The sequence below is a fragment of the Saccostrea echinata genome, unplaced genomic scaffold (assembly GCF_033153115.1).
Source record: "Saccostrea echinata isolate AGI-Se365-2 ecotype Australia unplaced genomic scaffold, CSIRO_AGI_Sech_v1 ptg000009l, whole genome shotgun sequence".
NCBI lineage: Eukaryota > Metazoa > Mollusca > Bivalvia > Ostreida > Ostreidae > Saccostrea > Saccostrea echinata.
The window spans coordinates 13794003-13866091 of record NW_026889758.1 but is presented as its reverse complement, the minus strand read 5'-3'; the positions used below and the strand labels follow the sequence as shown (position 1 = coordinate 13866091).

At 34.2% G+C, this 72089-nt stretch overlaps 5 protein-coding genes and 1 long non-coding RNA gene across 7 annotated transcripts in view; all 6 read right to left on the bottom strand.

Moving 5' to 3' along the window:
* Window positions 1-587, bottom strand: part of LOC133183335 (uncharacterized) — a 3678-nt gene extending 3091 nt beyond the window's left edge. The window contains exon 1 of the long non-coding RNA XR_009720625.1: window positions 544-587. This is a non-coding gene — a long non-coding RNA (uncharacterized LOC133183335). The remainder of the gene's footprint in view (window positions 1-543) is intronic.
* A 4527-nt stretch (window positions 588-5114) lies between these two features.
* Window positions 5115-8719, bottom strand: LOC133181816 (uncharacterized). Of its 2 annotated transcripts, XM_061316437.1 has the most exons (6): window positions 8544-8719; window positions 7926-8268; window positions 7341-7830; window positions 6586-6729; window positions 6356-6495; window positions 5115-5492 (listed from the first exon to the last, which is right to left on the bottom strand). In XM_061316437.1, exons 1-3 carry the CDS (start codon window positions 8558-8560, stop codon window positions 7342-7344), a joined length of 849 nt encoding a protein of 282 aa, XP_061172421.1. In that variant the 5' UTR covers window positions 8561-8719; the 3' UTR covers window positions 5115-5492; window positions 6356-6495; window positions 6586-6729; window position 7341. The 2 variants fall into 2 exon arrangements, with proteins under 2 accessions (XP_061172421.1, XP_061172420.1); XM_061316436.1 differs by lacking the exon at window positions 8544-8719 and having other exon boundaries at window positions 7926-8450.
* On the bottom strand, window positions 8716-12772 carry LOC133181813 (uncharacterized). The gene is made up of 9 exons (XM_061316434.1): window positions 12522-12772; window positions 11724-11847; window positions 11416-11508; window positions 10857-11042; window positions 10551-10696; window positions 10166-10380; window positions 9713-9838; window positions 9137-9236; window positions 8716-9052 (listed from the first exon to the last, which is right to left on the bottom strand). Exons 1-9 carry the CDS (start codon window positions 12699-12701, stop codon window positions 8765-8767), a joined length of 1458 nt encoding a protein of 485 aa, XP_061172418.1. The 5' UTR covers window positions 12702-12772; the 3' UTR covers window positions 8716-8764.
* A 430-nt stretch (window positions 12773-13202) lies between these two features.
* LOC133182454 (uncharacterized) lies at window positions 13203-14183 on the bottom strand. The gene has a single exon (XM_061317303.1). It carries the CDS (start codon window positions 13968-13970, stop codon window positions 13203-13205), a length of 768 nt encoding a protein of 255 aa, XP_061173287.1. The 5' UTR covers window positions 13971-14183.
* Window positions 14184-22228: 8045 nt separating this feature from the next.
* Window positions 22229-31023, bottom strand: LOC133183334 (uncharacterized). The gene is made up of 3 exons (XM_061318295.1): window positions 30822-31023; window positions 24519-24576; window positions 22229-23150 (listed from the first exon to the last, which is right to left on the bottom strand). Exons 1-3 carry the CDS (start codon window positions 30825-30827, stop codon window positions 22510-22512), a joined length of 705 nt encoding a protein of 234 aa, XP_061174279.1. The 5' UTR covers window positions 30828-31023; the 3' UTR covers window positions 22229-22509.
* A 12355-nt stretch (window positions 31024-43378) lies between these two features.
* LOC133182453 (uncharacterized) lies at window positions 43379-66986 on the bottom strand. Its single transcript, XM_061317302.1, has 17 exons — window positions 66838-66986; window positions 64903-65009; window positions 64732-64788; window positions 64472-64540; window positions 62884-63007; window positions 62712-62777; window positions 62266-62321; window positions 62034-62110; window positions 58712-58769; window positions 57222-57286; window positions 56549-56615; window positions 55623-55808; window positions 50145-50295; window positions 48007-50018; window positions 46483-46717; window positions 45854-45955; window positions 43379-44904 (listed from the first exon to the last, which is right to left on the bottom strand). The coding sequence occupies exons 1-17, from the start codon at window positions 66860-66862 to the stop codon at window positions 44417-44419; spliced, it is 3945 nt and encodes a 1314-aa protein (XP_061173286.1). The 5' UTR covers window positions 66863-66986; the 3' UTR covers window positions 43379-44416.
* Window positions 66987-72089: the final 5103 nt, after the last annotated feature.

The following is a 72089-nucleotide window of genomic DNA, read 5'->3' as shown; positions in this document are numbered from 1 at the left end:
GGCTCAATGAAGGATCTTACACAAAAATCGCTCATTAATGAAAACAAAATTCAGTTCTTTACTCTACTCATAATATTTGAAACCCTGTTTTTGACTGAACTATATTTTTATACAATGACGAATACTTTTAGTATTTTGAAACATAGTAACATTTATTAGAGGAACCTTAAATATTGCCCGCTACCAAATTGTGGTCTGCAAGAAACACGTGGAAATTCTCAGATCCTTTGTATAACGTTTAACCTTTTTAAAATTGATGTGCATTAGATCGCAGGCGTTGTCACACTCAAAATGTATTACTGATACTAGGAGTTATATCGTATTTCTGAGATAAGGCTCATAAATCACAATAAACACAACAAATCGACTTACCAGCTCCTACTTTCACTTTAGCCGAATATCGCATGACAGACCTCAGAAATAAACTACGCTGAGTGATTATAGTTCTTAATTTTCGTGCAATATTTTTCAATATTATATGACATTGTCCTACATTTGTAGGATTAATATGCTTATTTGATAAAAGGTAATTAACAGCCTTACCTGCAAAAGAAATAACAGACGTTAAATTCAGTCGGAACTGCTAAAACTGGGCGCGTAGTAATTTATCTGTCCATTGTAAAATCGAAGACGGAGCATTCCCTGATATGACGTAAACATCGATGTTACTTTTATAATAAACAATATTAAACATTTAGATCGAAACATTCTAATAGCTGGAGATGTTTAACGAAATATCTCTCTAATTGCTTTGTGTAATCGAGGTACTAGAGACATCAGATTACAGAAATAGTCAGTTGGTTTCAATACCGGAATGGCAGCCCCCCGATTTCGCATGGCGGACATGCCTAGTTGATGAAAAACAGACAGTTATGGAAAAAGTACGCACAGTATTGCTAGGAACGAAACAAATGGTTGTACCCATGACGTTCAACTATCTGCACATATACAACAAATGTCATGTTATTGTTTTGTTAGACCTGTAGCTGTGCAGTCCTGCAAGTGTAATATGCACATTATTGCTGCATGACACTGCAAGTGACAATCAAACTGCATACATATCAAGACAGCTTTCCAATGGAAGGTGTCATAGGTCAGTTTTCAAGAGTAAGCAAGAAGTATTTATTAAAATATTGAGATTTTTATTTCGTACGAGTTTCACTTGGATGAACACAAAACCAAACCCTTAATGTATCAAGCACCAAATGTAGAATTTTTATTAGTATTGCATTTTTTTCCAATGAAAAAATATTTATAAGAAAGATAACTCTTGCTAACAGATGTATTCGTTTCTTACAACCACATATAACATTGTGGTCCACACTTCACTTCACTATGCACCTTTATATATAAACACAACACCTTAATTAATATGCATTGTAGCGCACCGAGCAGGTTGACGCCAGGTTTATTATATTGAATATATTCAAATATACAAACAAAGCAGTTTTGATATAACATTAGGCCCACATACTAAAAGGCAAAAACACAAAAAGCGAATTTTAATAATAATGCAATACAATTTAAAGCCTCCTCCGCCGCCCAGGAAAAACCATAGATAAAAAACAAATATTTTGTAGAAACTATGGAAACCTGTGTGTCCGCGGCAAATTGCAGAGTAAGCGAAAAAGTTGAGTGGCGGACCCTCACTCATGTTTTAAACATCCAAAAAAATTTTTTCTAAATTTATGAAAATATAAATTTTACTATTGTATTTATAAAAAATAAAAAACACGACTTGCTCGGGATAGCGTGCGCTAGAAAGTGAACTCTTACTAACCACCCGTAAATACAATCGAACACGTTTTCTCAATACCGACATTTCATTGGCTGAAACCTACATAACAATTTCACCTTAGTAACACCACACTTTCGTATTCGTTTACATGTCGTCAGGACAATTATTTTTCGCTATACTTCGTAACGCGAAAAAATGTAAGTCCACACTTCACTTCACTATGCACCTTTATATATAAACACAACACCTTAATTAATATGCATTGTAGCGCACCGAGCAGGTTGACGATAGACATTACCAAAGAAAGGGAGAGAAAAGAGCGAGAGAAAAATATATGTATAACTCACAACAACAATTGTTTTGACACATGTAACCTTTTTTCTAAAGAGTCTTTAACATAAACATTTTTGCTAGACACAGACTTCCATCGCCCGTGCCTTTGTAAACACCTTTCATTAACACCAACATTTGCAGCAGCAGTTGCACCTCCTGATCTAAGAGAATGGAGACCAATATTTAAATTTGGAGCTACTGTTTTTAAAAGAGTAACAATGTTTTGCTTTGCTGCAGTATAACTAAGCTTCTTATTTTTAACTATTAATTTTGAAAAACCATTACTTCTAAAAGCGGGTTTAAAAATAAAATGATCAGAACATAAATCAATTCCCGCCTCTTTTGTATAACGTAGAAACATGGCATATGGACAAGCGCTTGTGGTACCTTTTGCAATAAGTACTTCATTTCCATCTCTATATTGATCGTTTTTACATTTTTCAATAATAATTTTTAAATAATTTTGTTCAACAATGATATTATTGCATTTCAAAGAACTCAGTTCGTCAAATCTCAAAAAACCAGCAAAAGCGATCAAAATCATAGTTAAATTTCTCAATAAAAGAACATCTGTACTGTCAGTATACAAATCACACAAATCTTGTAACATCTGACGGTCAACTGGATCTTTCCTGCGCACCGGTCTACCAGTTAAACGTTTTGCTGATTCCTGTAATGATTTCACGAAGGAATTTTCGGTAGGATCTGGATAACCACTAATTTCATGCATCCATTTAATCGAATAAATAGCACTGTTCACTGTAGAATACGACGCACCAGAATCTAGCAAATAAGTAATATATAATGCAACGTGTACCGGCTGCGCTGGAATTTCACTCTGCTCGTGCTCATTTATGAACTTCTTCCATCGTTGAAAATTATGTTTGTAGGCCTTGTTGGTGCCGTCACTCTTCGATGATATGAGATATCCACACATATGCTCACTGAAAGACCCCAGCTTACTGCACAATGAAATGCCACTATCAGTAACTGCTTTGTTTATATGTAACTGCACTCCTAATCCTGGAAAAAATATTCATTACCATTAAAATATATTCATAATCTTGTGCACTGTCAATTTTAGAATTGGATCCTCAATACCAACATCTTAAATTTCAATGGAAATTTTGCAAATACTGATTTGTTACTCTTGCCATGCGTTATCAATTTTTCATTAGGCAAATAATCATAAAATTTAACAAAATGTTTGAAACAGTTTCCCTCAAATATCAAAGGCCAATATGGAGATGACTTCCACTCTGGAATAATCAACGTTCCTGAGGCCTTTTCCGCTACCATTTTGTTGATAACTCTAGGTATAAAACTGGGCGGGGGAACTAACCAATTATTTTCACTTACCCATACCTGTGTAAAAGCGTCAAATGCCTCTGTACCAGGACACCAATATTTTGAATTGAATCTTTCACATTTTTTATTGTAATGAGTTGCAATCCTATCAACAGTATGAACTCCCCACAATTTCTCATAAATGTCAAATACCTCATCGTTAACTGACCAATCATCCATGTCAGTTACACGACTCAAAAAATCTGCCCTTTTGTTTTCATTTCTAGGCTTCCATACATTTTGAACCTGAACACTGTTTTCACTACAAGTCTCAAATATTTGATTTGCAATGATTTGTAAATATGGCTTTTTGCTCCCAACTTGCATAATTTTTGAAACGTTTTTACTGTCCGAAATTACATTTACCTTTGTGTTTTCAATGATATTGACTTTACTTTTCATAACCCTGTTAACAGTTTCAAGCTCTCTCCATGTTGAGCTCTGCATCGCTTCTTCTTCTGTCCAATTTCCAACTACACTACCCATAAAAAAATTTTCATTTCTCTCATTCAAACTTTCAAAATAACCACCAAAGCCTACATCTGAGGCATCGCAATATAAATACAAATTGCATACATCTGATGCGCTTACCAAATCAATTGAACAACCATTTTCATTCAATGTTGACACACTTCTGCGCCAAAACTCAATTTCTTTCAAAGCTTCCGCAGTTATTTTTACCTGAGCTTCCCAGCTAGCTTTGCTTGATATGCAGTAATATAAAAATCTTGTTCTCATTCTAACAATATCACCAAAAACGACTTTCATGGATATTATTTGACCAACAATTTTAGCCAAAAATTTTACATGAAAATAAAGAACATTTTTCTGTACTTGGCAGTGTAAAGCATCTAAGCAAGAATTTAAACGATGAATTCTGTCACCACTGATGTGAACTTGACCTTTTTCTGTATTCCACTGTAGACCTAACCATAAACAATTTTGACTTGGAACCCAATTACATTTTTCTTCTGCAAACAAGAAGCCCAAATTTTGAAAAATGTGTTTTATTGAATTACTTGCATTTGATGCCTCATCAAAATTTCTGCCTGCAGCTATACCGTCATCTAAAAATGTAATAATCTTTATTCCTTCTGACCTTAAGCGTTTCACGGGTTCTCGAAGAACTTTAGAAAATATGTACCCTGCTGTAGAAATGCCAAAAGGTAGTACATTAAAAACAAAATAAGAAACTTTTCCATTTTCTTTCCATGAAAACCCTAAATATTGTCGATGTTCCTCGTTTATTTCTAAATGATGATAAGCTGATTTTAGGTCAAAAGTAAACATAAAATCTCCGACTTTAAGCATTTCCTTTGCTGTCATAGCATCCTCGTATCTAAACTTAAACTTGTGTAAATGAGGATTAATATGTCTACAATCAAGTACCAACCTTGACTTACCGTTTCTATTTTTAGCCACAGTCAAAGGATTTACAACTGTAGGTTTTTCAGACACCCGTGACACACACCCCTTTTCTACCAAATTTTTGATCTCACCTGTGACGAAATCTGGTTCATCTCCCGCTGACCTAATGTTGTTTAATTCAATAGCCACAGGGTTAGTTTTGAATGGAATTCTATAACCTGACTTTATCACATCCAAGACTGTTTTACCTGTTCCAATTTTCTCCCACTCATCGTAGTGTGATCTTAAGCGGCCAACTGGAGATTTTTTATTTATTATATCATTAAACAGGTTGGGCACACCCCACCATTTGGTACTTTATCTCCCATATGGTGGTCAATCACCCATATCGTACACATTGTTTACTGACCATATGGGAGAAAAAAATCGTGCATTATCATTTGTAGTCTTCCTTTTAAGAAGCGCATCATGTCTGGTCAAGTGGTAAGTACTATGGGACGTTTTCCGTCATAATAACGTTAAATATTTCACTTTCCATGTCCAAGTTCTTGCGCTTGTCTGTTTAAAAAGGAGGTCTTGTGTAGAAATGATAGTTGTGGTGTTTAGAAAATGGTGTTTCTACCTTCAATCCTTCATGACTTCTTCTAAAACTTCATGGACTCTTTTCTAGTCATGTTTACTTTCATTTCCGATCATCCGGGTATTTCTGAAACAATTACAACCAATGAAATCTCTTGATCTTTATCGACGTATCTCAAAAGCTTAATTTTACTACGGTGAAACATTCGGGTGCATAATGTATAAAAAGGACGAACAATGTGCGATTTTCTTGTGGACATGGAAAATGAAGAAATAAAAAGAATATTTGAATTTTTTACATTTTTTTTCCTTATTTGTAATAATTAAAATTAGAAAAAGGTATCCAAAGGTGGGAAAGTATCCTACATATCCAAGCTGAAAGACAAGAAACAACCGACAAAGGTTTTTACGGACAAAAGAAAGGTGTCTAGGTCTTTCAGTAAGAGGAAGGATACCCTTCTGGAGAAGGTAGGCTTGCTTAAAACAAGAATGAATTTTCATGCACCAAATTTTACTTAAGCATTTCTTTCCAGGCACATAGCATTGTTTTTAAAGTGTGAGGAAAGGGGGTTGTTTCCAACTTTATATTAATAAAAATTCTACTAGAATTACATTAATGTAATACGAATATGAATGATGTGATGTAATTCAACAAATTTTGTGAGAGCCAATCAACCTGAAAATCTCAACTGGACTTTCTAAAAAAAGAGGGGGGGGGGTGTCCCCTCCCTCGGCACCTACGTGTCTGCTTTAGATAATAAATGAAGTATATATGTGTGTCTGAATATAAAAACAGGGCACATACAGGTGCTTTTCTTTCCTGTTTGTATATTTGATAGAAATGTTGATATAAAGAATAAATGACAATCCAGAATAGAACGTACGTGCAATATTTGTTTATAGTTTTTTGTCATTATAATTACAAGAACATTAAACACAATAACAATAATGATGATGATAATAATAATAATAAATTGGAATTCTTCATACTAAGGCAAAAGATTTGTACACTGCAACTTCTGCAGAGGTGTCCGTCACTATTCGGAGTTCTTCTGGGGCGACTTATGAGTACAGAAGTCCAAACTTCAATGAGGTATCGACAGTATAAATAATCACAAAGTTCATTATATCTGAAAAAGAGTTACAATTAAGTTTGGTGAATATATGGAAATAAAAATAAAAGTTAAAGGAGTTGTGTTAATTTTATTTAAGTTACCCACATGTACAAGTGAAACTAAGGATTCGCAGCCCTCAACTTCAAGTGCCGCGCCAGCTGATGTGGAGCACCACAGCGTGCGAGAGAGTGCCGCTCAGACAACTGAGTCCGTCCTATCGCCTGAAGTTGCGGAGGACAAATGTAGGATCTGTGGGGAGAAAGAGGGAGAGAATAGAATGTGGATTGGGTGTGAGGTGAAAGATTGTAATTTTTGGAGGCATGCGTGGTGTATGGGTGTGACAGCGTACAGGGATAGGGCTTTAAAAAATCTGAAGTTCTACTGTCCCAAACATATTGGGAAAAAACAATAAATTTCTCTATACATTTGTAAGAATTACAGCACAATTTCTTCTTTTTCTTGGATAATTTTTTTTTAAGGTACTTAAAAATCGAAGGTTCAGCATCCGTCTCTTCAGTCATTAGATTTTGTTTCAACTCCATTAATTGTTATTTTTAAGGATAAAATAAACTAAAAGACATTTCTAAAAAAAAAAAAAAAATAACGTCAGTAAACATTTACCCTGCGAGGCGCACTTTGACATAGCAAAGCCTTTCATCTCAACAATTATATGAAAAAATTACTCATTTTCCCCAGTGACATTCATTCCTGTCATTAGAGTATTGGACATTTCACTTTCTTAATTACAATCATTATATTTATTTATTTGTTTTGTTGGTAATTTTTTAAATAGCATATGTAAAATAAAATAGGATATTTCACCGCAATCATCAAATATAAAAAAAATATTTTTTACTTACATCAATCACTCTCACTTTCATTCTGGCCCTCGCGGATTTCATTTATTTCCTTCAGAAATTGCAAGATGGTAGCTTTTTTGCTCTTTTTAATTTTTGTCCATTTCTTATTTAACACATCGGAGCCCAAGTCATCAATCAATGTCTGTATATGTGATATGATTTCTGTTTTTGTTTTGTTTGATATGTCTGTATGTTTGTGTCTATGTTCCTGTAGGATGAAAATTGGAGTGTATTTCTGTCTGGATGAAAGTTTGTTTGTAGTGATGTGTGTGTAGTGAAGTTGTTTGTTGTGTGTGCACTGTGTGGAGAATTGCGAGAGGGCGCTGTCTGTAGGTTTGTTGGAGAGTGTTGTGAGAGTAGTTTGTTGAAAATATCCACTTTTTCTAATGATTTTTCGGAAGGAGGCTATTTCCTCTGTGAGGTCGTAAGTGTAGTTGTAATTACTGTCTTTTTCTGACATCCCCAGCTTCCCCTGCATATTTTGTCTTATCTATAATTATTAAAGAAAGATTTTTCACAATTCATGTATCACAATTATTTTTACAATAATTTCACCAGGTTGCTTGTGATAGAAAAAGGCTTTACCTCATCTAATCTATCAATGTTTCGACAAATTGTCAGCCATCTCTCCTCAGATGGCATCCCAGGAGGCATGAAACTTTTTGCCTTCCTGTTGAGGTTTTCTAGGACAAAATCGCCTCCTTCCCCCTTACTGTCGTTACCACTCACACTGTAAGATTCATGGTTTGCAATGAACTCACTTACTTCAGAAGGACATTGCAGTCTAATCATTGAATCTCTTATATATGCCTCCATGTAGAATGGCATGTTTAGACCAAAGAACAACGGAGAAAACATGCATCTGCTTGCAAGAATTGCATCACTGTTGTTCCGTCTAACACCAGCACGAAATACATGGAGGGCAAGGCTGAAATTAAAAAGAACATCATACATGAATTTTTCATTAGGGGTAGTAAGGCTGTCCAGAAAACCGTCAACAGTTGGGTCACGATTGGTGCTTATAGCGTCCCTAACATAGGGAACCATGATTTCACCAGACATGGCAAAAAGAAAAATTTCAAAGATCTGCCAACTTTTATGGTGATCTGGAATTTAAAAAAAAGCTATAAAAAATACTATAGCTAACTTGGATTATATACCAGTTGCTATAATCATAAAATATAATTGCCACTTGTTTCATACCGCTTGCACTCTGGCATGCTGCAAGGGCCTTTGGGCTTCTAAAGCCCAACATCTTCGCCAGGTCTTGTAGGACAATTTCCCACAGAAATTTAAAAATGGCTTTGACCATGTTAATTTCGAAATGGCCGTGACCTAATGAAAAGTATATTTTTATTAAAAAAAATTATCCAATTGAAATATTGCAAAAATAATATCATAAATGTAATGTTTAATAATATTTTTCAGGAAATGCTCGACACTTTTATTTTATGGACATGAAAACCATGCATGCCTGTTAACATGAGAACATCCTTGTATTTTCGCCCATCCTCTGAGTTGTCTGTGTGGTGTGTTTCATTAATATGGGACAGAAATTCTGCCCTCCCATCATATTGGCGTCTACACAGCGGACAAATGAAAATTTCCTCAATCAGTCGTGATGCAAGGATATATGGAAGGCCATCACACCCTACAGCTGTCCATCTCCTTGCATCACCGACCTTTGCCTCCTCCATTAAATGATCCAATACCTATGTATATAGGATTAAAATATTTATCATCTTTCCGACAAATTATCTGATGATTATACCTGATTTATTTAATTAAATACATACTTTCTCCACTGCTTCATACGAACATGGATTCTCAAATATCGGTTCCCCAGCAATGACCTTTGATGGCCCAGGTTTATGTCCCGATGCAATATAAGTGTACCTGTAATTTTTTTTCATATTGAAAATTGCTCAACAGTAATCCCCACCCCACCCCAAAAAAGATGTAGAAGGGTTGGGATGGGTTGCTTTTTGGTTCTCCATGGGATTTTCAATGTTATTAAATTTCTTTGTTAAGTTGTAAAATGTAACCTCAGATCAAACCCTAGGAAAAACCCACTCCTCGTAAAATGTCAAGATAGTCATGAAGAGAAATTTGGATTACTTGTCTGATCACCCCCACCCCCATTATAGGTTTTTAGGTTTAGTCAACTTTTTAACTTGTTAAGGATTTGAGGGTCGACAAAAAATTTTCCAGTACAATATTTCTTTGACTTGGTGTGGAAACACCCATCAATCCCATCCCATCCTGTAAAATGAATTCCTGGATTCGCGCATGGAAACACACATGTACCCACGTACATTTTTGTTTGGTAATTTTTGATTTATGTATTAAAAGCAAATGAAATTGTAGCTTACCTTTCGTCTGGGGGAGGGGTTTCACATGGAGGATCAATGTTTCCATCCACGTGATCCTCAAGACAATTATTTACTTTCTTTTGTTGATTGGCTACTTCCTGCAGCCTCTTAGCAAGAAATTGTTTTCTGTATTTCAAAATATTGCAATAAACAAATGGCATACGTAATAATATTTAATATCTAGTGAATTTTCATTTTATATGTATGAGTGACGATATACAGGCACGTAGGAAACAATTTCGTTGGAGGGAGGGAAAGGGGGGATAATGAAATAGTGATAATAATAAATAGTGATAATAATGCTAAAATCAACTAAATAAATAAAGAAATTTACACGAAACATTTATTGAGGGGGTTCTAATGTAAATAAAGTGTATTTGATTGTGGTGGGAATCCCCCCTTTTCAATCCTATATGCCTGATATTTAGAAAGCCCATCATTTCTGTTATGTACCTGAAACCATCAAACTGTTTCTCATAGACCTCTTCTTGTCTCTTAATATTTTTTACGAAATTTTGTTTTGAGGTAGTATCGTAGCACTGCCACGAAGAGGGTGCGTAGTGTTCCAATGTCTGGATATTAGAATTGGTTTCCATGTGTGCTACAGAAGTAATGACCGAGGAAGATGCTTTGAAGTCATTCTTCACTCGCCATTTTCTCCCTATGACCTTTATCATAAATAAAAAAAAAAAGGTTCAGAAAACACACACACAACAAAAGGTAATATAAAGAAATTAAATGAAAACAAAATGAACTGGAAAAAAAATTGAAAAAATGTATAAATGTGCTATTTCATCGGTAAAATCTTTAATGTGGGAACATTTAGGAAATAATGCACCTGGTTGTTGTCGAAGAATGTTATAAAATCACTGTTTGAGGGACAGCTGATTTTATCAGTGCTGTGGTCCTTTAACCAGTTTAAAATGCTCGTATAGCTCCCACTTGGAGAGCAAGCAGACGTGATGCTCACTGCTTCTTTGCTTCCTGTCAATCAATACGTGCACAAAAGGAATGATCAACAAATGCACTTAATAAAAGAAATAAAAGTGAAAATAAGAAAAAAATAAATCTAAAATCAAAAACAACAAAAACAAAGTTTTATTTAGAAGAAAATAAATATTATAGGATATGTTTATTGACGCACCTGTTTTTGAATATACTAATAAAGATCTGGCAAAAGCCAGGGGACCAACAAAGTTTGGATTTCGCAGTTGGTAAATGGCCTCAAGGGCATTAACCAAGAACATGGAAAAATTCATATTGGAAAATTTTTCCTCCATTAGTCCTTCAAAAAATGCAAGCACGCATCCATTTCTTTCCTTAATCCAATCTTTAATAAGAAAAAAAAATCATTAAACAACATAAGAAACATTTTTATTCAAATTTTAATTTTTACATATATACACTTACTAAAAACAATTTCCTTTCCGTTTTTATAAAAAAGGAGGGGGTCTGTAACATTAATTCTACACAAAAAGGGGCACACATTATCAATAACGGAGCAACAACTGTATATGGACATTGCTTTTCTATTGGGCAAGTATATATAGTAAATACTGCATGTCAAAATAATGGAGTTGGGTGCGTGGGTGGTGTTGGGGGGGGGGGTGCTCTTCCTCTTTTTGAGGTCAGACATTGCTTATAATATGAGAAGTGAAAGTTCAGTGCCACAGTGAATGTTTCCTTGTTAGTATGCAGCTTACTTGACGGGTCGAAATGTTTCAAAGCGTCGTCATCTTTGTAAACTTTTCCTGCCTCCACACTGTCCTTGTAAATGTCTTTCGACTGTTTCCTGCCTGTATAAAAATGATTGTAAAAAAAAGAATTCTTAAAAAAAAAAACCCACACAGATAAATAAACACCATCACCACCCCTCTCCCCAAGAAAATAAAACAAAAGAAAAATATAAACTAAAAAGTATTAATTATTTTAAAAAATCTTAATCAATAAATGAAAAAAATACATGAAAACAGATCACAACTGTGTTATCTTCTGATTCCTATTTCAATACCTATGGCTTTTGTCAGTTCCTCTAATTCGGTCTGCGTAAATTCATCTCTTTCAATTTTTTCCATAACTTCCCCCAATAGGGTGCTCTTTTTTCTCTTACTGGATGTTTCCTCGAGTAACAATGCCTGATAAAGTGAAGTTTTTGCAATGAAATAAGGATAGAGAGAGCATCCTTCATCATGTTCATTACTAAATTTATTGGATGGTGCAAGGAATAGGATTGGTAGGGGGTGTTAAGTCGTTAATAAGAATTTGTTGACGGAGAAATTGAATATCCATGTCTTAATAGCTTTGTTAATGTGCACTTTTACCCTCCTTTGCCTCTGTTACGATGTACGATGCTTCATGCATTCTTAATATCATTCACCAATTTATAACATAGGCGTCGGAGGCAAATTGAAAGTGGAGGGGGGGGGGGGCTAAATGAAAGTGAAAAAAAATTTCAAATCTGAAAAAAAAAATGACAAGCAGAAAAAAAGGAAAATGGGGGTTTTTCGAATTTCTTGAAAGTGGGGGGGGGGGGGGCTAAACCTACACCCCTTGGCAAACTTGGCAAAAAAAGTGGGGGGGGGTAACCCAACCCCCCCCCCGGGTCCGACGCCTATGTCCATGTATGATCTAACTCAAAGTAGCTTATTCGTAAAGTTTTAAATGAAAAATAAGAGTTAATAATTAAAATATTTCAGAAATATCACTGTTATTAATGCATCCCCCCCCCTTAAATCCCTTTTCAAGGATCATGAAGAAAGCTGATACCTGTACTTGTATATATTAAATATTTGACTTTATTTTTATTTACCTCAGTGTACTTTATACACCCATCACACAGAAAGTTTGCATATGTGCTAAGTACACCCATGTCTTGTAGTTTTTTAATGACTGCTACCCGGATTCTCTTTCCATCAATTTTCCTTAAATTTTGTCCATCTTTCGGGCAAAAACTTGCATTTGAGCACCCACACTTTTTTTCAAATGGCATTCTTTAATATAAATCCATGCATGAATTAATGTTTTGCATTTTAATATACACATTTAATATATAGTGCAATTTTCATAAGAATTTCTATTACATTTTAGCTGTACATGCGCGCCATACAGTGCTTTTTGACAGATAATTAAACATAACGGCACTTTTCATTGGTCTATCTTGATCTTCATCAACTATGCGCTTTAATTTCAGAAGTTCTAAACCGAAAGGACGTGCATTAATTGAATTGATGCAAATCAACAAGATTTATCCTTGTTATAAGGAAAAAAGGTAAGGGAATGAAAGATGTACGTACCTATATGGTGTCGATATCTCGCTACACCTCAGAAACCGGACATAGAATGACAGGTGACTCGCTTTATATAGTATCTAGGTATGTCAACTAGCAATCCCTGACTCTCGTGCTGATGCGCTTTTGCATTGTTTTCATTTTATTTTGGCGGCAAAAAAAATGATCACCATTTGGTCAGTAAAATGTGTACACTATTTAGGCTATTGTCCACCATATGGGAGATAAATAACCAAATGGTGGGGTGTGCCCAACCTGTTAAAATGTGCCAAATTTGAAATAGATAAAAAATCAGCTAAGTTTTCACTTATCTTATTTAATTTGTCATCTTTCTTTGTGCAATCTCGACTCCAGTGCCCCTTTGCCCCGCAGTCAAAACATCTGCCGGGTTTTCCACTGCTCGTTGACTTCTCGTCAGTCTCCATGCGAGTGGCTGTTGCCGGTTTCTTTTTCTGATAGGGTTCAAATCTAGATCGCTTCCTCCCGTTGAAAACTTTCCTCTCGGCCCTCATCTGTGCTCTGTACATCTTCTTCTCATCATCCGAATCGTCTGCTGTCGGGTTGGCTTCGTACTCTTGAACCACTCTCCAACCGAGCTGCGACGAATCGGCTAACTTAATAACTTTTTGACGATTCTTAACCAATTCTATACCTTCAGCGATACTGCTTTTGGCTGACTCCACTCCGTCGTCGCTGTTCAAATGCTCCCTGGCCTCCTTCAATTTGGTTAGATCTTTCGCTTCATGCTTATATTGGTTCTCATTTCCTTTTTTACGGAAAACATAATGCTCATTCAAATTTTCCTCAATTTTGCTGATTTGAGACGTGGAAATTTGCTGAATGTTTTGTTGGAATACCGTCAAACGGCTGTCCATCATATCTTTTAGATTTTCTAACAATTCCGACTGTTGACGAGACACAGCTCGATTAACTTCTTCAGAAATTGCACTCTGTACCTGCCTGGCGTCCATGACCAAAACACGACTTGCTCGGGATAGCGTGCGCTAGAAAGTGAACTCTTACTAACCACCCGTAAATACAATCGAACACGTTTTCTCAATACCGACATTTCATTGGCTGAAACCTACATAACAATTTCACCTTAGTAACACCACACTTTCGTATTCGTTTACATGTCGTCAGGACAATTATTTTTCGCTATACTTCGTAACGCGAAAAAATGTAAATATTCTGACTTAGGAAATAGCGCTTCATTATGATTTCTAATAGGAATTTAGTAGGTTTGACACTAAATATTATTTTTATATACACTGCATATTCCTAATTTTATGTTGTGATAATAAATTATTACTCTTCCTAATCTCTGTGTTAAAATTTCTTCATATTATGATCTGACATAAAAATCATTTCTGAAAAAATAAGCAGCGCTTCAGACCTCATACTTTTTTCATTTGATTTTGATGCTATAGCTCTTGATGAAAATCAATGTTGGGAAGTTTAAAAAAATTTCGTGAAATTTGGAGCAGAGGGTCATTAGTCCTTAAGACATTTCCCCGTAAGGTGGTATTTAACAAGCTTTTTCCACAACCCTATTCGCCATACTTTATCAAATGCAGCCTTGAAATCAATAAAGGCACAATATAATTTCTTTTTCTTTAGTAAAGTGAGTTCTATCAAAGAATGAAGTACGAACATATTATCAACAGTAGAATAATTTGCCCTAAAGCCGCTCTGGTTTTCCTTAATGAGGTCTACATTATCTGCATATGAGGTCAGTCTTCTACACAAAATAGATGTAAAAACTTTTCCAAGACAACTTAACAATGTTATAGGACGATAATTTTGCGGGTCGGTATAACTACCTTTTTTCTTATAGATTGGTTTTATATTTCCAACTTGCCACGCCTCGGGAACAATACCGGTATCAAATACTAGGTTAAACAATTTTACATAAAGTGACACCATGACATTAATAGATGACTTAATGTACTCATTTATAACAGTATCAGGCCCTGGCGATTTATTGTTCTTAATTGTCCTCACTACATTAAGAATTTCATCTGAGGTAATTGGGTCATTGATAAAAGAACTGTCTTCAAACGACTCAAGAATATGTTTATCAAGTTCGCTATCTGAGCCCCCTGAGTCCTGTTCATTTTCATTAACATTCTTAAAATAGTTATAAAACTCTACAATATTTATGTTGTGTTGCTCTTTAGGTCCTTTACCATTTACTATATTCCAGTATTCTTTTGGGTTTGAACTTCTTAACTTTTTAATATTACGTTGTAACTTAATTCTATAATCTTTGTATGATTTATTCAGCGTAGATTTATATTTCCTTTGTGCGTCTTGTAATTGTTGTTTGAAAACATTAGATCCATATAGTTTGTATTTACGTTTAATTTTCCTACAAAATTTCCTTGCCTTATGACAATCAGCGTTCAACCATTGTTTTATTCTTTTGTTTCTACTTACATCAATATTGCGAGGTAAAAATGTGCCAATTGTAGTTTTGGCCGAGGATAGTAATAGGTCAGCTGTGGTATTAAACAAAAAATCAACATCGTCTTTTCTTATATTATCAGGGTCTAAAATTTTGTTGTCTATAATTTGCTCGATATTTAGTAGATCTGGTGTACTTATATTATTACAGAAATCATTCGATTTAGTGGAGTCCCACGACTTAATTCTTTCGTGTAAATTTCTTTGTGACATACCTTCTAATTCATTGTCACTACGTATAATACTTAGATGACATGCCAGGAGCATATGGATATCTGAGTACAAACAATTAAAATCTAATACTTCAAAGTGTCTAACAAATTGAAAAAAAATCAGCATTGCATATGAAGTAATCAACAATACTTGACCTGGTAGTTGTAAAATTCCCCTTTTCTTCATCATTTGGTACTCTATCGTTCATTATATATAAGCTATTTGCCTTACAAAAACTCAGTAGCTGATATCCATAAGCATTCGTCTTACTATCACTACTTTTTCTGTTAATATTTACATTATGTTTACCCAACTTGTTAACATCACTTAAATTATCACAATCTTCATTTAAGGATAATTCAAATTCAAACAATTCATTTTCTTCATAATAATCTTTTTTTTCAGACACCCTAGCATTAAAATCGCCTGTCAAGCAAACAAAATCAAAATGATTTATTAAGTTTAAATACTCTAGTTCTATTTCATCAAATGCCTCTGGTGAGCTATATAATGAACCTTGTGGGGGGATATATACAATACCAAATAAAACATCACTATTACAATTAAACAGTTCACCCTTCACCTTTAACCAGTAAACAAATTTACAATCAGTTTCTATTGGTGTAATAAATTCTGATAAGGTTTTACGAAACCCGACAATTAATCCTCCCGATCGAACTCGTGCACATGTTTCTATTTTTAGCGAACAATACGTAGTCTTTCAGTTCAACACTGTCAAGGTCATCTGTTTTGGTTTCAGTGAAGCACACAAGATCGTAATGGTTCACTAGTTCTATAAACTCGGGGTAATTTAGGCGTCTGTTAATACCGCAAACGTTAACAGAAATTATTTTCAGCACGGTATCAAGATATTTTGTGTTGACATTTTCATTGAGTTGGTTGTTAAAGTTTTTAAGAGAGTCAGAGTCTGATGATTCACTTAGATATTCGGACGCGTTTCTTTGACACCCTCCATGGTTTTCCTATTTCCTACGTCCCGATTTTCTTCTCGATCCTCCTCGGCCTCCACCCCTGGGTCTCGGTGTGAACTCTGGAGCCGCTGCTGATAGACGCGAGTCTGTACGTCGTCGAGGCGGCAAATTTAAATCTGTGTTACCATGCTCTTCTTCCTCGTCTGATTCATCAAGTGTGAAAAGTTCCCCATCAATGTAAAGTTTATCATAAATGAGTTGTGCTCTCCTCTCTTGTTGCTTAGCTGATTTGAAATAAGGATAAAGTTTTTTTCTCTTTTCGTTGATTTCACGAGGAAATTGTTCACTAATTCCAAATTGTTTATTTTCTTCTCCTGCTAATTTATAGGCTGCCCTCCTTACCATTTCCTTTTCCTTAAACAGAACAAATTTTGCAACAATTGGTCTGGCTTTCTCAGGTATCTTCCTTCCCATCCGATGCACTCTATGAAATTCTACCTTTTGAGTTATCTCTAGTTTTTCTTGCATAAATGCGTTTATCTTCTCTTCACAGTTTTCATCTTGAGACTCAGGAATTCCGTAGAACAGCTGTAGAAGATCAAGTTGTCTCTCATTGTTCGAGCTTGTAATTCAACATGGCGATTGTTAAGTTCCTTCACTTCAAGACTCAGATTTTCCAATTTTGCAGTTAAATTAGCATTTGATCTTTCAAGGATTTGAATGGATTGTAGTTTGTCTTTAATTTCATTACCAATGACCTCATTCTCATCTACCTTATCACCGGTAAACTTCACACTTTTTTCCAGTTCACTCACAGTTCTTTTCAACTCAGTCACATCGGTGGTAACCCCTACCATTTTTTGCTCAAATGAATTTATATTTGACTCGATTTTGTCAAGCTTATTCAACTTTTGAAACATTTGATCCAGTTTTTGAGCAAGATTATCAATTCTGTTTCCATAATCAGGTTGCGTTATAAATCCCGCTGGTTGGGCTAAGGAGGGGTTTTGGGGTTGATAACCTACAGGGGAAACACTATAATTCATTGCATTCATTGTTGCATTTGGATTCATTGTGTTCATCGGTGTAGAAAAACAAACCCTCAAATCTCTGGCCACTTCATTAAATATATTGTCACTATCGCTGGACTCGGCCTGAGAAGTACTCAGTACACTAACCTTGTTATGATTTTCTTCATTGTTACTTACACAGTTACATTGTTGTCTTTTTTCCTTTTCCGTCCTTTGCTGGACTTTTTAGCAGATTTTCCAGAATCTTTGGAACTCATAGGGCCACATGATACAATCCGTAAGCAATATTTCAATGTGGAATTTAAATTAGATGCACTAATAAATTAATTTTTTCGAAGACCAGATTTTTACAACCGTACACTCTCACGCATGCGCATCCATCGTCCAATTCATTTGAATCGCAAAAAGAGCATAGCCTTTCTTCGTTGTTTTATTTTGGAATTCAAAAAAACTCAACAGTTAGTGTTCGGGGATTATTCTTCATAACAAAATAATTGAGATAAATTTCTGACATCTGGAAAAACTGGATACAAGCCGATAATTAATTAGATGTCAACTGATAATTATACAAGACGCCAATTTTTGATAATCAGGATCAAAATGAACAGTGCTTACCTTGCGCATCTTTTTTGTCTACCTTAGCAACTTGCAAGATAATTACAGATGCAATGATACATTTTTGTGCAGCTTGTATTTTTTTTTAAATTAAATCTTCAACAATTACTAGTATTTTTGTCTGAATTAGTATAGATATATTTGTGTGTATTATTTAATACAACATGAGCTTAAATTCTACACAAATACTGCTAGTATGCAAATTTAATCATCAAAGATATTTCATGATAAACCATTACTTTACAATACTAATCTCTCAGTAACCGACTATCCCTCTAATTCGGCCATTTCATTCAGTCCGGCAGCCGGCCGGTTTAGAGACGCCTTACTGTATTGGTTTTGTAAGTTGGTGTACATCTTGAATGATATCGCTAAGTATATGACATGGTGTCAGAATTTCACTAAATTGACTTTATTCCAATCAGGGAAAAGCAATACAGTGAATAGTAAGTATTTGAAAGAAACAAATAACCAAAATGTCTGAAAATTTGCTTTGAGCGATCCCCTCTTTAGACTAGGACAGTAACGATTTTTCTCGAGCATGAAAAAGTTGTTAAACCCACGTGGAGTTCAACAAGGGCCGTGATGTATACATGTATACAGTAATTGGCAGTTAACAAACGAAGAAAAGAAATCCTTAAATGTCATCTTCGAGAAATTTCGGACTTATGTTAAACCAAAGTCGGACAAAGTGTTTGCACGTTATAAATTCGAGTGCATAACGCAAGGAGAAGGTGACATTTGCGAACACTCCATTACTGCATTGATTGATTGATGTTTAACGCCCCATTCGAGAATTTTTCACTTATTTAGAGACGTCACCGTATGCCAATGAAGGGCTTCAAATTTAGACCTATATATCGGTAACTCAGGGCCATTGAGCAGTGAGGGTTCTTTTTCATGCCAACGCCTACCGTGAGACGGGACCTCGACTTTTTAGGTCTCATCCGGAAAACCCGTGACTTTTACTTCTAAGGCCGGAAGCAAGGCAAAGGAACAGTAACTACCCCTGTTTTAAAAATATACAACTATCTGCACTGTTGGGCTCATTCACGTAATTGTAACGAATGTTTTCTTTTTATTTACATTGTATTTATAATGTTACATTGATATTTGAAAATCGTTTAAAACGGTGTATACTGTTATAAGTAGCTGTGTTTGTAATGATTTATCTTACTTTTATACCATTTCTCAAAACTTTTTCTTGAGAATCTAAAGGAAAATTAATAAACTGTCATTAGACTTAAAGGAATTAGTCCGATTGGTGAATTTTGTTAATGATTGATAATTTTATAGAAAATATTAAAAAAAATTAATCTACACTTGATCGTGTCCTTACCTTACAATTTTTATCAAATATCTTGATGCAAAGAAAAAAGAAACTATTTTGCGCCTTTCTTGACTTTTAACAGGCATTTGATACTGTATGGCGGAATGTGCTTTGGACCAAGTTACATATTAATGGAATATAAATGGTAAATGTTTTCAATACATTCAAAATATGTCTAAAGGTGTTAAATCTATGGTGAAAATAAATGGCGTGTCCACAGAGTCTGACACATCTGTTTCATATTTGGATATTTTACTTGAAAAAGACGTTAATGGTAATCTAAAAACCAAGCTTTATGATAAACGTGATGACTTTAATCGTCAACTTCCCTTACTTATGCAGCAATATACCTTCATCACCTGCATACGGGGTATATATCTCTCAGTTGATTCGATACGCAAGTGCATGCTCTACGTATGTGCAATTTCTAAAACGAGGTAAATTATTGACAAACAAGTTGATGAAACAAGAATATCAGCTGTCTCTTTTAAAGTCATCATTTCGTGAGTTCTATGGTCGATACAATGACCATATCAGCAAATACAATTTATCATTGAGTCAAATGCTGACTGACCTTTTTCATACAAATTGTTAGGCCATTATTTACACACTGAATTGTCGACGGATTTTTCCGTTATTTCCCGATCATGACAAGGAGCACACAGCGGGTGTGACCGGTCGGCAGGGGATGCTCACTCCTCCATGGCACCTGATCCCACCTCTGATGTTTGAAGGTCCGTGTTTGCTCTGCTCCTATTTTGTATTGTTTAATGGACTTTTGAGCCTGAATACTGTTCGTTATCTTCATATATTTCATCTTAGAATGTAAAACTTTAGCTAATGTAAGAAAAAATTACCTGGGCAATTATTATTCCCACAGACCTAATGTTATTAAATTCATGGAACTAATGTCAACCAAAAACGAAAAAAATGCTAAAAAAAAAACTATGCATGTTTATCTTAAAAATTTATGATGCTGTCTGTCCTCCTTGATATATTTTCCTCTCTCTTATTTATTTTCTTTTTCAATCATCTGTCATGTTTTTTGTTTTGTATATGTATCTCTGACCAGATTGTATATAATGTATCTATATGTTATTCATGAACCCCATGTACCAATATTTTGGTTTGGGTGAATAAATTGAACTTGAAATTTCAAGAAATTTCATTTCAAAGTTTGTATCAATTTTCTTAAGGGTTGTTTTTAATAGTATGTTTATTTCACAAATTAACCATGCATCGGACATTGTCCGATGGTTGGATGATTACTTCTCATTTAGTATAATACCGAACTGACAGCTGTTTTTGCTCAACATATCCCGCAGTGAAAATGAAAGTTATGGATATATGACAACTAGAAGTGGTCTCTCTTTTTTTTTTTTTCAAACTAGAAGGTGATAACCCCCTAGCCTAGGTCACGCAAGTCGTTTGACCTCCCCCCCCCCCCACTCAAGACCAAGGCGCAAGTTGCCATATTTCAAGGCATTGAAAGGCCTATGTGATCAATGCAACTACAATCTCTCCACATTTGTGAATACAAGGGGTGATCAGAAAGTTCGCGAACTATCTCAGTCTATATTTACAAAACCACAATTCAGACCTAAATGAAATGTGGCATACATATAGTCATACAAATGTTCTATAGCCTAAATAGCATATCATATGTGATGTTTTGCTCTAGGTTTTTTGACGTCACAATGTGAAAATAACGTCAACTTGTAGATGTTGTGACAAAATATGGTTGACTCAGTCGTACAAGAGCAACGAACGGCTGTAAAGTTTAACGTATATTATCTTGGAAATTCCTTTGCAGTAGCATATAATAATTTGTACAAGGTTTATTCCAATATTAAAACTAGAGGAACTGTGAGCACTGAGCTCACAAAATGATACTCCCGCCTCCCATATCTTTATGATGGAAAAGTCTATATTTTGCTTTGGGAAATCCAAAATAAGTGTCCGATCAAAAAAGTAAAATAGGAGGACACAATAGCGCTATGTAATAAAGATTCTGTGAATGTAACATTAAATTTTATTCAGTAGTATTGGAGGAGTAGCGGATAAGAGATGGGTACTCCTCAATATTGTAGTAAGAATGGCAGAGTTCTATGTTTTTCTATTGGAAACCCAAATATGTGTCCGATAGAAATGTAAAATTGGAGGTACACAATGGGTAGGATCGAACTTCTTTCAGTACCATTTTTTTTCAAACGCTACCACTTACCCTTCTTTGATTACACTGCAATGTGCCTGTTGAAAGTGTGGGGGGGGGGGGGGCTAAACCTACGCCCCAATGTTCAATACCTTTATTATGTCTATCTTTGCAAAAAAGGGGGGGCTAAGCCCCCCCCCCCCCGGTTCCGACACCTATGACATGTAACTAAAACTATTGAAAATTTGAGATTAATAGAATCATTCATTACTACGAGTGTGGGATAGTGAAATTCCACCGAGGAGACAAGATTCACGGTCTAGCAGGAGGCTTTGACTAGTCATTGTCATTGTCAATGTCATTGTGCAAAATCTCACACTGCTGTCTCACACTGGACAAGTCTATCTAACACCGGTGATTATGCGAGAAATAAATATATTTTATCTCTTTAAATTAACCAGAACGAAATACGGTTTTTAAGTTTCTTTCTGTTTAATCAACAAAATGTGAAAAAAACGTGTTCTATAAAGTATCAACAAAAACAATAAAACATAAAATATGTGCATTGGTATAACAATTCATTTCATATCTCCCATTATGCTATATTAACTATACAAATTTTAACAGTATGTGAAACATTTAGCATCTAATTTGAACACCCTACCAGTGGCTAAGTGATAAGCGTTACATCTCATTCTTTGTACAACAAATTATATTGCACGTATCACAGAAAATACATTAGTTTGTAGATTGTGACGTCATATTTCAAAGTTATTGTGACGCCAGAAGATACAACCAGAGAGGGTCCACAAAGTTATTTTTAGCACGAAAATCAAGGGGCTTCTCGATGTTTTGTACAAGTCTTTCTGCAAGAATACGTTTCCTTTCGTTTTTCAACTTTGCGAAAAAGTCAATGTCATTGTGCAAAGTGTTACTTTGGGAATCTTTGAAAGTTCCCAAATTGTGTTTATTTTCGTAAGATTCTGGATAAAGCTTTGTTCTCTCAAGATTCAAAAATTCCCCAGGTTGTGAAGGGTACGGCAGAGTCGGTAAAGGATTGAATGTGACCGAAAAGGCGTCCCCTTGCACTGGATTGATAAATTCTAGTTTCTGCATCATACTATCCGACTGTGACGTTTTGGTCGTGGTTTTCCTGCTTTTGTCTGTAGTAGAGGTGGCTGCAGTCACGGATGGATAATCCAACCCATAGTCATAATTCAGGAACGGATCTAATGTTGGTGGTACAGTTGTCGGCGGTAACATAGAGTTTGACCTGCTAAAACCACTCTCACCAGGCTTTGGGAGTGAAAGCTGGGGACCAAGGGCCAGTGATTCTTCAGTAAATTTATCAAACGGGTCCTTGATTTTCACCGTTCTCTGATACCATCGACTGGCGCCTGAGTGGTCCCGACCTGGAAATCATATAAAAAAAATTATGTTATTTCAAAATAAATAATTCTGTTGGATTTAAATTTTAAAAGTAAACTTTATCCAATTTTTTTTCAAGTAAATCCAAACAAAACAAACAAAAAACAAATTAAACAAACAAAAAAGAAAAACAAACAAACAAAAAATAAATCGAGCGGATAACGGTTTGAAAGTACACGTAGCGACCAAAAACGATTCGATATATGAAGTCATGATTGTCAGTGTTCTAATATATGTAGAACAAACAAAATTGTACCAACGATACAGTGTAAGTAAGGGGAAATCATCAGACAAATACTCTTCGGATTTTATGCGAACCCTGCCACCCCAACCCTACCCTCAAAACGGTTGAAACACGGTACTATTGGTCTCAAGGGGATATTAAGAGTTTGGGGGTTAACATTCAAAAGTAATTGTTTTTCCCTAAAAATATTTAGTACATAGTGACCTAGACTTAAATACGGTGACCTTTAAAATAAATTATGGGAAACTCAAGTTTATGATAGTCATGCTTTATTTCGATCAGAGCTATTTACAAATAAATTTGTTTTGATTTTATGTGAAGGCATGCATGTTAATTTCTCAATGTTGATTTTCTGACGATGTTCGGGAGTCAACACTCAAAAACCTGACTTGCAGCAATTTAAAAATTTCCCTAATTTGTTTAATGAAATCAACATGTAGTGTGCATATACATAAATTTGTTTTGACTTAAATGTGCCTGTCACATAATCTGTTTTTTTTCCCGTTTGTTGACAAGGTTTCGAAGATTTAGGTATAGTGTACTTATCAAGGTTCTGGAAATTAATGAATGGAATAGATATAATAATTATTTTAAAGGTTAAATCTTTATTGTTTTTAAATGAATGTTATGAGAGAATCTGGGAATACATCATATTAATTTTTACGAATAAAATCTGGATATGTATACTGAAGTAATTTTTCCACTTTTTGGGGGGAGGGGGGGCTTTATGGAAATACGTAATTTTTTTTGTGTCGTCGTCTGCAGAGCAGAGCGAAACTTAGGGATCACTTCACCCGGCGTCTGTCTGTCCAGCTGTCACACCTTATTTCTCGAGAACTGTAAGAGGTATGGATTTAATATTTTGCACATATATTACTTTGCATTATGGCTTTTGTAAATTACCCTGGTTACCAATTCATGACCCTTGACCTCTGACCTAATTTTCAAAATAGTTCATAGTGCCCAATATACAGCATATTTTTTTTTTCATTTAAGGGGTAATGAAGCTACAAAGCAGGCTACACATGCGTTCCTTGGAACACTCTAGTTTATCAATAATTAAACTTTATGTAACATTATCTTTTAAAAAGCTTTAAAAAAAACTTACCCATGTGTCCGGAAACCACGTGATAAAAGAAAGCAATCGAAAGGTATTTCAAGGCAACCTACAAGAAAAAAAAGGTAATTAATAGATATAATTAATTCCTTCTTTTCCAACCAAGGAAAGTTTTTGATATGAATATATGTATTAAGGTATGACAAAAATATTTATCTTTATAGTAAGGGAATAAATTGCAATTGAACCATTTTATGGATACTAGTATCTGTGATCGGTAATTTACTTCCTGCAAATTACATGATAAAAATAGTCAATAATTTATTTTTACAATTATGCTATACAATTCTTTTTGAATATATTTATTTTTACCCTCATCCCCAATATAAGTGAAACATATGGACATTTTAATTCAGAAACAAAAGATAATATACAGAAATGTAAGAGAAAGAACTAGGGATTTAGACTCGTTTTCTTTTTTTTATCTACTGCCTTATTGAAATTTCGTCAAAAATATCATTAAAAGCATTTTACAGACATTCATTGCTATGCTTCTTAAAAATGAAGCCCTATACCTATATTCTCTTTAAAAGGAAAGGTGGACTTTCAACAATAGGGGAGGGGGTTCTTGGAAGACTTGTAGATATTCCGGGAATATTTTATTTTGGTAGCTGTGGAGATTTTTTTTTTAATTTGGTGTTTCCTATTTCTGCCTCTGACAGAAGTGAAACCCTAGGACATTGCATATACATAATTGTCAAAACCTAGTGTAATTGTCAAAACCTCGTGTTTATTTCTCTCTCTCTCTCTCTCTCTCTCTCTCTCTCTTGAGCTTGAGGTCAACATTATTTTTATATTTTTTCTCCTTCTTCCATTCGTTTTTCGACATTAAATATTCATAGATACTATTCAAACCCACTTAAAGCCACTTGCTATAAACATTCTTTTTCAGAAATCGTGAAAATAGATACTAAATATATATTTATATTCGTAAAATGAGTAAGTTTTACCACAAAAGTTTTTTTCTCAACATTTCCAATAATGTCCAAAAAATCATGAAAAAATACATTGATTTATAAATGTAACGACATAAAGTGAGAATACTGAACTTTATAGAAATCTACAATTTCTTCATATTTTAGGAATTTGATATGTGCATCAGTTACAACCAAAATAAGTTCAATAATGTATACCAATCTATGCATCCTATTTATTTGTCCTTAATCGCGTGAGAATCCTAAGATTGACATTTCTTCTTATGTTGACACTTCTTTTATTAAAAAAAAAGAAAAGTAACATAGGTCTTGATATTCAATGTAAAATAGACCAATGTGTCAAGTTTTAACAATTATAAAGGAGTCCGACTAGGTCGGGTCATTGCAGTTTAAGGTGAGTCACTTAAGAGTACTGCTCCCACGTTCGACAACTCTCTGACAGTTGATAAGTTCCAACGGCTATTTTTATTGAGAACTTGACCACATTTATAGGTTTTCCCAAATCAAACAGTCGATTTATTGATGACCAAACATAAAAGTTTGCTGTATGTGATCTCAATGCACATTAGTGGGATTATAGAAAGTATAATATCAGTGGGATTATAGAAATTATTACATTTTCAACAGTGAAATACTGTGATTTATTCATTGAATAAAAGTGATGTTCTCTCTCAGTGTGAAAGGATACCAAAGTGATATTCTCTCACAGTGTGAAAGGATATCAAAGGAAGTAAAAAATAATTTCTGGCCTGTAATAAGACTGAGATAGTAACTTAACCATCTTGACAGAGACTAAAACTGCCATTTTCTTCCAAATATGTTGCTTAAATCCATGTTACAATGTTTTCATCTCACAACTGCTAAGCCATGACGTCTCAACTGCTCAACTGTGACGTCACAGCCTATTACATTGTGTTAAGAAAAGACAGAGGCAAAGGGATAATCAAAGAAAATGTAATAAATAGAAAATTCAATGTTTTGTAGTTGGATATGGAATTTATTTCACGAGTGAGACAGGATTTTTTGATATTTTCACGAGTGCGAAGCACGAGTGAAAATATCAAAAAATCCTGTCTCACGACTGCCTCTATGTATAATATCAGTGGGATTATGGAAATTATCATGTTTCTAGTGATTATTTAAGTGTCGGAAACAGACCAATTCATTTTCTCAGTATAAAGACGGTTTCAATGAATTTTTTGGCAAAGTTCATTTCAAATGTCTTCATTAAGGACAAGGTACGGAAAAACAGAAAAACCCAGTTGTTTTGTTGGTCTAGGAGGGGATGATAGTTTGAGGTGTTGAATTTTAATGTTGGATCGTAGTAATTTTATCTTCCAGCTATTAATGTAATGTGAAATAATTGGATTTTTTTTTAGAATAAACGACAAAGATTTTGTTTGTTAACAAAGTCATTGTATCAACCATATATTTTGCGAAATGTTGACTGTAAACGAGACTATTGATATCCTTGTATCATCAACTTCTTTGTCGATAGCTTGTCTTGTTTAGAAAATTGTGCGTACGTTGAACATTCTATTGCGTATCGAATCAACTGGGAGACATAAACGCCATGTGCAGGTGATAATGGTACATTGCTACATAAATAAGGGAAGTTTACGATAGAAAAGTTGAAGTCATCAAGTTTATCACATGGCCGTAGGAACCGGGGGCACGGTTGTATAAAGTGTTTAAAAGTGGTACGTTTTGATGCTATTGGTTTTGATAAAATTTTGTGATTTAAACCTTTTAAACTATAAAACATCATAGAATATTCCAAGTATGTTTGGTTTGTGTCAAAGAAATTGTCAAGGTCAATATTTAAAAGTTTTCGAAATAGTGAATTTTTAATTCATTATTGTAACGGCACTGGCATTTATTTTGAGCAAGAATATGATTTATTGTACATTATAGCGTGTTCCAAATATACCAATCTTGGTCTGAGCGAATAATGAAAAATACAATTTAGCATCAAAAGAATCCTTTCATTTAGAAACTAACAAGTTGACAAAACACAGCTAAAATGAAAACAATGTTTAAAATTTATAATGATTTACAGATTACATGCATAATTTTAAACAAAAAATTATATCTAAGATAAAACACATAATTTTCAGGATTATACAATGCCAAACTGTTTATCCTAAATTTTAAGGAGTGCTTTATCCTCAGGTCTATTTCACTCAACTTCCAAACATCGACTGCAACATCTATCAGCCAGTTTCGAAATAATAGTTCTTAAACAAATTCGAACAATAAATAAAATGTATTGTGATATTTCCAAGGTTAACAAAAAATAATAGAAGTATTTGTTTTTCACATATTTCAACGACATTTAAAATGTCGATTACTGTCTTGTTTCTTTTTATTTCACGAATATATTACTCTTAAAATCTTGGTTCATTGTTCCCATGAAATTGAGTAACTAAATATATCCTCCCCCGCCATTTAACTACTTATGCATTAATTAGGCGGAAGTACTCTACTGTGCACCTAATAACATTCACAGTTCATGTATTGATTGGTCCAATAATGCAAAACTACGTATTTCTATTGGTCAGTTTGTGTTTTCGTTCTTATCCGTCAACGATATGTTTATTGTGACAGACAATAATCTTCTTGTAACTTTCTTGTCAATGCTCATAATTGGTAATCGTTTTATGGAAGAACAGTGCACAGAAGACAGAACCTTGCGTAACGCCATTAACTGGCCTTGTAAACAACACATGCTTATATATGGTGTATCTTTTATTATAGACAAGACAAAACTCATTCCAAAAAAGACACAATAATTTTTATCACCTGCCTTTTCAAACCTTTCATATGTTAAAAAAATGTCAGATTAGGATGCCAGTATACCTGTCAATCGGCATTTCATTTCCAATCAGGATACCTAACGAGACTTCCTGATTTAAATTAAAAAAAATCATGGATAGTGTAAATGTAAGGTAAACATGCGCATCGCGAAAGTTTAATATAAAGTTGAGTTGTAGTATAGCTTCTCCTTAAGAGAGTGTTTTAAGAACTATCTCCATTCTGACGAATAAGTCGTTCGTTTAAGAGGTTGGATCTCGTCACCAAAAGTGCAGTTTCAACAAATAGTCACATATAAGTGAGCAAATGGGGATTGGAAAATTAAGTTCTTAAGACATAGTAGATCTTCTCCAAATATAAAATGCAATTGTTGCATTATATATGATCATTACAAACACTTGCAAACACAGAAAATCGAAACAGGAGGTATGGTGTACTAAGTTTAAGTCACATGATATCAGTAAACATTTTTAAAAAATATTTCTTCCGAGCGAAATTCCTGCCGAAGTATGGGAAACCAAACGATGTTTACTTGTCCCTGCTGACAAATTACAGAAATTCATCACTCAAGTTTCAAAGTTTAAATCAAGAGACTGAGTAGAGATTTCTATGACATAATTGTGTTTAAATTACGACTACGGCAAACTAATGCATCACAATTAATAAAATTTTAAATTGACTGATGCCTTTGTCATTTGATCCGACGAAACTAAGCGCATTCTCTGAGCTATATCACAGAATTATAATTTCAAATTAACAAATAAATGAAAACTGCACTATTTTTCTCTGACATTGTACATTATTCATACTTTTTGTTTCTGGAAAACTGATAAAAATATAAAGGTGCATTTGGAGATAAGATTTGATGAATAAAATGCATACATATAAAGTATTGTAATTAAAGCGTCTTTTCCTAAATTGATTGAAATGTAAATTCTTAGGTCACATAGAAAAAAGCAAAATTAGATAACACTCTACGCTAAACTATTCCAACCATCGGTCGAGATATAATGTTGTTAAAATTCATCAGAAATTAAAACATTTTTTTCTGCAAAGACGAAAAGTTACAATCCTCTGCTTTTTCCCTCCTTTCATTTTTATTAGTCTTTTAACATACCCTACTATTTTTTTTAATACCATTGGGTTTTCAGTAAAGATATTACTGATATATTACAATAAAACTCGTTTATAACGAATTTGATTAAAGGAAAATCTCGGTTATAAGGAACTTTTTATGAATCTCGTAAAAAACTTTTCACTATGTTCCTTATGCGGATATAAAGTATCTCTATTAGAAAGACGCAAATTTGAGGTCCAAGTGACTTCTTTATAGTTGTACTGTATTTGTAAGAGGGGGTTCTGAATATACATTTTTTTAAAATTCTTTTATACACACACCCAGTCATTTTATTTTAGATCCCCGTCCAAATGGCCTACTAGTAACTCTATATACATATATGTTCATATTTATGTTGTAGCCTAATATTACATAATTCACCTTGTTGTTTTGAAATATTCAAGATTTTTTAAGAGAATAGGTGTCAACCCCCAACCCCAACCCCCCTTTCACTGATTTGCCAGTTTTACATAGAGACATGCTTTCACTTGAAGGATAATGAATAACAAAGATGTTGGTCCACATCCAAGTGTCAAGGTGAATAATTGATACTTCTATTTTTGGAAGCATCCCCTCCGTAAATTAATGTTTAGTAAAGATGTCAGCAAGCAGGTCATTCAGAATCCTTTTTAAAGACTAAATAACTTGCAGACATAGAAAATGATAGATCACGCCAATATTTATATATTTATTTGTTTATGTAATATTGTGCGTTTGTTTGTTTGATTTTTGTTGTTTGTCATTATCTTTTTTTTTTGTTTTAAATGTTTATATTTTGTTTCTTTTATAATCAATTATAAATATATCTTCTCAGAATTATATACAGTATTAGATTTCAAAATATTGATTTATCATTTTCTATTTATTGTAATAGATCCTTTTTTATTATTTAAATGAAACACAAGGAATTTTAATATTGAATAATAAAGTACGGACAATAAAGAATTCGACATAAATAAGAACAGATAATATAGAATTTGACATACATAAGGCCTGAAAGATTGAAGTAATTTGCTCCTAGTTAAAAATAAATATTTTGAAATGTGTACCTACCTAGCAAAAAAAAAAAAAAAAAAAAATGGGGGGGGGGGGAGAAAAAGAAGGAAAAGATAATGCGAGAGAGTTGGGTACAATTCTTATGATTTCCGGACTGTGTCAACTATAATGTCTATTTACTTATTTCTATTAAGGACAACTTAACAGAAATACATCTTTCAAAATTAAATTCAAAATGAAATAGAAGCAGGCAAGACTTAAATTTAAAAAGATTTTATGGCTTTGCATCCTTGTAATAAATGTACAAGCACAAATAAATAACCTGCACATAAATAAATAAATAAATAAATAAAAATAAATAAACTAATAAAAATACATAAATAAATATAAATATATAAATAAATAGATAAATAAATAAAAAGTTTCTCCTACCATCATTCTAGAAGTAGCTGATTATCCTTTGCTAACTAGATGAGGATGTTAAATCAAAGAAATCTGCTCACACAGCTATAGCACCTGTATTTCATAAGAATCATGAATGAAAAATGAACTGTCGTATTTTCTTCTAGTTCTCTTAACTGGGGGTGTGATCAGGGAAGCGTGAAGGCGCGGATGGACATTACCGGCAGATCGTTGAGGCGTGTTTTCGTCGGCTTCTGGTGACTCCTTATTTCAGGTCAGGAGACGCAAATACGCAGGCGCAAAACGTCACGCCCCGTCGATTCCGTGATTTACGGACACTTTGAGACATCACTGCGGAAGTTCCAGGTGTGATCAAACGTCATTTGTCGCTTGTTAACTAACAATCCCTAATGAATTCTTTATTTTTATTTTATTGGCAGATCCATCTATGCCGATAAGAATTGGAGTTTTTTAAATCAGTTTTCTATACCAAGAAAATGTACCAAATTATTGATTACAAACTTGCAATACTTAAAATATTGTTCTGTATAACTTTAATATATTTCTGGGCCAAATTGAACAGTATTCCAACTTTCCTTACCTAATGATTTTATACCACACATGAAGTATTAAATCAACAAAGAATACTGAAAACGCTAGGTCCGTCTAAATTAACTCATTCTGAAGATTTTTAAGTAAGTGCTTTGCACATAATGTTTTAAACGGGTACTCAAAATGAATCGTCAAAATTAATAAAAGAGGCTGAAAATGAAAAAAAAACAAAAAAAAAAAACAAAAAAAACTCAAACATTTCTTTGTTATTAGTATAACCGACTTCATTGTCATAATATATAAAACAATGTTTTTTTAATTAAGTAAACAAATGATTGATTAAGCAATTAAAAAAATTAATTACACGTATCATTTAACCTTTGTTTTGTCAAGCAGTTCATTGCTTTGGTGCATATTAATTTTACACTGCTTTTTGTTTTATGAAGTTATAAAAAGAAAACGTCTGTTGAGTGTTATTTATCAAATAAATCGGTGGTGTTGTCGTTGGGCATTGGTTGTGTATTTGTTTTACTATGCAAGCATATTGTACGAGTATATTGCACATATCTTTCAAAACCATATGCCTAGGGTGCTTTGCCATTAGAAATGTACAGTTTAACTTAAAAACAGGCTTCTTCATGAAAATCGCCTATTGCATGGTTAGCTAAAACAAAACAAAATTAAAAATGTTTCCAGAAAAAGAAATAGATGTATTTGTTACTTTTTTTCTTTCACTGAATTTGAAGAAATTTAATGTTAATTAGAAGTAAGTAAGCATTTATTGATGAACTTTGAAAATTTTAATTAATATAATCAATTATAATGATAAACAATTTTTATCATTCTGAAATAAATTATGTTAGTGTGGGCCGAATTAATTATTGCTTTAGTATGGTTTGTGGAAACGAATGCCTAAACCAATACAGGACAAGCACCTGTTGTTTATCATAGACCAGTGGTACGCCACACATACAGAAACTACATGTAGATATTGGTTCCTAAACTCCCTAGCTATCGCCCTCTAAAACCTTAGGTCTAATAGGTTCTGGGTTTTTTTTTTGTTGTTTTTTGTTGCTTGTACGTATTTCTTTTAATGATTAAAATTAACGGGGTTTTTTTATTGTTACAATACTACTTCCTTTTTTTCTTTTTAAGAAAGAAAGAAAGGTATAGAATGGAGAAAGAAAACATAAAAAAAAATAGATAAATGAATAAATGATTGAATATTTTTAAAACCGCAAATGTTATTGAAAGAATTTTTTTTAAGATTAAAGGTTTTCAGAAAAAAAATCTATAGATTGTATTTAAATATTTTATTCCCTTTTTTGGCCCCACCTTAGTCATGATTTGAACGAAGATGAATTAAGAAAAGCTCTTTTATATAACATTTTCCCTGCCCTTGTGGGTTTTGAGAAGTCCCATTTCTAAATTACCTCCCTTTGCTAGGAGAGCGATCCACCTTGAATCCACTTCACCCAGCCATGCTTTGTGGCTTATTTTGAAGAAATGGCTTAGAAGTTCGGAAGAAGTAAAGAAAGCGAAGGCACACGACATGCACAAACAGACCAACGAATACTCAAAGACAGTAAAGTTTACATTCTGGTGAACGGAAACTATATCAAACTAAATGTGTTCTCTTAAGGACATTAAGGTTAACAGATGACATTTCTCCTCCGCACTAACATATCTGGGATACCAATGTTGATGCATTTACTTACCGCGTGCACTCGTATGTAAAATATTCAAAACATTTAGATTGTTCTAGAAAAAAGCGGACAGAAATCAAAGGTAGCACGCAGGTAATGACGCCATGGTGTGATGATTACTTAAACTATCCTAGTCTGTCATCTCGTCAATAAGTGACTGAGGATGTTCTTAGCATTAATTAGCAAGTCTGAAAATTTGTGTACCCTTTAAGAGTAGGATTTTTAGGTTGAGGAGGAAGAAAACAGGAAAGAGAAGGATTGGACAGAGTGTAAAAAAAAATATTAGACCGGCTAAAAGCCCGAAAGTGTAGAAGCACTGTTTTCATAAGTTGCGACTGAAAGCTGCAAGGTACATGTATCACAATAGAGTTTAACCCATTTAACCAGTTTTTGCTTTCAGTTGTAAAAGAGGAGAGCTCTGTTGTAACCACAATTGAAATAACTTCACTATTGAAATAATTATTTCTATAGTGGTTGAATGTGCATTTCAAAATCAAAACAGGTTGCAACCACTATTGAAATAAAGTTCACTATTGAAATGATTATTTTAATAGTAGTTGAAAGTGCATTTCAAAACCAAACACAGGTTGCAACCACTATTGAAATAACGTTTACCATTGAAATTATTTCAATAGTGGATATTATTTCATTAACGATTTATACGTGTAACCACTATTGAAATAACAACCTCCGTTGTTATAACGCTTATACTAGGTTTCCCCGAATGGTTATTTTTAATGCTTTGACGGGTAGAAACGTTGGATTTACTATCCATATTTGTTGTGTAGGCAAGCCCATGAATATAAGCGAGAATTTACTACTATTCTTTATCCTTTGGATTAAAAAATAACTATATTTTCACCAGAAAGTTTGTACACATATATGGTACCTGATAATAAAAGTAAGCTAGATTTTGCTTTTCTCAAGTTATATTGGAAAAAAAAAATGCCGTTGCAAAATGGTTATTTTACATGGAAACAAACAGTGTTAACAAAGCCTTTTAAGGTCTGTAAATTACAACTGGAAAGAGTTTTTTTTAGATATAAATCCAGAGAATTGCGGTCCCCCGCTTTTCGAGATCTTATTGGTGTGGGTGCAGTTGAAACTCTGTCCTATTTCATTTGTCCATCATGCATTTTTTATCAATTTTGAAAGGTGGTGTAATATCCCTTTATAAAGATATAAAAGTCCCAACTCTTCAAGTGCAAAAGTTACAACCATTGTTCCATTTATGAAAAGTAGGTCTAACTTCAAGGACATGAGGTCCAAAATCATCATATATGGGGAAAGGTCTGGTATTAGGCTATGGACATGTAAAACTATGAATGAAAAGTTGTATTTGTGAAACACTGAAGACCCCATATGGTATCCCATGGCGAGGGTTAAAGTTTCTCAAAGGCAAGTCAAACTCCAAGGTCAAGAGATAAAAAATGTTGGTACCAAAAAAGACCTTTTAACAAGGAATACACCTGTGAAATATGAAAGCTCTAGCACCAACCATTCAAAAGTTATGACCAAGGTTAAAGTTTTTCAAAAGTAGATCAAACTCAAAGGTCAAGGAGAAAAGGTCAAAACTATTGGTACCTTGGGGAAGGACTTATCACAAGAAAAACACATGTGAAATATGAAAGCCCTAGCCCAAACTGTTCAAAAGTTATGAATAAGGTTAAAGTTTTCTTAAAGTAGGTCAAACTCCAAGGTCAAGGTTAAAAGAGCAAAATTGTTGGTACCCAAAAGAACGTCATGCCACAAAGAATATATATGTGAAATAAGAAAGCTTTTGCATCAACTGTTCAAAAGTTATGGCCAAGGTTTCAGTTTTTCTAAAGTAGGTCAAACTCCAAGGTCATGTTCAAAAGTTGTTGGTACCCAAGGAAAAATTTTGTCACAAGGAATGCACATGTGAAATATGAAAGCTTTATAGCACACTGTTCAAAAGTTAGGGCCAAGGTTAAAGTTTTCCAAAAGTAGAACAAATTCCAAGGTCAAGGTCAAAAATTGCTATATCCCAGGAAAGGTTTTATTACAAGGAATAGTAAAGAAAGTGCATAAGAAAGTTCTTGTCACAAGGAATACACATGTGAAATATGAAAGCCTTAGCTCCAACCAATCAAAAGTTATGGGCAAGGTAGAAGTTTGCGGACAAACAGACAGCTATACAGACGGACGGACGGACGGACAGGGCAAAAACTATATGCCCCCGAATCTTCGATTACGGGAGCATGAAAAGTAAGTCAAGGTCACGGGTTAAAAAAATCGGCATATTCGGAAAGGTCACCAGTAACGCACATGTGAAATAAAGTGTTTTACAGTGAATTACATGTAATTGTTAGAAAAATGAGCCCCAAATTGAAGAATTGTATCCGTTTTCTGTTTAAACGCGTGTTGACGACTGTCAAACGCATAAGCATTTAGGAAATTCATCACTGTAGGGGACAGAACCATGACAACGAAATAAATTAATGCTTTAGAGTCCAGAAATAGGCGCTGAAGTGGGTGGGGGTATTTTTTCCAAGACGAGAGCTTTCATCCTTTATAGAGTTTATGTATATAGGTGTGGTACGTCTTTTGAAAACGTGTTTTTTCTTGACTGAAAGTGTCAGAATCTTTATTTTAACAAATTTTAAGTGTATTTAAAGTAGATTTAAAATTTTATTAATTTATTTTACATTTAACAATCCGGAAGACAAGCCCCTATGATTAAAGTAGAACAATTAAGGAAGTTTATTTGAAGATTGAGGTGATGATGACAAGTTATAAAAAGACCACCTGCTACAACACTAATATTTCATATCTATTTAAATGTAGACAGATTGGGTAACCCTTCGGGTCTCTGGATTTTGATTTTATGTCACAAACATATCACAGCTGATGGGTTTAGGTTCGAAACAAATCAAGGATGATATATTGAACAATACCTGTGTGATCTTGATCTATTGGTGCTGAAGAAATACAGATTGACGTATTCTACGCAATAATGATGAAACACGAGGAAAGAAGCATAAGGCGGTTCATGGAGCTGTATCTTGGACACCGTGTGGGTGATTTAAGGTTAAAACATTACGAGGGGTTATCAAAAAGTTCGTGGACTGAGGCGATAAAATTAGTACTATGTAGCCTGTGCTTTCAAAATTTATAAGGAACACAAAACAACAAAAAAATAAAGAAATGATAAAAATTTTAGCTTGATACGTTCATTATATGCCACATTATTATAAAATAAAAATGACATTATATGATCACCCGGCGCTGTCGCCGTTTAGTTTCATGACGTCCAACTACGTCATTGTTTTTCAATGTCCGATTCTTCTACCTCATACACTTATCTCGATGAGATTCCATGGAGTTGAATAAGGACTTAAACCCGTCTTGTTTATATGTCTTTCCAATGTCATGAACAGCTGCTTTCAATGCATATAATATTGCAAAATGGATTTATACATTGGGAGAGATCCTCGCTTGATTATGTCAGCATATTTTGCTTTTTGGAGCTCAATATCTACCACATATGATCAAAGTCATTTTTTGACGTGACTGACTTTTCACACCTTGACTACAAATCGACATTAACTGTGCATCCCTTTTCTCTCTGAATCTATTTTGGCATTAAAAAACAAGTACTCTGGATACATTTTATTTCTCTGTAGCCAGTTTAAACATTTCCTAGGTCTATACCAGTTTTCTCGGGGGCAAAACTTTATAGATTGTTGGAAAAAGGAACCCTCCCCCTTTTTGACGTCATTTTCAAGCCCTTGATTGTTTGGACACGCCATACAAAATTTACGATAATTTTTTTTAGAATTTACAGAATGAGGTAAAAATTGCATATTCTACGGAGCAATAGTGTCCCATCACATACTTGAATTAACGGGATTTTTGGATGTCAAATGTTCATAATAAAAGAGTTTTTCTCAGTTACACTGAGGTCGAAAAGCGTGATGTTCGAGGTTGCGCCGCCTGGACATACCATTGCTTACAAAAACATTACTAATTTATTAAAAAATAAAATTTATAATTTGTGGTTTACTCCATAGATAGAAAAAGATAATGCTAACTATAATTTAAAATTCATTGATGTACCTAAAGCGATGTTTATTTTATGGCACTAATCCAAGAACTTTTTGATACTCCCTCGTATTTATTTACCATACCTCTCTTATTTTCTCTTATGCACTTAGTAAACGAAAGCGTAGTATTATAATCATATACTTACATTTTCAGATGTAATTGTTCGAGATAAAACTACACATAAGGAAATACATGTTTGTGACAGAACTGTCCTCATGCTGGTGTGACTTAGTAATACATTGGACGAGGCTTGCAGACTTAGATTTCTGATTACAGAATAAAAATATAAATATCTCATTTTTTATTGAATCAAGAATCAGGTAAAAATGTAAATAAAAGGACTAACTGTCTTTTGATTTTATGATGACATCAAACAAATTGCTCACGTGATAATTTTATGCATAAACGCCTTCGGCTTGGACCTCTTACTCTCCCTCCCTTTCTTCTTTTATAAACTTTTGGTGTAAAGTAAAAATTCCTTTACAAATCCAACGGAAAGGGACATGGTGCTAGTTTTTCTTAAGTGACATTCACAGTATTCTTCCTTGAAATAAAAAAAAAAATCCAGAAATCTCTTACGTGCTGTGGCTCTAATGGTTTGTACTTAACAATACACCTCCTTCTTCTACAAACTGGTTTCTTAGGGTTAATTCTTTAATAATTGTGTCACAGGGTGACAGTTACTTTTTTAAATTTTATTATAGCTATTTTATCTAGTACAGCTTGTATAAAATTCAGAGTAAATTCCATTCATTCATACATGGTCAATGTAATCGTGTTTGTATTGTATTCTGTGTTCGGTGTCACGTGATTGTCTTGTGTTTTTTGTAGATTCCTGGGTGAGAATGGTACAACCAGTGAGTGTGGGATGTGGTTGCTATGTACACATGTGTGAGAGTTAGTATCCAAAAAAATAACGTAGAATTATAACTTCTATTAAAAAATTATACCCGCGGAATTATAAAATATGTGGTCAACTATGATAAGATATGTGTTTTTGTTAACCTTAGATGCAATTCTAAATAATTTTAAAGAAAAAATGGCATGTAGACAATTTTGATTATGAGAATTGTTCAAAATTAATACCTTAATATTATTTTTGAAGGACGTGGGCATATTCAACATCAACTTGTTAATGTTTTCCAGTGAAAATCTTCAAAAATTCTCTAAGCAAATGAACATTTTTGATTTTCATAAGTTGATGTGTTTCGGTGCATTACTAAATAAAATATGAGATCATACTTCTCTATGTTAAATTTTGGCTGTTGAATTTTGAGAGATATGTACTCTGAGACAGGTTATATGAAAATAAACATGCAAAGACATGTGTTTTATGGGCTTTTTAGTTAGGTTATGATATTAAAGGTATTCAAATGAGAAAAAATATTAGTTTGACAGACATATTTGAAAGTCCTGACCTACCTTAAGTAAAGCAAAATTCCACACTAAACTAATGATCTAGTAGTGTGCATCCGTAGATTTTGGTCAACATAGGGCTTGTAATTACTTGGGAATGGACTTGTTCTAACTTTAAACTAGTCACTCATCCCGATAATGTAAGTCCAATCCAGCATCTGAAGCAAGTTTGAGAGTGCGTATCCTTTGATGCAACATCCATGCAAGTTTGGTCAACTAAAGCTTGAAGTTACTTTAGAATGAAACTGCTCCAAAAACTTTAACCTGGTCACTCATCTGGAAAATGTAGGTGAGATTCAGCATCCAAAGCAAGCCTGTAATGGGCATCCTTATATATAGCATCCATATTGCATCCTATGTCAACATAGGGCTTACAGTTACTTGGAAATGAGATCTGCTCCAAAAACTTTAACCTGCTTCAAAAACATTAACCTGGTAATTCTTTAGCTTAAATTGTAGCATCTGAAACCATGACTAGTACAATGAAACATTTTCGAAGCATCGATCCATGTATCTCTCATTAATATAAAGTACTTGAAAAGAAATTTAACTTGAGACGCGGACGGTATTGCGTAAGCTCCCCAACTTCGCTGAGGTGAGCTAAAAACAGAAATGGTGTAACAAGAAAGAAGCAAACAATGCAAACACGAGAAAAACATAGAAACGAGTGGTTTGGGTAATAATAAAAGACGAATAATGTATGTACATTGTACGATATCGAAAAGAGGTTCATACTTGAATATGTAGTTTTGGAAGAAAACAAAACTAAGGTACTACATAAACAGAGTCTTCGTTGCTAGGCAAGTTGCATGAAAAGACCTACAGAGTCAGCTGTGTCTACAATTTTGCAAAATGATAAACACGCCATCGCGCTAACACACAACACGCCATCACGCTAACCCAATTATACAAAACACGTCATAGCGCTTATATACACAACACGCCGTTGCGCTAACATGCTTTCAAACAACACGCTGTTGCGCATACACAGCTTTACACAACACGCCGTCGCGCCGTCACACAACACGCCGTCGCGCTAACGCAACTTTCCACAACACGCTGTCGCGCTGTCACACAACTCGCTAACACAACTTTGTGATAGCGCGACGGCGAGTTGTGTTTTAGAGCGACGGCGTGTTGCGTGTTAGCGCGACGGCGTGTTGCGTATTAGCGCGACGGCGTGTTTTTCTGAACGCGCTGTTGAGCTTTTGCAAATGGCCCTATCCGGACACCATGGAAATGCTTACTATGACATCACACAAAAATATAAGTTCTTCAAATTACCACAAAATGAAATGATTTTCTATTTTAAGGTATTCAATGTATAACGATCATAATTTGTACCTAATAAATGAGTGGTCCGATATTTTTAATCATGGTAGCATTTTGAAGGTCTTATCAAATAAAAAAAACTCCACCAAAGGAATTTACAAAATTTTGATAATTGTCCAATTAATTGCACCTTGAATTTTACATTGAAGTCTAGGGCAGCGCAGGTGTTATTAAGATATTGTAAAAAGAAGTTTGAACTTCATACAAATCTCTTAGTGAAAATTTGCATAAACTCTCTCTTTATTAAAATCTGAAATAAAATTAAACATTTTCCACAGATATTTTGACAAAATTAAAATTTTCTTCTTTTCATCAAGGGCAGATAACTCTTCAAAAAAATTTAAGGTGCAAAATGGCCGGCTTCTTATACGTTAACAGTCATGTGAATTTGGTTCATTTCACTTTCATCGTTATTTAGCAATATATATCTAACTAGTTTAAATTATTCAAAATTTTTCAATATCCTTTCATTATACATTGATTACCTTAAACTGTTGGATAGCTTTAAACTACATCAATACTTACTAATGCAGGTATTAAATCCCACACAGGCTGTAGAAGAAGGGCATTTTGAAGAAAAAAAATGTTTACAGACAGTCTGACAAAAAGAGAAACGGACATTTTTCTGATCTGTAACCTGTGGAACTAAAATGAAAAATAATAAGTCCACGGGCCACAATGCTCACCTGTGTCCCCTTGGCCCTCCGGTTTTTCATCACAAAATCTTTTTTTGAAAAAAAATCTTTTTTTATTCATATGAAAAATTCTTACCCTTTATCAAAGCCTCACTCTAGCCCCAAGGTCATGAAAAAAACTTACTTCAGGGGCCATGATTTGTACAAACTTGAATCAGCACTACCTGTGAATGCTTGCTTAAAGATCACTTATCATATTAATATCCCTTATTATGGCCCTGCTGTTTCTGAAAAGATTTCATTATATAAATATTGCATGCGGTTGAGTGCAACACTGAGTGCAACACATTGTCAACCAAGGAGCAGTTAAATATTACTGATCATGGCCCTGCTGTTCTATAAAATATTTTGGAAAAAAAATATGCCCCTTAATCGATTGATTGATTGTTTGTTGTTTAACGTCCCTCTCGAGAATTTTTCACTCATATGGAGACGCCATCACTTGCCGGTGGAGGGCTACAGTTCTGACCTATACTCGGCACTTACGGCCATTGAGCAGTGAGGGATCTTTTTCGTGCCAGCATCTACTGCGACACGGGACCTCGGTTTATACGGTCTCATCCGAAGGACCGGTCTCCACGTCCCACAGTGGGATTCGAACCCGCGACGTAAGGATCAACTCCTTACTCCGCGAATCTAGAGCAGACGCTCTAACCACTGCGCCACGCGGGCGACCCCCTTAATCGAAGATTCATTGGTATATAGTTTTTTGCACTGTCCGTTCGTTTGTCTGTTTGTCCGCAAAACTTTGCCCATAACTTTTGATTGGTTGGACCTATGGCTTCCATATTTCACATGTGTATTCCTTGTGACAAGACCTTTTCTTGGTACCAACATATTTGACCACTTGACTTTGACCCACTTTTGCAAAAATTTACCCAACTTTAACCTTGGCCATAATTTATGAACAGTTGGTGCTAGGGCTTTCTTATTTCATGTGTATTTATCGTGACAAGACCTTTCCATGGGTGTAAATATTTTTTATCATTTGACCTTGATCTTTTTACTTTTTAAGTTTTAAAAAATGTTAAAATTGGCCATAACTTTTGAACGGTTAGTACTAGTGCTTTTAAATTCCACAGGTATATTTCTTGTGTCAAGGCCTTCCTATGGATACTAACAATATTTACCTTTTGAACTTGACCTTAGAGTTTGACCTACCTTTGAAAAACTTTAACCTTCGCCATAACTTTTGAACAGTTGGTGCTAGGGGCTTTTATATTTTGTAAGTGTATTTTTTATGCAAAGGCCTTCCCCTGCATACCATTAATTTTGACCCTTTGGCTTTGACCTTGGAGTTTGACCCACATTTAGAAAACATCAATCTTGACCATAACTTTTGAATGGATGGTGCTTGGGCTTTCATATTTACCAGGTATATCCTTTGACACAAGTTTTCTTTTGGCAACATTTTTGATCTCTTGATCTTGGAGTTTGGTTTGCATTTGAGAAACTTAATTTAACCTTTTTCATTAGATATGCTGTCATACGGGGGCATCAGTGTTTCACAAACACATCTTGTTTCCTATATATTCATAAGTTAAACTCTGATCCCCTACTGTGGCCTCATCCTAGCCCTGGAGGGTATTGTATCTGTACTGTTCTTGAGAAGAAGATTCTAAAACATTTCACATATATTCCCATGTAAAACTTTGATCCCCCAATGTGGCCCACCTTAACTCATATGCCATGATTTGATTAAACTAGAATCTACACTATATCAGGAAGTTAATTTTTTGGCCTAGTAGTTCAAGGGAAGAATTTTAAATGAACCAACCCCGCTTTTTATTGTTTCTGAATTATCTCCCATGAAAGAGGAAATGGCTCTTCATTTGAACAAACTTAAATTCCCATCATTCTGAGATACTTTGTGGTAAGCTTGACTGAAATGGCCTAGTAGTTCTAAGAAGAAGAATTGTGAAAAGTTTACAATGCCAACAATGACAACAGACAAGAAAAGTTCACTTGAGTTTTGGCTCAGGTGAGCTAAAAATAAATAAACAAAGCAAAAAACTTACAAACAAAACAAAACAGAGTACTCTTTTAATTTGAACTATGTTTAATTCTGATCAGAAAAAAGTAACACAAGTAACAACTTGAAATAATATAACATACATGTATTTATTACATTTTCAACAGTGAAATACTGTGATTTATTTATTGAATAAAAGTGATGTTCTCTCACAGTGTGAAAGGATACCAAAATGATATTCTTTCACAGTGTGAAAGGATATCAAAGTAAGTAAAAAATAATTTCTGACCTGTAATAAGATAAAGATAGTAACTAAACCATCTTGATAGAGACTAAAACTGCCAATTTCTTCCCAAATATGTTGCTAAAATCCATGTCACAATGTTTTCAATAACACAACTGCTAAGCTATGATGTCACAGCCTATGAGACTGTGTTGAGAAAAGACAGAGGCAAAGGAAAGATCAAAGAAAATGTAATAATTCAATGTTTTGTAATTGAATATGGAATTTATTTCACTCGTGAGACAGGATTTTTTGATATTTTCACAAGTGCGAAGCACGAGTGAAAATATTAAAAAAATCCTGTCTCACTCATGAAATAAATTCCACATCCAACTTCAAAACATTGAATATTATCCTCTATTTATTCTTTGTTTTTAGTAACAGTGAACAGCTAGCTATACAAAAAATAGTAATGTGAAGCAATTTAACACGCTCATGTTCACTGAAACAAAAATTGATGCAGAGAAAGATATTTTTAAATTTTCTATCGACTTTTATCAATTTTTATTAATTTTAAATTATTCAGATGATTAGTTTATTTTTGGTAACAATCAAAACATCACATACTGAATTAATCATTGACAACAGAATAATGTATTTAATGCAGTCTCTTAGTAAAGCAGGTTTTAGTTTTATTAAATTCAGTCATAAAAATTGTCAGAGTTTAATTTTGAAAACTATTTACAGACAAATAAAAACTCAAAAGATGCTGGACATTGTACCAGATCACACAAAATCTTTTGGTCATCAATCCATTCAGCTAAAATAAACAACATGTAATAAACACAGCACAGAAACTTAAGTTTTATGACAATAAGCAAAATCATAAAATAGAATTAAAAAGTGTTATCCAATGAACAATTATCATTAACAAAAACTGAATTATTTTGAAAAAATTTAATGTCATACAAACCTTTTTTCAGTCACATTTTTCTTTATATAAAAAAAATAAAAATAGCACTCCAAAATCTAGATACACACTCATATCCTCTAACAGTATACTACATTAAAAATGCTTGCTTCTCTGAAACTTTTGATACAACCTTGCAAAGACCTAATATTATAAATCTCAATTATCTTTCTCCAATGTTAAATTTTTAAAAAATCATACTTTTAAACATTTACATTTCAGACTTACTTAAAGATATATATGGCATATCTGAGCTAAAAAATAATAATACGAGATTGAGTGTAAAAATACATGATATATGTTATTTACGTTTAAATTAAAATTTTCACCAAACTTCACTTTTTTATAGTTAAATCGACTTCAAACTTTGTCTGTTTTTTAAATGTGGAGTTGGTAAATAAACTGGTTATTGCTAATTTTTTTAATATCTTTAAAACATGATTGATTTAAATTGTGTAATTTACAGGAAAGTCCTATCTTTATATAAAGTAATAAAACAAATAGAAAGATTGTTTTAATTTTGGTAATCTGAACTGAAAAATATGCCATATATGACTTTAACTGAGTGCATTGTACTTTAATCTCTTTCTTTCTAATCAGAGTTATTTTACTCTAGTCATGTTTCATCAACTTAACAAACAAACATAATACATCAACTTCACATCTTCATCTTTTATGGAAGAATCTTTGGTCATGATTTTCTTTTTTTAACAACCTTACTGACAGAACTCTGACCAGGATTATATTCCTCTTCCTCGCCCTCATTTTCTGAAGCGTACACTCGCTCAGGTTCAAACTTCTTCCTCTTCCTCATTCTGAGATTCTTCCTCTCCTCACTACTTTTCTCCTCATCCTCATGTATTTCAGTGTCTTTTTCTTCCTCTGAATAATTATCTTCCGAAACATCTTGGTGTGTTCTACGTTTGTAAGTATACTTGCGAGGTATTGATTTTCGAGCTTTCCTTGGTGTCCTTGAGTTACTCTGATCCGAATCTTTCTCATCATCCGTTTCGGAGTTTATCGTCTCTGAGAGATTCTCCTCCTGTCCTCTCACTTTGGCCTCGGACTCTGGCCTTGTTCGATCACTCAACTCATTTAGAAAGCTTACTGCTTCTTCTTCTAAGTTCTCTGTGCTCTCATTCAATCCATGCTTTACCTTTTTATGGCGGTTAAGATTTCCTGACAAAATTTTAAAACCTTAAACATTCTTTAGCATCTTTTCTGTAACATTTTTGATATCTGTCTCTCTACTAATTGTGGAGAATACAACATATGCCAAACTGTGATTTGTAATTATTTTCCATAACTCTGAAAATTTGTCTAAAATCTTCACCACACATCTTAAGATACATTACAAAAATTTTTTTATTGCTGTACAGGAACAAAACTACTGATATCTGATAAAAACAAACAGGCAAACACAAATTATACATATCAGTCTCTTTTCTAAATCTGTCAGATATACACAAAACAAAATTTCAGGATTGCTATAATTCAATCAAAAACAGCCTGATTTAAGTCAGATGTGTCTATAGTGCAAATTAAAATGGTCAAGTTAAATACTGGTGATGGAAGATAAATCAAAATGAAACATTGTAAGTATCATTACTGGCTATTCATCATAATTTGTCATACCTTCACTTGAGATTTATAGCATATTATATGACAAATCTCTGTGAACTTTAGCCATTCTTACGTCTAGTTTTAAATGAACCTTAAAAATATTCAAGACAAACAACAATTTTCAACTATATAATCTTGTTAGAGTTGTTTACGTTAATATCTTTGTAAAATCAAATTTAATCATTTACCATTAGACTTTAGCTTATTTGAATAAGTTCATGTACACTGTAACTGATGTAGGTTTTAGTTCTGAATTCATTTCAGATTAAAATTTTAAAGTCCTCCATACCATAGCGATATTGTGTAGTAATTTAATGGTCGGTGGAAAATAGCACAAAAATACATAATGCATTTTAAGAGAATTAAACTTACACAAAACTATCATAAGTTTTCTTAGCACCATATGGTCCATATGAAATTGCCCTGTACAGCTGTTGTATATATGTATATACTCTTAGAAAAGTAACTACAGAAGAATCTGTGACAGCAAGTGATAAATACATACCTCTGAGTGTAAAAGAGCTCCCACAGAAACATATGTAGGGTTTGGTATTGTTGTGCATGTGTAGATGGCCCTGCAGATTATGAAGACGCCCAAACTGTTTACCTTAATTTAAAAAAAAAAAAAGAACTTTATACATAATTGAAAAGGAATTAACTGTCATTTTCCCTTTTTTTAACTTTTTTTTTTTTTAATACATTTTTTAGTATATCAACTGACATATACATGTATAAGCAAATACCATTAAAACATGTTTCATTTATATCTTTGCAATTCAGCATTATGTTAAAAATAATTATTTACAATAAAATCAATTCATCTGTAGATTGGAGTACCAAAGTAGGAAGTGGCAAGCTGAAACTCATGTGTCATGGAACTGTTAAACAGGCCTACATTTCGCATCTGACAAATCCAATGTTAGAATTGGAAAAATAACAAATTTTACAGAATTTATTTGATGCATACAGCTTTTTTCTAGGAAAGATTAAGATCAGGCTTATGTCATCGTGAGTTTTGTCAGCTACAAACATTGTTGGAAATGATTTATAACCATGATAACATCTCAATCACATACATGCTTTGCACGAAAAAATATGGTCACCTAGGAATGTATAGCAATTGTTTATTCTCACCACAAAACTGGCATTCAAATGGTTTCTTTTCAGCGTGGACCACCATGTGAGCTTTAAGAGTCTGCGGCTGTGTAAAAGTCTTCCCACAAGTCTCACATTTATATTTCCGTTCAGCGTTGTGAATCAGCAAGTGGCGCTGCATGTTGGCTTTCTGATTGAAGCAGCGGCCACAATGTGGACATTCCCATGGTTTCTTGCCACTGTGTGTGTACTCATGAACTTTTAAGTGGTGCTCCTACAGAAGATCTTGGATTAATATCTGAGAAATTATTCCATCTTAATAAAATAAATTTTTTAATTTTTAAATACAGGTATATTTCCATATACAGTTGAACTATTTATCTTGAACACTGATATCTCAAATACCATGGATATGTCAAAGTGATTTGAAAGTCCAAACCACTTATTCTTTGACTATTTCACCCCTGATATCTTGAATACTCAAATATCTCGAAGTTTTTCTTATCGAGTTCAAGATAACAAAGTTTGACTGTGTGTTTGCAATATATTTTTGAGAAAAGTCCAGTTTTTGGTACAGTAAAATCCTGGTAAATCTTAGGAAAATGTGTATGTGAAATTGAGTAAAAACAATTATTATGTGATTGAATAATTCCCATCTCTCTGATTGGCTGAGATCCAACAATGTTAGAAAAATACTACATTATATTGACCTGCACGTGATCTTCCAGGTCAATATAAGGAATTATTTATTCTACATTGGACTAAAAATAGATAGGGAAATTCCAAATTGATGCAAATAGTTTTGGAAAGTTATTTCACTTGCATATGACATCCACTCATATGAACATAACATTAAGGCACATAGATTCTTGGGTGAGGGGTCGGGGAGGGGGGGGGGGTTGCAGGAGTCCTGCCCCTCTCCCCACCTTTTGAGAATGTTAAGTTTTAATTTAAATTTTAAGGATAAAAAATTTCATTGTAAGCCCCCCTCCCCTCGAAAAGTTTATGTACTTTTACATCCCACCAAATAAAATTTTGATTTGGGAGAATTCTTTTCCTTTTTTTTTTTAGGGGGGGGGGGGGGCTAGTCAAAGATTTGTTTTCAGGTACGTTGTCATTTTTTTTTTCCTTTTTAATGCCCCCTTTTTCAAAATTAATCCTATATATGTGCCTGACATTTATTTTTCTACATTGCACCTAAACTAGAATTAAAAATTTCAAAATAATACAACTGGTTTTTTAACTCCTTTTCTCTGATATTCGGCTAGTACTTCAGTAGATGTGAACAAGTAAGATGGCACGGATTGCTTAATGAGTGTGTGTCATTTAATCATTGAATCATATAATAAAACAATTATTGCTGTTTTTTGGGTCAATACGATGATTTAGCCACCTTCGAAGTACAATATTCACCTCGCCCTTCGGGCTCGGTGAATATTGTACTTCGAAGGTGTCTAAATCATCGTATTGACCTCAAAAACCAGCAATAATTGTATAATATTTAATGAGTTTATTAACCAAAATATACATATATTTATTTAATTTATAAACATGTATACTTACTTTGTAGAAATCCATCCCACATTCAGAACATATGTAAGGTCTTGCTCCCTCATGAGACAAAAGATGGTCTTTGAGCTGACTTGGATATCTAAAATATTTGTTACAGTATTTACAAACAAGGTTGGGAAAATTCCTGTGGTACCCCACGTGAAGTTTTAGTGCCCTCTGACTATCAAATTCCTCTCCACATTCAGAACATCGATTTTCCTCTCCTTTTTCATGTTTCTCTTTGTGGATTTGAAGCTCCCCAGGAAAGGCAAATCCCATTCCACAAGTGTCACACCTATGAGGATGCTGCTCAGATAAGTGGACTGCCTGATGTCTCTTTAAGTGGGATACCTGTGTAAAGCTTTTGGAACAGATGCAGCACACATGAGGCTTGATGTTGTCATGTGTTAACATGTGTGTGTTCAAATGACTCAACTGTTTGAAATATTTTCCACACACCATACACAAATGGGGTTTGATGCCATTGTGATCAAGGATATGTGTAACCAGGTTGTGTTTGGTGGTGTATGACTTCTCACACAAGTGACATTGCCAGCGTTTTTGATCACCACATTGAACTAACTGAGAGTCATCAATCCTTATATTTATTTCTAGTCTGTCTTTGTTTTCTTCCTTATCAGATTTTGACCTCTGTTCAATAGACTCATTATGGTTTTCTTTCCCTTCTTTCCTACCTTTTAGAAAAACTTTGGACTTGTCTGTAGAATTTTTGTTCTGATTGGAAGTTTGGACTACACTTTGGATCCCAGAATCCACTGTGGTAGTTCTTGCAGGAACTCCTTGCTTTTTATTTGCAATAGATATGGTTACCATGGTAGCATTATCTGTCACAGTGGTTGTCATGACAGCTGGTGCTGTTGCCTTGTTAAAACTTGGAGATGTTATTGCAAATGGTTGATGTAGCTTCTGTTTCAGTTTTTTGAGATCACTGTTGTTCAGCTGTCCTTTTTCATTCAAAACAAAGTCTCGTAGGAAGTCTAGCGGATTTGATGACACATCCTCTTCTCCCTCTCCCTCACTGTAAGAAGCATGTGGAAACTCTCCTTGATGATTTGTAGGTCTGGAAAGTTTTCTTCTAGAGTCATGGTATGGCCAGAAGTGCTGCACACCAGAGTCCATTAAGCAGACATCATCACCGTACAGAGTAGCATCACACTGGTATACGGGATCAAATGAATAATCCACAAAAGGTTTGGGGTTGTTAATCAACAACGGATAAGGCCTTGCTAGATTTCCTTTCAGTATGAATTTCACTTTGCAATTTCGAGATCTTCCTTGACTAAGATTTAGGGTATTTTGCATAGATTTATTTTGCTGTGAAGTTTGAGTGTTGTGTCCCCTGAGGTGAGACAATTTGGCAGCTACAGATTTTCTTTCATCAATTAAACCTTTGGTAGCACTCTGTTTGGTAAAATTCTCATCATGTGATCTGTAGAAGGATGGAGACAGTATCTTTTCCTTAGATGCCATGCTATCAACGGTCTCTTGACAAACTCCCAGGCCTCCTCCATCTTTGGAGTGACCTTGGATTGTCCTGCCCATAACATATGAAAGATTTTCTCCACCCTGCTGAGGGGGAAACACCTCTTCTGAAAAATGTCTTGAATGTTGCAGATAGGACAGCCCTTCTGCCAACTGGTTTAAGGTGGCTTGTTGGATTTCCTGGTGATTGTTATAGCTTCCAAAGTAAGGGCTATAACAAGAGGAGACCTTTGTCTGAATGTCTGTAACAGAACTGTGAGGGACTCCTCCCACTGCACCTAAGGCACCATGCTTTAGATGAGCAGACTGTAGTGAAGTTGAACTCAGGTCAATGCCACCAGCACTGTTGGGGACTAGTTTACTGCTTGCCAAGTTACCCAGCTGAGAAACTGCCTGTTCTTCCTTGGAAGCTTCTGGAGTGTGGGATCCAGGAAACAAAAGAGGGTGTGGATGGTTGGTGGCAGATCTGAGGCTGTCTAGATTCTGGGAGGCATCATATCGCTGATATGGAAAACCAGGTGCTTAAAAACAACCCAATAATCAGTACTTCACCTTTTGTACTGTGTATGAATCACTCTAATATGTTACATGTATTTATTGCATGAATTTTATGTTATTAGAAAACAAAAAACAAAATGCTGTTGTACCTGACTGAGAGTTGGAGAACTGACCAGGGTTGGTTAAGTAAGGGTAAGTAATGGAGGTGGGTCTCTCTTCCATGTCAGGGGAGGGGCAGAAGTTTGCTTCATGATGAAGGTATGGGAAATCTCGCCCTGGAACACTGTCCATGGTCGCATATTATCTGTAAAATGTTTACTAGTCAATGCATGCCTTACAGAGTTTAAGGTCTGAGTTTAAGGACTGAATATAAAGAGTGGTTTTTAGTTAACTTTCTCAAATTGAAGGAACCTCTATTCACTATAAATGAATAATGCATCTGAACTCTGAGAAAATCATATCATATGATGAAAGTATTGAGTTGATCTATTTCATTTTCAAAAAAGAGGAACTGTAATTCTCCTGTCAGGAAAACTGTTCAAAGACAAAAAATTTAAAAATCCGACTTTAAATAAAAATTTCTGATTCTGATAGTTGTATTTGTGTTTCAAGAAACAAAATCTACCCATGTGTGTGCATATAACAAAATACCGCTACAACCAAAGTAGAAGCCTCTCTCTCTCTCTCTCTCTTTAAAAAAAATAACTGCATTATTTGCTCATAAGTTACAGTGTAATACTAGTCTATCTTTCTTAGCTACCAAAAAGGAAAGTAAAAGTTTTTACAGTCAAGGGCGCTTTGCGTTTACTCATTCGTTACATGTCATTAATATAGAATATATGATCCGCCCCCGTTTTAATTTATTTCACAGCATTTTATACTCCTGGCTAAATTCTTCTAAGTTCTAATATATAAAAAAGCAACACATGATATCATCACTCTATTTTTAAAGTTTTTTACCTGTTTAATTTTACCTTGCAGAATTTAGAGACGTATTAAGATAGAATGGAAAGAGAGAAAGATGGCGTCACGTTCGCCATAAGATCTCCAAACACAGATCATAAAAAAATAAATGTTTGGCGAATATCATAGAGTTTTGCTAAGTTCCAGGTCATATTTCTATATATTTTAAAGAAAATCACATACATAATCGGTGATTTATATAATAATCAAAAGAATATGACTTCAGAATGCTTACCATGAAACTTGGATAGAGTGATGGGCGAAGACAAAAACTGGTTCTCCTAACTAACGATATGGAAGAAACGGAAACCAGATTTAAGAGTAGTGGTCCAACAATAAACTTATATAATCACAAATTGTTTTGATTTTCAAAATATATGTATGTTATACACCATATAAATTCCTATAATTTCAAGATAGAAGCCTCGAAATATAATTCTTAAAAATTAGAAGAACGATCTATATTTAAAAAAAAAATTGAATCGGGTTCGATATGTCGAGGATGTTTTGACAAATGGCGGGAGTATTCGTTATGTATGAATTTTGAACAATAATGAAAGAGGGGTCTGAAAGATTCAAATCCAGACATTCCCACCAGTTATTTCCCCCGCTTTTGCTATAAAAGTGGGGATATTAATTTGGGTGTGTCCGTCTGTCATATTCATTACAAGTGCACTTTAAATAGACTCTGGATGATAGATCTTTAAGTGCTTTAGCTTTTGCAATGAATATATATGATAATCCCACTGATTAAAGAAGACCCCAATTGATTTTGCTATCAAAAGATCAAAGACCATTGTCAGAAATTAATATATAGTGTATTGCTTAAAATGGGTTCCAGATATGATAACTTTAGTTCTCTTTTAGTTGGAGAAAATTTGCAAACCTTTCCTAATCGTCAAGAGCCCTGACTGTCCAATATTCAAGAAAAACCCTTCAAAAAAGAACAACAAACAAAGAAACAAAACGGTATTTCTAAATATTTGGACAGCTACAAGTAATTTAATGGGTCGTTTGTTTATAAATTAATATAAAACAAACTTATGTTAGATATATATATATATATATATATATATATATATATATATATATATATATATATATATATATATATATATATATATATATATATATGCATGTATATACATTGTTCAAGAAACGAGAATTACGTCTCTAGGAATAAACATTGTAATTTATGTTTTTAGAATGTATATTATACATGTACTTTGAGACATAACATTTTTATATAAACTCTGATGTACTACAAATTATCTACAATACTTGAACACTTAAACAATACAGGGCTGCAAAACTGACATATACATTCCTTATTTTTGAAAGCCTCTAAATCCATACGTGTAATAAGTTTATGCACTGTACTTCATTTAATGAAATGGCTCTAAGATGTATATATTTCTTAATGTTTAAGTATAAATTGCATAGTCACTTTTTTATTCAACAGAATTGTGATGTAAAAACTATACACAACTTGACCAATGCCCTTCAAAATTTGCTGTCACCACTTTAAGGGTCTTCTCTACACTGCACACTAAAGAGTTCCCATTCTGAGGTATTTTTATGCAGTTAGAAATCTGCCATAGATCTAAAATAAAAGAAATTGAAATCTACAGTGTTTAACTCAATTTGTAATCAATTTTAAAATTCTTAACATTTTGATAGGCCCAGATAAAAATGAAACTTTATTTGGATAGTAATTTCTTTCATCAATAAGTCATAATCTTTGAACATTTTCCTGGGGGTAAATGCAAGGTATCCTATGTTAAAAATGAAAGGATAAGCTCCTTTATACAATATATTTTCTAAATGTCTAAAAGCATTTTGCTTAAGTGTATATAGAGGGTTCTTATTATTAACCGTCCTCACAACGTCAGTGGTCCTGAGTCCACACGTGGTGTGGGACCCATAAAGGATTTCTTCTTTATCGGAGAGTCACTAACTGTGATCAACGGTTATCTCCCGTAAACAAAGGAATTCGGTAGTGACCAATATCTGCCCCCAAAATTAAACTTTGATGAAAAAGTATAAAATTACGTTCAAAACTCGGGGGAGGGGAGAGGAAGGTATCTGCAAACCTCAAAGCATAACATTTTTTTATCAGCCATGATGCGATATGTTAGATATGACGTCAAGGTGCATGATGAAATAAATTCAAAATTTCCATGATTTTGAGAGAAAAAGGTGTATTTTACGTCCATAATTTTATTGAAAGTCATCGAGCGCAAGTCTGCTCCAACTCGATCTTTTGAAGTATTGTGAAGATTTATAATATCTATGAAATATGTGAATATTGTGCTGGAGAAGGCTTCCTCTCTGTTAATTCTACAATCAAAATTGAACAACTTTTTGCCGTTTTGTCCATTTTTTTTAATAACGGAATATCCACATAGTTTGTGACGTCACAGAAGCAAGAACTGCCAGTAATCTAATTCTACAATATTTTTTGTTAATTCAGATTTTTTTATACAATATATATAACTGTGTACATTTCTAGAGATTTTCGAAATTTAGCTTTCATCGGGGGCAAAAATACGCCTTTACCGTATGTAGCTCTTTCTTTGGTCCTGCCACTCCCCAGGTACTGATAACTTCTGGCACTTTAATCATTAACTGAACCCTAAAGATGTACATCATTAACTGAACGATAAAGATGTACATACTGGGCTTATCTACATCTTTTTCAACATAGGGTACCAACCATATGATGACCAAAAAAAAAAAGTGTTCGAAGACCATGAAACATTAGTGAACATAAATTATCATTGTTGTTTAATTACATTTGGTTAAATACTTGATCGTGGTCTAATTTAATGTTAAGACTCTTATAACCTATTTCATATTATGTCATTTACTGTAGATTTCCGTTTACTCCATCTTACATCAAAAGGCAAGTTACTCTAACTGCATTAAACTACATGTACCATGGACTTTGAACTCTTCAGTGTGCAGTGTTTAAAGCCTCCTTAAAATATTTTTCAAAGGAAATATATACTAATAATGAAAAGTCTATATATTGTATATGATAAATAACTGTAGTTTTTAAATTGTGTATAAAGAGCCAGACATATCCCAATTTATAACAGTTAAAAAACAAAAAGGGACATGGGCCACAATGCTCACCTTAGTCATAATGGTTCTGCTGTTCTTCATAAGCAGATTTTTCCCCTATATGTATTCCTATGTAAATTTGGCTTCACTACCCACGGGGGTCATGATTTGAACAAACATAACTTAAGGATGCTTCCATATAAATAAGACTAATCATGCTTTGCAGTTCTTGAGAAGTAGACTTTTAAAGATTTTACGTATGAAAAACTTCAATCTACCATTGTGGCCTCATCCTATCCCGGGGGTCATGATTTAAAAAAAAAACTTGAATCTACACTACCTGCATCGTTGCCCTTCAGGCTTCACATGATTTGATCATGTGACAAATATTCCCACTTGTTAGTTATTTCATAAGAAAACGTAGAACGTAGAAAAGGTACACAAAGAAAAATAAAAAAAGGCATAAATTGATGGAATATGCTGGGCTCGAACTCGGAATAACCAAGTTTACATTTCATCAATCATACCAGTTTGTCATTGTTTGGATACCTCAATATCTACTATATACTCCATACAAACTCAAGATTCTCATATCTATTATATAAGAGAACTATTAATATTTAAATGTCTTTATTGTGTAATTTCAGTTTACCCATGTTTAAACTAAGATTGCATGACAAAATCGTGGTTAAAACGTATACAAGAAATCATTATTAGAGTAGGCAAAAATACCTATCAAATATGCTATGGCACTTTTTCATTATTTGTTAAACTACAACAAAAATTTATTATTTTTTGCAATATCCTCAAAAATGCATGTCTATCAAGCCTATATAATGTACACTCTATCAGTGAATGAATCTCATCTTCCGCAAAATTCATGTCACATTCTACAAATTCAGAGAGCTATATGAGGACTCCTGACCGTGTCTTAATACAATGCAGTACCTGAGGATGCTTCCGTAAAAATATGACTAATCATGGCTTTGCTGTTCTTGAGAAGAAAATTTTTAAAAGATTTTCCCTATATATTTCTATGTAAAACTTTGTAACCCAACCTTACTCCAGGGGTCATGATTTGGACAAACTTGCATCTACACTGTGTAATGAAGCTTTCACATAAGACTCATCTTTTCTTGCCAAGTGGTTCTTGTAAAAAATTTTTTAGATGCCATTAATTTTTCACTTATTTGGTTGAAATTGGTCCAGTGCTTCTTGAGAAGAAGCTGAAAATGCAAAAAAGTATACAGACAGATGGACACCGGACAAAAAGCCTTGAGCTTTCAGCTCGGGTGAGCTAAAACGGTACAAACGATTTAGGTAAATTATTATCAGTAGCTTTCAAAAATATTGGCAATAGCAAATATAAGTGTATCATATACCTATAACGGTTTAGAATGAATTGACTATGTAAAGGTTCCCTTTACTAAACTCTATTAAGTCAAATTATTGGACATTTTGGGATTATTTTCTTGGGAAATTATCTCTCTTATCAGAGAGACGTTCCACCTTAAACTTCAGAGACATCCTAGGCCTGTTCTCTGTGACTTTGATGAAGTATAAGTAATCTTAGTATTAAGGTTTTCGTTCTCGTTTCAATGTTTCTGTTTCTGTTTTTTATTTGATGTGACGCTCTTCTTTTGCTGCTGTTGAGTGATTTGACAAGGCTTCTGGTTAGCTGGTGTACTGACGGGAACCTGTTCAGCCGCCCAAGCCCTCTCTTCCTCTTCAAACTCCAGCTCAAGTTTCGCATGTTCCCTTTTAACAAGAGCTCTTAAGTCGTCCTGGATAAATTATGATGTACATTTAAAACAAGATACTATATATTCATTACTGATAAGCAAAAGTTATTAAAGTACCTATACTTTACCAACTAATGAAGATCAGAAGCCTGTTTTACAAAAGAACTTACGACTAAGACCAACAACTGTAGTTGTTTATAAAATCTTGCAAACTTCCAAATTTTTTTTAAAAAGATTAAAAGGATTTTCAAATTAATGTAATGTAACATAAAAAGATATTCCCAAAATTACATTTTTGTCCTAATCGTATGTGTTTCTTTGTGTGAATGTTGTTTAACGTCCCTCTCGAGAATTTTTCACTCATATGGAGACGCCATCACTTGCCGGTGGATGGCTGCAAATTAATACCTATACTCGGAACTCAGGGCCATTGAGCAGTGAGGGATCTTTTTCGTGCCAACACCTACTGCGACACGGGACCTCGGTTTATACGGTCTCATCCGTGCTAATCGTAAATTCTTTTGTAAAACTGGGTCCAGACTTTTAATCAACTGGTAGATTGATGAAGTTCAATGTTAAAAAATTTTCATAACACCTGGTTCAGATTATGTACTTCAGTGTTTATAAAAGAAAAGATTTTCGTATTACAAACGGTCAACTATATTCCCTAGCCAAGCGTTTCTACAAACGGTCAACTATATTCCCTAGCCAAGCGTTTCTGATCCGCTACTCTCCTCACAAACTGTTCATGAGGAAAGTAGCGAAGCCTGAAGACTACTCACTCCCCATCCGAGAAGATCTGCCAGTCTGTAACAACCTTCATCACACGCCGATTCCACGAACACGTCTCTAAAAAAAAAAAAAAAAAACATTCTCTTTCTTTTCTGAAATAGGTAATTGAGGTGATAGTACATTTCACATAGGACAATTTTAGACTTGCGTGTCGTCCTCTCTTTCGTGATTAAAAAGCACATTTTTATATTCTCCGAAACTTATCCAATATCAAAATTGTAAAAACATGTTGTTTTTTTCTGTCCATGTAACATTCAGTCCTTGTGATGGTACTAAGATATTAAGTTTTTCTATATTTTGAAAAATGTATTAAATACTCAAAATCTCTTTCCCAAGATTGAAGTCACTGTGAGAAAACACAGGGAATAGGTTTCAGAACGGTCAGTTCTGGAAATATATCATTTTCTGTAAACCTGTGTGCATTAAAAAGTATTTTATCTTAAAAACTGCTAATAACAGCGGTTTTTAATTTTAATTTTTATTATTACATTTAGACATAAACACAAAATACACTAAATACACCATCCTAAAACAGAGTGCCCAACACCAGCACTTTCCCTAGAAAGTCTAAAATACTCATTGCAAGGACTGCTTTGTGATTAAGATTTACTAGAAGTTTACTTGGGTCAATTTCTTTTTAACAAAAAAAATTAAACAACTCACCGATAATTGTCCTCGTCATCAAACTTAAATCCCCCACCGAAGACCAAGACACACAGGGGGTGATTCTGAAACAAGTAAAATCGATGTTGTATCGATGTATTCAAAACACAAAGACGCCCGGGGGCGGGGGGGGGCTGATTAGGCAGGGGATCTGGGGCCGCCTCGAGGCACCAACGGTTTCAGGGCAAAGCCCTGGTGGGGACCAACGGGGCGAAGCCCCTGAATACTCCAGGATTCCAGAGATTTAGAAGGGCAAAAGTGTCTTCTTGTAGACATTTGTACTATTTTTTGTCGTCATGATTAGTGATTAGATCTATTAAGGACATACGCAACGTACCTTACCTACTTATAATTTTCCAAGATATTCTTAATTTAAGATTACAGTGCCATCAGATGTTCGTGGACAAAAAAATCAGCATACATTACCAGGGGTTTTGAAAAGATACCAGTTGATGAAAATTCTTGTATAATTCAAAGAAAAATATACAAAAATTACTAAGCATATATTCTAAATGATTTGTTCATCCAAACTTGTTTTAGAAGAAGTGTACAAAACATATATAAACATTAAAATGTAGCACACACTTCCTTTAAGTATCGGAACTCTTCAAATCCAGGGAAAAAGACAATATAGAGTTCAAACTACGTTGCGTATGTCCTTAAACTAAGAATATTTGAAGGTCTGTGGAATCAAAGCCTAGGAGTCAAGCCCCCCCCCCCCCCCCAAACTCTTGCCTTGCAAGAATATAAAAATAAAGCCTTTTATTTATAAACCTTATCCGACAATTCATTTCTTTTCAAAGATGGAACCATGGTCTATTTTGAATTTGACAATTTGGGGGTGGGAAGGGGTGCGACCTCTTAAATTCGCCACGCACCCACACGCACACCCTCACACACACACGCAGAGAGAGAGAGAGAGAGAGAGAGATTACTTAAAAATGCTACTATTTTTTTAAGTTCACTTATTTATATCATCGCTCCCTCCGCCCATTCTTCTTTATAGTAAAAATTTTATAGAGCTGGCACTTCGTTATTAAATTTCTGGGATCGCCGTGGAATATCGGGAAAATTCATTAAAATTTCCAAAATATGAAGATGTCATGGCGATCACGTGCGTTGCTTGAGCGCGCAAACTGAGCTGTTGTGGTGTTGTTGGAGACTGTGCTGTTACGGTGAACCTACGGCGTTTTTACTTTGCATTTTCGTGTATATCAGAACTCAGAGGCACGGCGCGTACTTTGTATATGCTCAAAGTGCGCGCCGTCGCGTTCTAGGCGACCCTACAGCGTCACTTGGAGTTCTTGAGGCGCTGTAGGAGACTCTAGTGCGCGCACCTCGGCGTTCTGCTTTTTTCATGGACGCCGCGGGATCGCCGTGAGGACCAACCTTGACGTGACAGGGGTTTTACTAGCTGCCATCCCTAATTTTTTACAACAAAGAAAATCAATCGTGACATATTTTACTTGAAAGCGAAAGCTTTCACATACCGCCTCCGTCCCACTTTTCTCCAAATTGATGTACAATCTAGGCGTTTCATCAGGGACTCTGAAAGTAATTCAGTAACCAGTTTATTTAAATTCAATATCTAATTAAACATTTCACTTTTAGAGTGTATTAAAATTAGATTGATCGCCAACTTGAAAATCACACAGTATACCAAACGAAACTGAACTACCGTAACAGTAGAAGTTGATCTTCACTACAGGCACGCCTATATACATAGTAAATTCCGTGATACTATCGAACATTTGTCTTAATACTCCCCCCAAAGACCTGAACAAGAACCAGATTTATAATAGTAGTACATAATAAAACAAATAAATGAATGTGGGTAAATTACAGCACAATAAATGGGAAAGCCAATTAAATTAAGATATAATTTATTACGTAGAACTAGTTTCTTATTCGGCTTGGCCAAGATCAGGTGCCCATGTTGGTTGCAGATTAACAAAAAAATGAAGTCCAATGAAATATTTTACAAGTTCTATGTGACACTACATCCTTTTGGCAGATTGTCTGAAATTTCTGTCCATTTCTGTCAAGCGGTTAAAAAGATTTCACTCTTACTATAAGAGAGGCCCAAGTGGGCTACGGACTATACATAATCAGGCATAACATGTATCTTTATCATATTCAACTGAACAAAAAAGTATAATTCAAATATAAACTCTTCACAAAATATTGTCTGAGCAAAAATAATCACATAACTCATTTCCATTAAATTGTTACAGCATATAAAGGACATGGGTAAATTTGTTAATCTTGGAGAGTTTTTCTACTCTTAATATTTGGACATTTGAAGAAAAAATACTTTGAAGTACTTTCATTTTTTCTAAAGAAACTGTATTTGGGGATGAAAATTTCAAACTTATTTGGTAATACTCAGAAAAAAACTGTGTCAGATATTTTTTGATGGACTATTTTGAGACCTAGGGCTACGGACTATACAGAGAGTATTTTTCATTTAATGATTAGACCATAGAAAAATAGTTGCTTGTATCAGAAAATATTTGTTAAAATTATCATCTTGGAGTCTACACGTGTTTAATAGATCCTTTCATTTAGATATTAAATCAATTTATACAAAAATCCTGTAAAATTTAACAAAATAAAACAAAAACTTCCTATAAATTCCCAATACGGGTAAAATATGAATTTTCAGAATAAAATACATGTAGTACATGTCAGAATTACATGTATAATTAGTGTTTTGATAACAAAATATAGTCTATGACCATCTAAAGACCAAGAATGATCTTTAATTTAGCATCTTGGAAGGATGAATTTCATGTGAGCACTGGGGCTACAGACTATACCATTAAACATCTCTATTGTGGACAATCATCTTAAAGAAAATTAAATTTTGGGCATTTTTTTTTTATTTATTTGGTTTTCTATAACAGTTCACACCACTTAGTTTGAGTATTTATAATACATGTATCATGTTTAAAGATCAATTGTCTAATGTACTGTGTACTTTCAATGCCAAATGAAATTCCAGTTCAACTAATTAAAGCATTATTGGTGTTCAAACTATGATGAATAAAAGCAACAGAAGGTGTAATTAAATCAAGGCATGATTTTTTTTTCGGGGGCGGTGGGGGGGGGGGGGGGGGGAAGGGGAATGGGGGGTGTTACAGATTATATTGCTTTATATTTTTTTTTTTTCTATTTTATTTTAATGTATTACAAACAGCTCAAGTTGGTCATTCAAAAGGTGTATCAGTATATAATTTATGATCATGATCATATTCAATAAAAAAATTACAAAACATGATTGACCATTTGAAGTAAAAAAAAAAATTAATAATACAATATTTATCCATAAAGATTTTTTTTTCATTTCAAATTTTACAATTCAGTGACAAGTAGATTGGGTGGTGCAATTATAAGAGTGAAGGTCTCACTTTGTACTTAATTGAAAAGTAAGGAGTTGATCCTTATGTTTTGGGATCAAATCCCACATCCATGGGATGTTAAGACTGGTTGATGAGAACTACTAAACCATTTAAGCCCATTTTGCAGTAGATACAGGCAGGAAAAATATCTTGCTAATACAGAAGTACAGTTGTATGGTCTGTAAATTTGCTTAATTTATTTGTAGAGTCTGTAGCCCTTTTGTAAGTAGGATAAAAGTGGCCAAATATTCTTTTAAAATATTCCAATGCTAATTATTCGAAATGGATTGATAGTATGTATCAAAAGAAGGAAAACTTTATCATGTATATTTAGAAATATGTTGTGACCACAAACATAGCAGGACAGACTACAGAAGCAAGCCTTTATTTGAAAAATGTTAATTTTCAGACACTTTTTCTTTAATCATAGTGGTATTTGTATTTAAAAACATTGCATTTGTTCAAATACACATATTATTGTATTGTAGTTATTGTATCAATAATGTATATGACTTTTTCTGGACGTTATTATATTGGGGCTACGGACTATACAAGGCTACGGACACCAATCATTCTTCTATAACTTCTTTTGGTGTTAGCGCAAAAGCTATTCATTACTGTTTTTTTACTTCACTGGTAACTGTGAAAATATTAAACAAGAGCATGATAAATTATACATTCTTTTGTTGAACACAGACTATAATGAAATATGGGGCTACGGACTATACAAAATATTAAACCAGTATGGAAAAAAAATACAAAATGTACACACATTTTACCATATAACCACTATATTTTTCTCATAGTGCTTTTCTTCTTAAGTAAAATAAAAAGTTTTAAACACATTATATTTGCTAGAAATTATATTTTGCTAGAAATTACGCATTTATTCAAACGTTGATGAATCTTAAATTATATAACAAAGGTATATCTGTACAAATTTATTCATAATTTCCACAATTTTTATCCATTTTCTTTTCTGTAAAAAATAAACTTAACCAGAATGATTTCTCTGTAATAATGTATATCTATTTTGGAATGTTTCATTCAAAATAATTTTAAATAACCATTTTTTATAATGTAAAAAATCAAGTGCAACAGCATAACGCTTTAAAAATTATGAATCTTTGACTTTATTCTGTTGATTTTTCAAAGATGCAGATACTATATATATGATATTATATATCAATGGAAAGCTCTCATTCTGATCTTTGCAATGCAACAAAAGACATCTAGATTAGATGTAACTGTAAAGAGTTATATCTATATAACATCATTCAGGTGGAAATGGGCACATGATCTTGGCCAAGCCGTATTTTAAAATAAATGTTTCTGAATCTTGGAGCAAAAAATGGGGTTATATTAATAAAACAAGATAAAGTATACCAAAATCCAATTATAAAACGCGTACCTGCTGGTGATCCTCGCAAATGGCTGGACCTTTAGCGAGGTTCCCAAAATAATAAGCAGATCACACTTATCAAAGTCCTGTCAACATTTGTATTAACAAAATCAGGAGAAGCAACACATATCTCAATAATTTGCAACTTTACAGAATATCATTAACATTTTATAATTTGAGATTGAATCTCTACCAGAATGATATTCTCCTCAAACGATAAGTTAATGTCCTGAAATTGTACCTGTTCTACAAGCTCCGAAAACCTCTTTGGCAGTTGCTCTCCAAAAAAGACTGTATCTGTTAATAATAAAAAGCAATAACTTCAATTGCCATTGACATTTCAAGTTTCACAGGTCCTTCTTCTTCCGGGGGGGGGGGGGGGGTCAGTACACGAATGTACTAGTCTACATAGGCCCTTGGCATGACCCTGAACTCAGCTGGGGGGAAATGAGGTTGTTAGAGGGCTAATGCTCATTATAGACATAAAAACCGTTTTCCTGTACAGGAATAGAGAAGAATTTTTGAAGATTTCATCAATTTTGTCAGTTTTGGTCCCATCCCTCAGGCCCCAGGGGACAGGCAACATGATATTTACAATTTTTATTCCACTTTACCTATAAACCTATTTTAATTTTAAAGATGAAGGTCACAGATATGTTTAATTAATGATTAATATTTAATGTTTACCTGGTTTTATAGTCCCAGTGCATCCATTTACAGTGCATTTTGGAATTCCATCTTTCCTTAAAACATCTAGAAATACATATAAAAAGGGTAATCTCAAATAAAGTTATTATAATATATCCTCTATTAAAATATTACAAATTGTTGAATTAAATTTGCGTATTGTTTAGAGGACCTTTTATCCACTTGTGTGAATATTCTGAGGAGCAGTTCAAACAGTGCCCAACTCTGTTCGACCCGTGTGCTTCCATCATTAAATCAGGATCAATCCCTGCAGTCCGCTCCAGGGCATCAATATTCTGTAATGATTGATCCATCCATTGTTTAATGATTAAATTAATAAAAATATATGTTGTGTTTATGGCATTAAACGTACATGTACTGAATATGTAATGCCCAAGTACAAGAGACGGAAGGCACCTTCAGGCGCGGATCCAGTTTCCCTGAAAAATTTTACTAATATGGAGACACCACCACTTGCCGGTGGAGGGCTGCAAATTTATACCTATACTCAGCACTTATAGCCATTGAGCAGGGAGAGATCTTTTTCGTGCCAGCTCCTACTGCGACACGGGACCTCGGTTTATACCATCTCATCCGAAGGACCAGTCTCCACGTCCTACAGTGGATTCGAACCCGCGACGGAAGGTTCAGCTCCTTACTACGCGACTCCAGAGCAGACGCTCTAACCACTGCGCACGCAGGCGGCCCTACCTGTGTGTAATGCTGTATAGTGGAATTTAGAGTATCTATGTGTAATGCTGTATAGTGGAATTATCGTACATGCATCTTACCTGTGTGTAATGCTGTATATATTGTAATTTAAAGTATCTATGTGCAATGCTGTATAGTGGAAACCAACGTACCTGTATGTAATGCTGTATAGTGGAATTTAACGTACCTGTGTGAAATGAAATATGCGGAGATAACGAACAGTATTCGAGCTCAAAAGTCCATTAAACATTACAAAATAGGAGCAGAGCAAACACGGACCTCTAAGACATCAGAGGTGGGATCAGGTGCCATGGAGGAGTGAGCATCCCCTCCCGACCGGTCACACCCGCCGTGTGCTCCTTGTCACGATCGGGAAATAACGGAAATTCCGTCGACAAATCAGTGTGTAAATAATGGCCTAACAATAAGTATGAAAAAAAGTCAGTCAGCATTTGACTCAATGAAAAATTATATTTGCTGACAAGGTCATAGTAACGACCATAGAACTTATGAAATGATGACTTAAAACGAGACTGCTGATATTCTTGTTTCATCAATTTGTTTGTTAATAATTTACCTCGTTTTAGAAATTGTTCATACATGTACGTAGAGCATGCTCTTGCGTATCGAATCAACTGAGAGATATAAACCCCGTATGCAGGTGTAATGCTTTATAGTGGAATTTAGCGTACCTGTATGTAATGCTGTGTTATAGTGGAATTTAACGTACCTGTTTGTAATGCTGTGTTATAGTGGAATTTAACGTACCTGTGTGTAATGCTGTATAGTGGAAATTAACGTACCTGTGTGTTAGGCTGTATAGTGGAAATCAACGTACCTGTATGTAATGCTGTTTAGTGGAATTTAGCGTACCTGTGTGTAATGCTTTATAGTGGAAATTAACGTACCTGTGTGTTAGGCTGTATAGTGGAATTCAACGTACCTGTATGTAATGCTGTAGAGTGGAAATTAACGTACCTTGTGAGTAATGCTGTATAGTGGAAATTAACGTACCTGTATGTATTGCTGTATAGTGGAATTTAACGTACCTGTGTGTAATGACGGAGTAGTAATCCTTTCTCTGATAGCATTCTGATGAAGTAGTGACATGGCGTAGGCTGAAGCACAAAAATTCTCCATACTCTTATATTGTCCTTTTACAGCGTTTGGTTCAATTCAAAAGTTTATTTATTTATTTTTTTTTTTTTGACATTATAGACCTATCGACGTTGCAGAATCTCTTCTGCATTTAGCATTTTTAATTCTAATAGTACATGTATAAGTTAATAGAAGCTGATGAAAAACTTACTTTGAAATTTCCTAACAGCATTTCTTTCCTAACTGTAAAATATGGAACTGGGTTTTCCTTAAATAAACAATAAAATAAATTGTAAATCTCAAAGGTATGTTATTATTCTCATTGAAAGTTGTCAACTCTCTCTCTCTCTCTCTCTCTCTCTCTCTCTCTCCTGAGACTGACCTTGAAGTAATCGATGGAGAAGACAGCCTGAGGGTTTGGAAGATTGAACTTTTCCAGATTATCATACAGTCCCGTCTTTGGAGATCGAAAGTCAGGAATGCCAGCAGCTAGAACATCATGATTTACAGTATATACGTACCCCTAGTAATGAAGTTAGTGATATGATGAAACTACATCATTATTAATTGAGAATAAAGAATTTTTCAGTGGCATATCCTGACCTACATATGTACATAATGTATGCCCATGCAGGCACTGGCTTCACTCCATCCTTATAACATCAAGGGTCCTTTGTCCGCCCGTGGTCCTGGGACGACCACATGTGGACTCAGGACCCCTGAAGTTGTGAGCTTCATTCAAAGAAAGAAAAAAAAATACAAAGACATCAAATTGTTTACTTGTGTATATTTTTCGTGCGATGTCGATATGCTTTCTGTAAGGTCTATATACTTCAACTTCAACGTGGATACTCGCGAAAATCCAATAAGGACATTTACTAGCGAGGATTTACAGTCAGGAATGCCAGGAGCTAGAGGACATTTACACAATAAGGACATTTACTAGCGAGGATTTAGGGTCAGGAGTGCCAGGAGCTAGAGGACATTTACACAATAAGGACATTTACTAGCGAGGATTTAGGGTCAGGAATGCCAGGAGCTAGAGGACATTTACACAATAAGGACATTTACTAGCGAGGATCTAGAGTTTATTCCTCTCATGATGAATATTAAGCCTATCTTCTGTGTTTATAATTCAGCAGCTTATGGAAACTTCAAAGTTTACAACATATACATTGATTAATCTAAAATTTCACGCAAAAAATAATGATCCCATCTGCTTTTAAGCATTAAGCATGCATTAATAAGGTGTCCGTCATCCATTCATCTGTATTTCCTTCTGGCTGTAAACATTTTTTTTTCAAAATCCTTCTCCTTCTAAAGTTTTGGTCCGTACTCAAGTAGACGATACTAAATGCATAATTTTTTATTTTTCACAAACGGTATTGCCATGATTCTAAAAATAGATACATCTTTGAAATTCTTTCAAAACGCTACACCTCCTACCGTGCAGTTTTGGCTTAATTTTAATAAGATTTGTTACACGAGTAGACAACACTAAGATATTAATTCTGAGCATTGTTTTTTTATCTAGACAAACGTGTTGCCAGGGTTACTAAAATTAGAATTTAAAAAACGCTACCACTCCTACAGTTTTAGTCTGATTAGACCTTTTACACATATTAAAGTAGACTCTTTAGTATACGTACATACCAGTAGAGCCGTGGTCGTGTCAGAGACTTCTAGTTTTTCTTTTCTTAATGTTTTACTTATTGACATTATCAATTGGGGTGGGTGGAGTTTAAATCTATCGGATATTACCATAATAAATATGCATGAAAAACGATGACCGAGGATTATTTTCAAACAATGCAATACCTTTCTTTTTTTTTGGGACTTCATGATCTTTGGTCTTAAATGTTTGAATAGAATTAAAAGTAGTTTTCTAAAGGTACTAGATCGTAGATTTTATGTTTATTGCAGGGATATATTTTCAGATATGTACAGGTTGTTTAAATTCTTTTTATTTTATGCTAACAATTGAAAGGGCCAGTAGAATCTGCAATCCAGGCATGTGTAATAAACTCAGAAAAGTGATCATCTACCATCTACCTATAGAAATTAACTGGAAGGAATCGTCAATGTGGAGATTCATTCCCCAGAGATGCTGCAGAAATAGACCAGAAAAGAATTGACATGTAGAGATTCCGGTCCCTGCCATTGTGATGCTTCAGAACTAAACTGGAAATGAACTTACATGTAGAGATTCTGGCCCCTGCCATTGTGATGCTACAGAACTAAACCGGAAATGAATTTACATGTAGAGATTCCGGCCCCTGTCATTGTGATGCTTCAGAACAACCGGAAATGAACTTACATGTAGAGATTCCGGCCCCTGCCATTGTAATGATATTTTTAGCCTTTCCTTCTGAAATCAGTTTTGCTATTCCTTCAATGTCAACCGTAGATAACACTTGTTTTGGTGGAGGTCGTAGTCCGAGGGCTTTGGCAAAATATTCTTTCAAATATTCCTGATCTATATGCACATTCAAAGACAGAAAAAGAGACAGAGCTACAAAAATGGCTTTCCTTCGAAAATTTTAAACTAGAATGTCTTTTTATATTCTTCAGATGTTGATATTGATTATTTTACTTTTATGAAAAGAATTTAAATCATATGCGTGTTGTGATGCAAAAAGGGTCACATACCCTTAGTCCATTCTTTTTCGGGTACCTGAAAATTACATATTGTTACTTCTTAAATTCATATACTTTTAACATTTTGATGAATAAATCAGTCCTTTAAATACTGTTAAATGATTTACCTTTTCTTGGTTTTCCCGACTGGTCGCCAGATTGGAATCAGCATGTTTGCCATCGTCCTCTTTATCTACAAGTAGCCATTTATTGGGCAAATTATTCAACCAGTTGATGTTTGTGTCATGTTGTAAATTTTGTATTGACCTGTTGACTGCCATCCGGTAAATTCAAAATTTACAACACGACATTTGTGTAAAATTTCCAACTCGAGTTCAATCAACCTGCAGAAATCAAAACTGGCTATTTGCAATCGAGTATATAAGGAAAAACATTGGTTTCAATGTATGAAACTTTCTCTATCTCTCTCTCCCAAGTATATTTTCATTTTTCATCTGACTCTCAGTTACATGTATGTCCTGAATTTCCGATAAATTTAGAACTTTTGATATTCTGCTGTCTTATATGCGCAGATCTAAGAGAGTAGGGGTCTGGACCCTCCCACTCGACCCCCTGGAATTTTCAAAGTTATTAAATTTATACAGTAAAGAAAACAAAAGATCATCTTTGACAACAACAACAACAACCCCCGCAAAGGGAACACAGACAGTAACCTGGTAAGTTGGTAAAGAGATTCCCACCGAATAGGTTTTTTGAGGTTGGTGAAGTTATTAAAAATTTCTGAGTCAAAGTTTTATTTTGAGTGGATGTACGGGTGGACCTCTCCTGGAAAAAATTCCAGAGTCCAAGCATTTTTAACTTTTAAAACATAGTTTCAAAAGTCGGCCAATATAAAATTCGTAAAATATTTCAGCAACAAGTAATTAATATATGTTCGATTTCAACATGAAATTTAGTCATTCTAATCACAATCAAAGAAAAATTTACATAAATATTGTGAAGAATCTTGTCCATATGGGGATCCTACTTTAATATTGTGACATTATGGATTTTATGGATAATTGTTTTAGAATCTTAGAGTGGATCCATACAAATCCCACACAAACACTGACGTCACAATGACTTACTTTCCGATACACAGGTATAAGTAATATGTATGTAAAAGATACTTTACCAAGCATAGGCTCTAACAGGCATGTAAAGTACATATTAATCGATATTGTCGTTTTTAAATCGCAAAAAAGCCTTTATAGATAATTTTATAGAATGAATAACAGTTTGTGAACAATACATATTTCAATTAATTTACAATGTATGTACATATTGATTATACTTACCATTAGCGACAATTTTTAAATCTGTCATCACTGAGAATTAAATTTGAATCCGAATGACGACAAACAACGAGGAAGATTTCCTCCCTATCTATAATGATAAGGACTGCTCAAATATCGCAGGTCGTTCTGTGACTCACTCTATAAATGGATTTTCCCATCTTTAAAAGATTAATTTTTTGCTTTCTTTTGTTTGTTCGTTTTTTTTTTAAGTTTAAATCCGTAAAATTAAATGCGATCATATATTGTTCAGTATTGATGCATATATTGGAGGTGTATTTTCGTCGTCAAAAGTAAACCAATGTGTGTCATAAAATCCAGACACGTTGTCCTGCTTCGTTGCTGTTTACAAACAACCTGTCACTTCTAATTATAATGAATTCCGATCCCGATCTTCAAAAGATTATTTTGTATATATATGTGAATACATTTAGGCCTATTTTACTTTCAAAATACGTTGACATCGAAATCCGATTACTATCGAGACTTACGAAAATCATTTGTGATAAACTTTGTTTTAGCTTAATTTATCGTAAATAATTTCAAAATGCTACTCCTTTCAGAGATTTCAGACTGGTCCTTTTTAGCTACTAGAATTTTTTAAATTATGCATAAAAATTCCGTTTATTGTAATTTTAAAATGATGCTCCACTCTATCTCCTTTAAAGGGAAACTCATATGTATAGGTGTATACATTGTATTTCTATTCTTATTCATGAAAAATTTAAAAATGAAATTCAAACGTAAGCTCTTGGTTAATCATAAAGGCACCTGAAGCGTGGAACCACCCCCCCCCCCCCAACTAACTAATAAAATAAAAGGAGTCTATGGCCAATTTTTAAACCTTAACAAAAGTACAGACCAATTGCACAGAATGGCATACAGATAGAAATGATGAAAAAATCACATATTTTCTAGAAAATAAAGTCTCTTAATATTTGTTAGTTAGTTGGGCGGGGGGGGGGGGGTGTCTACACTTCAGGTGCCTGTGATCTCATTCGTCTGTTAGTCTGCCGATACAAAAACTTTAACATTGGTCATAACTTTTGGTTGATAAGAGAAGATAGGCCTTTTATATTTTTTTTTTGTGCATTACCTGTGATTGGACCTTTCCAATGTTTTATTTCTGTATTTTTTTTGCCCTTGCGGTTTAACATTCTTTTCAATAATATTAACCTTGGTTGTATGTTTTGCACCTGAAGAGACAGAGCTTTCATATTTTTACATGTGTATTGCTTATGACAAGACCTTTCCAATTATACTATTTGTTGACTTCATTACCTGACTATACATCCTCATCCTGAAGTTTGATCTTTTTAAAATGTTTAACCTTTATTGTAACTTTTTTCATATCAAAAAATTTTGAGACCTGATAAAAACCCTTTAATATATGGAATATTTTATTGATAAAGCATTTTTAAACTTTTAGGCTAATTAAGTTGCCTCAGTGTTTATGCTAAAGTGCTTTAAAGTTAGTATAAAGCAGTGTGTTTTAAATTATCAGTGCTTCATAAAGATACCAAAGGGGAACACAGGGTTTTACATATGCACTCCTGTGACAAGACCTTTCTGAATGTTCTATGACTTTTAACTCACCTGAGCCTAAGGCCCAAGTAAGCTTTTCTGATCAAAATTTGTCCGTTGTCTGCCATTGTTGTGGTCATAAACTTTTAACAATTCCATCTTCTCCAGAACACTGGGCAAATTTCAATCAAACTTGGCAAAGGATATCCTTGAGTAAAGGAGATTCAAGTTTGTTCAAATGAAGGGCCAAACCCTCTTCCAAGGGAAGATAATTAGGAAATAGTAAAAGTTGGGTGGCATCTTTTAAAAATCTTTTTCTCAACAACCACTTGGCCAAAAAAGATGAAACTTAAGAAATCTTTCTGACATAGTGTGGATTCAAGTTTGTTCAAATCATGACCCCAGGGAGATGGGTGGGGCCACATTGGAGATCAAAATTTTACATAAGAAACACATAGAAAAAAAATCTTTCAAAATCTATTTCCTTGGAATACCAAAGTTATGATTAGTTATATTTATATCGAAGCATCCTCAGGTATTGTAGATTCAAATAATGACCCCAGGGGGTAGGGTGGGGCCAGTAAAAAACAAAGTTTTACATTGGTATATATAGGAAAAATCTTTTTAAAAAATCTTCTCAAGAACAGCAAAGCCATGATCAGTCATTATCCTCAGGTAGATTCATTTTTGTTCAAATAATGACCCCTGGGGATAGGGTGGGTCCACAATGGGCAATCATATTTTTACTGAGGAAAATTCTTTTTCCCAGGAACCACAGTCATGACTAGTCATATCTATCTGGAAGCATCCAGAGGAAGTGTAGATTCAAGTTTGTTCACATTATGACCCCAGGGGTAGGGTGGGAAATAAGAATACATATAAAATTTAAAAAAAAAACTTTTCAAGAACAGGAAAACCTTAATTAGTCACATTTATATGGAAGCATCCACATTTAGTGTAGATTAATTCATGTTTGCCAAATCATGACCCCAGGGGGTAGGTTGGGGCTACAATGGGCAATCAAAGTTTTACATAGAAATGTATGGGAAAAGAATCTGCTGATGAAGAATCAAAAGGGCCATATTACTCAGGTGAATGTTGTGGCCTATGGACCTCTTGTTTGACCTCATGACCTTGAAGTTTAACCTACTTTTCAAAGACAGTTACACACTGTTACAGTATGCCACTGCACCCCGACAATAAGTCCCATAAATCGGGGGACCACAGTGGTTTTAAATACTCTGGAATCAATTTCTAACATTCTAAAATCTTAATTTAATTTACATGATGTTAAGGGTTTGGTTTTGTGTTCATCCAAGTGAAACTCGTACGAAATAAAAATCTCAATATCTTAATAAATACTTCTTGCTTACTCTTGAAAACTGACCTATGACACCTTCTATGGGAAAGCTGTCTTGATATGTATGCAGTTTGGTTGTCACTTGCAGTGTCATGCAGCAATAATGTGCATATTACACTTGCAGGACTGCACAGCTACAGGTCTAACAAAACAATAACATGACATTTGTTGTATATGTGCAGATAGTTGAACGTCATGGGTACAACTATTTGTTTCGTTCTTAGCAATACTGTGCGTACTTTTTCCATAACTGTCTGTTTTTCATCAACTAGGCATGTCCGCCATGCGAAATCTGGGGGCTGCCATTCCGGTATTGAAACCAACTGACTATTTCTGTAGTCTGATGCCTCTAGTACCCCGATTACACAAAGCAATTACAGAGATATCTCGTAAAACATCTCCAGCTATTAGAATGTTTCGATCTAAATGTTTAATATTGTTTATTATAAAAGTAGCATCGATGTTTACGTCATACCAGGGAATGCTCCGTCTTTGATTTTACAATGGACAGATAAATTAATACGCGCCCAGTTTTAGCAGTTCCGACTGAAGTTAACGTCTGTTATTTCTTTTGCAGGTAAGGCTATTAATTACCTTTTAACAAATAAGCATATCAATCCTACAAATGTAGGACAATGTCATATAATATTGAAAAATATTGCACGAAAATTAAGAACTATAATCACCCAGCGTAGTTTATTTCTGAGGTCTGTCATGCGATATTCGGCTAAAGTGAAAGTAGGAGCTGGTAAG

What these genes read in the sequence shown, in the direction of transcription:
- LOC133181816 (XM_061316436.1), bottom strand. Translation starts at nt 8,402, where the DNA reads ATGTCTGGTGAAATCATGGTTCCCTATGTTAGGGACGCTATAAGCACC. An exon ending in ACATTGATAGATTAGATGAG is followed by an intron (nt 7,831 to 7,925) that starts GTAAAGCCTTTT and finishes TAATAATTATAG; the next exon opens with ATAAGACAAAATATGCAGGG.
- LOC133181813 (XM_061316434.1), bottom strand. Translation starts at nt 12,701, where the DNA reads ATGCCATTTGAAAAAAAGTGTGGGTGCTCAAATGCAAGTTTTTGCCCG. An exon ending in GAAACATTTCGACCCGTCAA is followed by an intron (nt 11,043 to 11,415) that starts GTAAGCTGCATA and finishes TTCTTATTAAAG; the next exon opens with ATTGGATTAAGGAAAGAAAT. An exon ending in CATTCTTCGACAACAACCAG is followed by an intron (nt 10,381 to 10,550) that starts GTGCATTATTTC and finishes TTTATGATAAAG; the next exon opens with GTCATAGGGAGAAAATGGCG.
- LOC133182454 (XM_061317303.1), bottom strand. Translation starts at nt 13,970, where the DNA reads ATGGACGCCAGGCAGGTACAGAGTGCAATTTCTGAAGAAGTTAATCGA.
- LOC133183334 (XM_061318295.1), bottom strand. An exon ending in CGTGGTTTCCGGACACATGG is followed by an intron (nt 23,151 to 24,518) that starts GTAAGTTTTTTT and finishes TATGATTTCCAG; the next exon opens with GTCGGGACCACTCAGGCGCC.
- LOC133182453 (XM_061317302.1), bottom strand. Translation starts at nt 66,862, where the DNA reads ATGGCAGGGGCCGGAATCTCTACAT. An exon ending in GTTCTCCAACTCTCAGTCAG is followed by an intron (nt 50,019 to 50,144) that starts GTACAACAGCAT and finishes GTTGTTTTTAAG; the next exon opens with CACCTGGTTTTCCATATCAG. An exon ending in ATTTGAATGCCAGTTTTGTG is followed by an intron (nt 45,956 to 46,482) that starts GTGAGAATAAAC and finishes TTTTAAATTAAG; the next exon opens with GTAAACAGTTTGGGCGTCTT.